This window comes from Lactuca sativa, chromosome 4 (genome assembly GCF_002870075.4).
Source record: "Lactuca sativa cultivar Salinas chromosome 4, Lsat_Salinas_v11, whole genome shotgun sequence".
Taxonomy (NCBI): Eukaryota; Viridiplantae; Streptophyta; class Magnoliopsida; order Asterales; family Asteraceae; genus Lactuca; species Lactuca sativa.
In genome coordinates this window covers 372897059-372969147 of record NC_056626.2, presented here as the reverse complement: position 1 = coordinate 372969147, position 72089 = coordinate 372897059, and positions in this window count along the sequence as shown.

Genomic DNA, 72089 nt, shown 5'->3' with positions numbered 1-72089 from the left:
TAGTCCTTCCCCCGTGATTTGTAACTACCTTAGGCTTGTATGCCAGTGTGCATATGATTAGAAAACATCAAAATCGGATCAAGACCCCAAGATTTGGGAGTTTACCGCCCAAGAACACGCGGAGAGTAAACTCCATTTTAAGGGCCAAAAGTGTCCCAATGTCCCTCAAAGCCTTAGAACTCAACATAGGGACTAGCATTACATGTTTTAGACCACAAAACAATTAAGAATAAAGGGTGAAAGTGAGTGCACGACCAAGGAGATTCTTGGGCCGTGAACTCCATTTTTATGTGCCAAAATGCCTTAAAAGCCCTCCTTAAGCTAAGAGACTAATTTGGGCATGTACCTAAATGAGTTTAGGACTAGCTAACACACTTAGAACACCAAGAGTAAGGTGTTCACGGCCCAAAATGTTCTATGGCCGTGAACTCCATGAAATGGTGCCAAATGGTGCCATAAACTCTTCTAAAGCCAAGAACAAAAGCCTAGTTTAGTTCCTAGTTAATTTATAGACTTGAAAACACCATAAACACCCTCCCAAGGGAGATTACGGCCGTAATCTCCTAGGGAATATAGTCCCAGGGCTGTAAAATCCTAAAAGGAGTTATATTATGCCCTAAATTCTTCCATATACCAAGCCATTAAGTAGAAATGCTTATTAAGGGCCTTATACATCATCAAACATCAATTGGACACATAAGTATGAGTTCACGGCCGTAAACTCATGAGTTTACGACCGTAAACTCATTTAGTGGTGTCTTTAGGGAAGTGAACTCCCTTATGTAGTTTCATGAGTTTATGACCGTAAACTCATTTAGTGGTGTCTTTAGGGAAGTGAACTCCCTTATGTAGTTTTCCTTGAGCCCTACACACAATAGCTTCCCCTACAAACACTTAGATGCAATCCTAGTGGCTAATAACACTTGATAAAGGTGTTTAGCATGTACTAGGGTGTCTTGACTTGTTTATTACTTGTTTATAGACTAATTTGTTACCAATATGTGAAATTATATGTTAACTAGGATCATAGAGTGTGTTCAAGACTTCACTTGACACCTAGCGGTCCTACCTCTTCAGTTTATCCGTATCACCCACAATAGGTGAGTTCATACCCCTTAATCAATGTTTTAACTATTTTTAAATGTTTTATGGGGGGGGGGATACAAGTAGAATATTTCTAGTTATTATATTAATCACATGTGATTAATAAGCAGTATTCAAATGGTTGGCTACTCATTAGCCGTTTTACCAAACTGTTTACTTCAAATGTTTTCATAAACACTTTATGTGTTTAAAACTCCTTATTACACTGTACATTTTACTCCGTATGTTTCATTTCAAACTTATTTACAATTGTGATTCAAACAAATGTTTCCTTATACTAAAGTTGTTTTATCAAACCCATGCCTTCAAAACGTTTTATAAATTGACATCAAGTCGATCTTTTCTTAAGATAATAATTACGTTCAAAGGTTTTACAAAACTTATTTATGCTTTATATTATAAATTGCATGCCTCTATATATATAGTTATATAAGAAATGTTTAAAAGACTTAGGAAGGTTATCCACCCTATTTCCTTTTCGTGCTTGAGATGTGGTCTGGTGGGATATCGGGTACTCGCCCGAAGGTCGTTTAAATATTAGTTATATAACATGTGTACATATATAGTCATAAAGGTCCTTCCAGTTCATCCAATGCCCTTAGGTAGCAAGGGTATACATCCATTTTCATACTTACCAGTTAGATTACTAGTAAACTACCATTGGGGTGGTTTAGGAAGATACTAGAACTTTTACTAGAACACAATATCATACTATGAGTCAGTTCATTCATGAGTCAATACTTACTACAATGAGAACATATACAACTATACTAGAGAAGAACATATACAACTATACTAGAGGAAGAACATATACAACTATACTAGAGGAAGAACATATACAACTATACTAGAGGAAGAACATATACAACTATACTAGAAGGAGAACACATACAACTATACTAGAACAGTTCATTACATTACATATACATGAATACGTTAATTATTGTGATATGAATCGGAGCATGACTTAAATGTCATTGTAACAGCCCGGATTCCCAGGTATTATTCATTCTTATATTTTGGTGATTTGTGAGGAGACTCGACGAGTTGGAGCCCAAACTCGCCGAGTATGATCGCGGCTATGGGCACGGGTTCGCGTCTGGACTTGGCGATTCCAAAAGTGGTCTCGGTGAGTCCACGCTGTTTAATGAAACCCTAATTCCCCGGATTTGGAGCCTATTTAAGGGCACTTATAGCCTCCCATTGCAGCTACCCGTCCCTTGAGAGAACCCTAAGAGAGCTAAACCGTTTTGGGAGAGAGGAAGTCACTTTTGGGCCTTTGTATTCCTTGTTTAGCAAGAAGAAGGTGGCAAGAGCAAGGAGGAGGTGAGATTCCAGCAGATTCAGAGTCCAGAGGCTTCATTTTGAGGTAATAGTTCGAACCTCCTTCAGTTTTAGAGTTGATCTTTAAAGTTAGGGTTTTCTAACCCCTTTGGAGAGTGATTATGTGAAGCAAATGGTCCCTCTTCGAGTTTGCGCCTTGGATCTGGACTCAAAGAGGTCCAGAGACCTTAACCCTTGGAGCTTTTTGGGTTATTATGGAATTATTGGACCTAGGTTGTCATTTTTGGGACCAAATCTCCTTTTGATGCCTTGTGGGGGTTATACAAGCATCAAGTTTCGAACTTTATGTGATATTCATGCTTGGGAAGGCCAGATCTATGGTTTGGGGAAGCAGATCTGACCTCAGAAGGTCAATAGAGTATGTGCATCGCATGAACTCGCCGAGTTGTTCTTGAGACTCGGCGAGTAGGGTCGGGGTTTCACGTAAATTGTTCAGCGAGTAGACTCGCCGGGTTGGTGGATGACCCAGTGAGTCAGGGAGAGTCAATAGGGGCTGAGTCAAGCCGGAACTCGCCGAGTTGAGTCGTGGTGACCCCGCGATTCATGCTAGGTAGAACTCGTCGAGTTAGGGAAGTACTTGACGTGTCAAGAGAGGATCCGAGGGAGTCGGTGAACACGTATAGAATCGCCGAGTCGCTCTAGTGCACTCGCCGAGTCCGGTCAAAGTTGACCGTTGACCATTGACCAGAGTTGACCAGTGTTGACTTGATAGGGTTAGTCAACCTTAGTTGTGAAAGTGTTAATTAGAGATATATTGTGTTATAGGAGGATTATAGCTCGGGGGATCGAGCGCGAGTGATTTTTGAGATTTGCGAGTTATCGAGATACGCGAGGTGAGTCTTCTCACTATACTTTACCTTGAGTACGTAATCAAAGTTATGTGACAGAGTATTTGTATGCTATATGTATGTTATTTGTTGTACTGCATTATTTCTATGTGATTTATGTTGTGCATGTTTATAGAGTTGGAATCATGAAGGTTCACAGAGATAGAACCAGAGGGTTCACAGAGTAGGGTCCACGGACCCACAGAGTTATAGCCTCGAGTGGCTAATATGTGTTATGTGTGGTATTTTGGGGAACTCACTAAGCTTTGTGCTTACATTGTTTGGTGTTATTTGTTTCAGGTACTAGTGATGACCGTGGGAAGGCGCCGGCTTGATCAGTACACATACATGAGATTTTTATGTTATGAGATCTTGGGATTTTTTTATGGCAGTGATTGAGTCTCAAACATTGATGTTTTTATGAATATTAAATGAATTATGTTTTCATAAATGCGAAAAATGGTTTTGAAAGATACGGTGTTACAGTCATGGCCCAAGTTGTAGCCAAAGTCTCTTGAAGGGAGAGCGTGAGTTTGCGTATAGATCTATACTGGATTGACTATCCTACACCTTGCTACTAGCTACAACGGGACCTGCAGGTCTGTGGGTGCCAAACGTCATACCTTTTTACGACCATTCTTATGTCGTTGTTACCAGTCAATAGTATGGTACAATTAATCACACGATGCCTTAATATAAATCCGGTTTAAGGTAGTTAGTACAGCAGTAGTTCCTATAATACCACACTACAGTACTACATTTATTTTCCCTTTACATATATTTAGTGATCTTTTCACTTAAACATTTAATGTAAAAACTATATTTTGATAATGATAGTTACGCTTGGGAAAATTACACATGTTTACAAGAAACGAACATATAGAACAGTTAGGTCTTGGTAGAAGACTACATTGAGAACATTTAGGTCTTGGTAGAAGACACCCTTATATAATAGTAGGAGTCATAGGGATTTCTAGAGTTTTTTAAACGTTTATAGTTGTTTTACAAACAAGAGTTTATACTTACAGTTCATTTACATTTTTCATACTTACAATTCATAAACTTACAAATTCTTACATACAAATTAAGCCACTAAAATACTTATGATCTCACCAGCTTCAAAGCTGATACTTGCTTTCAAAATTACTTGTATCCTCAGGTCATCATAGACAGGTACCGATGCAAGGATTAGGGAAGATGGAGCTTGTTCAAGACTCATCTTTCATTTTGATTTATGCTTTAGTGTTTATCAAAATTTGACATAACACACTTGTATAATAATTATATTATTAATGCAATGGATGATGTTGTTGCTTGTTTACTACTTTTCATTGTTGTAATACTGTACATGACGTCCTTCGCCCCAGAATGTTTCTGCCGTTCTTGGTTTTGGGGTGTAACAGATTGGTATCAGTGCATTGTTTATAGTGAATTAAGTATATCAACCCATAAAAGATATACTAACTATAAATACATAAGGGATTAAAAATACTCTGACCAAGAGTTTATACTTTAAATAATAAAATATTTAATTAGTATACGTGCCTGCATTCATACTAAAATCAGTGTCACTAGGACAGTACAAAAGAATTACGATTGTTGGGCAACACAAGTGGGCTTAGAGACATATGGTCAAAACTGGGAAGATATAGCCTGATCACCTATATTATCCGAGGGTTGACTAGCATGTGCCTAAGTTTAATTGTTTGGTTACAAGAATGCTAAAATCTTACCAACCCTACCACAATGAGAACAGTAGAACATAACATTAAACTTAAAATACTATAGGAGTATTTGGTGTTACTATAAGTACGTTATACTTGAGAACTAAAACGGGATCTTCATTACTAAGTTGATAGTTGCTAAGTGGATACACTAAGGATATACGTAATTAGGATGTTATAGACTTAGAATCTATGAAATTTTACTTCACCCCGATGATGTGTGAATTTGGAGTTAAGGTCACATATTCGAAGGCCTATCCTATTTCGATTACATATAACTGGTATGCACTTCACAAATAGCAATGTAACTGATGAAGATTTTCTAACTAATTATCTAGATAGTTCGTCTAATAATTATTTTCTTACCCCAATTCTCGCTTAGACAACATGGCTGGACTCCATCCCCACGGCAACCAGTATCTTCCGAACGAAGTCATAGCTGGTTGGTTTGGAGAAGAACCAGAGAATGATCATCCTATCCCTTTGAATGATCACCATGATGAAAACCCTTCGGACGGTGCTAATTCCGAACCAAAGGTTGAGAACTTACCCCAGGCAGCTCCCGTTCCAATTCCTAACCCTCGTCCAGCTTTTCATGGCCCGACCCCTGAGTGAGTGGAATGCTTGGAAACATGGAGCCAAGGACAAGATCAGTCCATGCCATTTGATGGAGAACGAAGCTTTTATGACCTAAGCAATGGGGGCTCAGCAGACAGAACCTTGCCAATGTTGGTCCGCAGAGTGGCCTGAAATGAGATTCAAGGCAGGACAGCCCTACATCAGATTTACGAAGTTGTTGCTGATGTGAGAATGCATACCCTCCACACCATTCGTCTCGAAGATGCTCGCGAGAGATCAGAGAGAAACCATGAAACCCTGCTGCAAGCACTGGCTGAATCACGAGCTGAAGTTATAGAGCTCCGAGTACGCCAGAGGGTGTACGAAAGACACCTACTTGATGTAGAACATCAACTGGTTGAACTGAGAGTTCACCTGAGGGATGACCATCGTCAGTAGTAGATTCTTTACCTTACATCCCTTGTTAGAAAGTAATCGTTTTCTGTCTTTGCCCGATGTGGCATTTTCTATGAAATTACCTTGTACTGTAAGTACTTTAGGTTAGGTCCTTATGCTGTCAAGAATTATCTTCTCTGGATATGATGTAAGACCTTTACAAGGTCATTTTCCTGAATCTTTACGTCATGAATATCAAAGATATTGACAGTCGGCTAACTTCTGTGTCATTCTTCATTCAAGTACTTTTATCATACTTTCATTGGAGTCTATCTGAATCATGCTTTAGTCAAGTCATTGGACTATAGTAATTTAGCTCCGGAGACATTCCAAGTCTCTTTTAGTGGTTGGATCTTGTTATTCACCAACCCACGATACCTCGGCTTGAACGACAAACGTCTTGAGACCATTGTACGAAATTACTTTCCATTCCGTAGTAGGACGGCATCATAGGGATGTAGGTCAAACCTTCGCGATCATACCTCCAATCCGTACTAGGACTACATCGTAGGGATGTAGGTCAACCTTTGGAGATCATACTCTTACTCTTTCATTTAGCAATCGAAGTACATTTAGGGTCAACCAGAATCGCTCACAAAATCCTTATCTTTCGTGTTACAGAATCATGTCGTCATCTGGAAGCAATCAGTCGAACAGCGAAACCTCCGCCTTTCCTAAGGACGTCGCTACCTTCCAAACCGCAGTTACAGCTGCCGTAACCGCTGTCCTTGCGCACCGTGGCGCTATCAGCACAATCAATATTGATGATGGGATTGAAGTTTCCAATCATGGTATCCATCCAGCAAATCGCCAAACAGTAACAGTCACAGGCTCGCAAAGCCAAAAGACAGAGAACAAGAAACGCAGGCATCAAGCCCAGAAAGAACACAAGAAGTCCCAAAAACTTGCCTTGCAACTGCGGCAGCTGGAAACCCTGCCATTCCCGTACCGAGCAGGCCATACGAGGGAAAACTCCCGAAGTGTGATATGGGTAGCTTCCATCATCAGGAGGCTTGCCATGAGATGCAATGTTGCAATTGCCCAGAAATAGGGCACCAGACTCGTGGCTGTGGAGCACCGACACGACCCATCACTCAAGTCCCTTTCATCGGGACTAACCCTACACACGAGAGTAGTTATAACACCGAACGCTTTAGGAAGCAATTTTCAAAGTGGAGTAACAAGGAAGGCACTCGTGTCCACATAACACTGGCTAAACACCACAATCCCGTCACCAAAGCTAGTGCTAGCCAGTCATGCCACCAATGCGGGGAGATAGGGCACTTCAAGAAGGATTGCTCTATAGCAAAGAGCTCTGGCGCTGATGGGAGGATTTTTAGGATCACAGCTGCGGGAGAACCTACTCCGGAACCCACGTTAATGCAATTAAGGCGTTTCGTTGTAACAGACTTATAAACTATCTGAAACTAGTGCAACTAGAGTCTTACTTTTTGCGAGATGCTGTCTATATAGGGATTCCTGTGCTGCGTATACTTGTCTTTTGTAGTATATCTTATTCGCAGCAATAGTCTTGTCGTAAGTCTAAAGTACTGTAACTCTATTCATGGTTGCACGGTTGTGTTTTGTCTGTAAACGCCTTATGTTCAAATCTAATGTCTTTAAGTTTCTGTATGATTCCGACATTATAATACGATTAGATTCAATTTGATCCTCACGAAAACAGCTTCATACGTACGTCTCCTTATCAGTAAACGTCTTTTTAGCGAAACCGTCATATCAGAAGACCGAAGTACTCATGCCAGGAGTACCTCTTAGTTATTTTCTTTCCGAAGAAATCCCCGAAGTACCACTCGTGCAGTACGTCAAGTTCAATCCAAGGATTTATACGATGGATCTATCACTGAGGAATGTATACATAAGAGTGATATATAATCAAGTTTCTACAGGTTTAGAATTGATGATTCCACTTTAACTTCTTTTTCCTCGAAAGGAAGTGAACTTAAAGAAGAATCAGTTATTCGACTACCTTTTGAATCTTAATTATATACGACTCGTATACACGAGATTGTGATTGTGAATACATGTATGAATTCTAATATGAACTTAAGGATGGAGAACTGCCTAAGCCTACGAGTAATCGCATCGTCATGTGAACAAACTTAGAACCCAGTACAACTCCCGTAAACGGATCGCCCTACAGCTTAAACACTCAGGAGATACAAGAACAGTACAGACAACTTAGCGAACCACACAGTGATCGAATAAAAAGACTAGGCCTCTCACCCTGGAGAACCCCGGTCTTATTCTTCCAGAGATCGATGGATTGCATCGTATGTACCTTGGATATCGACGACTCTGTCAACATTTTTCATTAGAAATTGTTATCTCTGCCTCGCATAGATGAAATGGTTGAGCAAACGCAAGGAAAGAATTACTTTCAGAAATGGATCTGAGGTCCGAATATCACCAGTTCGAGTGTTAGGGAAGGATGTCCGGAAGACTATCTTCCGAACTCGATGCAGACACTTCAAGTCTGTAGTGATACCCTTCGGATAGGACCAATACGCCCATAGCTTTCGTGAGCGAAATGCGTAGGGTACGTCTTTCTTACTTGGATCAGTTCGTCATTTCTCCAAGTAATGACTTACTTATCTACCCTCATAGTAAGATGAAAACCCATGGAAACATTTGCTTCAGAGGAACTTTTCATGAAGTCCTCTAGGCGCAAGTTTTGAAATTTAAGAGTCAGATTCCTAAGACACACTATTAGGGTTTCTTCTAGATTGATGGACTCGCCGAGTCCAGAATATGGACTCGCTGAGTCGCCAACTTAAACGTGCTCAAAAGTTCGTCCCTACTTGGCGAGTCTAGCCTACGACTCGCCGAGTCCAAGGCTAAAAAGGTAAAGTACTCAGATAAATCATACGTACCAGGAACCAGGTGCTACAAATCTCCCCCGCTTATTTTAGACTTCGTCCTCGAAGTCTGTTGCTCGATCCTGAAACAACTCGGGGTAATGCTCCATCAGTTCCTTCACCGGCTCCCAAGTCCACTCTGAACCCTTCCGGTGCTGCCATTGCACCTTCACAAGTTCCACCCTTTTGTTCCTCAGATCCCTCAACTTCCGGTCGAGGATTGCCACAGGTCGTTCGATGTAATTCAGGCTGCCATCGACCTGAATATCCTCCAGGGGTACCACCATTGAGTCGTCCACCAGACACTTTCGCAACTGAGAAAAATGGAAAGTGTTGTGTATCTAACTGAGTTCGGCTGGCAGATCCAGCCTATACGCCTCCTTGCCCACCCGGGCCAGTACCTCAAAGGTCCAATGTATCTGGGGCCCAACTTGCCCCGTTTCTTGAATCATATGATGCCCTTCCATGGCGACACCTTCAGGAGAACCATATCGCTGACTTGGAATTCCATGTCTAACCTGCGCTTGTCGACGTAACTCTTCTGCCAACTCTGAGCAGTCTGAAGCCTGCTCTGAACCGGTTGAATCCTCTCAGTCGTCTTGAGCACCACTTCGGTGCTCCCCATGACCCTCTAGCCTACCTCACCCCAACATATCGGGGTCCTGCACCTCCTTCCGTATAGCATCTCAAAAGGAGGATGGTCAATACTCGCGTGGTAGCTGTTGTTGTATGAGAACTCAGCCAAAGGAAGGTAGGTATCCCAGCTACCACCGAAGTCTAGCACGCATGCCCGCAACATATCCTCCAGAGTCTGGATGGTCCTCTCACTCTGACCATCTGTCTGCGGGTGAAAAGCAGTGCTAAAATGCAGACGAGTACCCAACTTGTCATGGAACTTCCTCCAGAACCTAGAAGTAAACCGTACATCTCTGTCCGGAATCACCAAAACTGGCATTCTGTTCCGCGCCACCACCTCCCTAATATAGATATCGGCCAATTTCTCGGCCGAGATGCTCTCCTGAATCGGGATAAAGTGGGCGCTCTTGGTCAATCGATCGACGATGACCCAGATCGAATCCACTCCTCGCGTGGTCCTGGGAAACTTGGTGATAAAATCCATCGTGATGTCTTCCCATTTCCACAATGGAATCTCCAACGGCTGCACCTTGCCGTGGGGCCTCTGGTGCTCGACCTTGACCTTCCTGCAGGTCAAGCACCGCTCCATGTACCAAGCTATATTCAGCTTCATGCAGGGCCACCAATAGTCCAGACGTAGATCCCTATACATCTTCGTCGCCCCGGGATGAAAGGAGAACCGGGATTTGTGCGCCTCTTCCATTAGAACCTGGCGCATGCCTCCATCATAAGGGACCCACACCCTATGGTGAAGAGTCAACAACCCTCGGCTATCATAGTCGAAGGAGGAAACCTTCCCCACAATCCGCTCACTCTTCCGATGTTCCTCCTTCATAACCTCCTACTGGGCCTCACGAATCCGCTCCAAAAGTGGAGTCACCACTGTCATCCTCAGGCAGATATCTCGGATCAACGCTGCCTTGCGGCTAAGCCCGTCAGCCACCACATTGGCTTTCGATGGATGGTATAGGATCTCAAAATCATAATCATTTACCACGTCAAGCCACCGACGCTGCCTCATGTTCAGATTTAGCTGGTCCATGAGATACCTCAGGCTCTTGTGGTCCGTGTAAATGGTACAACGAACCCCATAGAGTTAATGACGCCAAATCTTGAGGGTGAACACAACAACCCCCAACTCCAAATCATGTGTCGGGTAGTTCGCCTCGTGAGGCTTCAGCTGCCTCGATGCGTAAGCAATAACGTGCCCTCTCTGCATCAACACTGCGCCAAACCCGAGATGGATGCATCACAGTACATAGCAAAATCATCCATACCCTCTGGCAGGACTAAGATTGGTGCCTCGCACAATCTCTGTCTCAACGTCTCGAATGCATCCTGCTACTCGGGCCCCCAATGAAAAACCATGGCTTTCCTCGTCAGCCTGGTTAGAGGTACGACTATCTTGGAGAAGTCCTGAATAAATCTTCGATAGTAGCCCAATAATCTTAGGAAGCTCCGAATCTCGGATGGAGACCTCGGGACCTCCCATCTCATCATGGCCTCCACCTTGGCTAGATCCACTGATATCCCAGCCTGGTTGACATGGTGCCCCAGAAACTACACCTTGTGTAACCAGAACTCACACTTGGAGAACTTAGCATATAAGTTCTCCCTCCTCAAACTACTCAGAACCTCACGCAAGTGCTCCTCATGCTGCTCTCGCGTCTTGGAATAAATCAAGATATCGTCAATGAAAACAATCACGGACCGATCCAACATCGGCCGACACACGCGATTCATGAGATCCATGAACACAACAGGAGCATTAATGAGCCCGAAAGGCATCACCACAAACTCGTAATGACCATAGCGTGTACAAAAAGTAGCCTTCTGTACATCCTCCTCTCTAACCCTCATCTGATGATACCCTGATCACAAATCAATCTTGGAGAAACAATATGCTCCCTGAAGCTGGTCGAAGAGGTCATCGATCCTCAGGAGTAAGTAAAGGTTCTTCACCGTTACCTTGTTCAGCTCCCGGTAGTCTATACACATCCGAGGCGACCCGTCCTTACTGTAGCACCCGGTTTCTGGTACGTAAATGTTATTTGAGTATTTCCTTTCTTTTAGCCTTGGACTCGGCGAGTCATAGGTCCGACTCGCCGAGTGGATGCGGGACCCGGGACACGTTTAAGTTGGTGACTCGGCGAGTCCATATCCTGGACTCGGCGAGTCACAGCTGTTGGATGAAACCCTAAGTTTCAGGGGTTTGCACCCTATTTAAAGGACTTATCAGCCCCAAGCCGGCCCCCATTGACCCTTAAAGCCCTGTATCTCTCGTTCTAAGCTATTCCTTGAGAGTTTGAGGTTTAGTGTGTGTGTTTTTGAAGGCTTTGGAAGAGGAAGGAGGTAGATCCAGAAGAAGGGAAGCCATCCAAGCGTTATTTGTGTTCTTCCCGCAGTTCCTTTGAGGTATAACCCGTTTTCCCCTTGATTCTATGCTTAAAACTTCATTTGGGTCCTTCTTGATCAAATCCCCAAGCTTGTATGTGCCTTGTATGTTGTAATAAGGCGTTTGGCCTTTGGATCTAGGCAAGATTGAGCTCCAGGGGCTCAGATCTGTTAGCTTTTTGGCCCCATGTTGCTTATTAGCCCTAGATCTACCCTTTTGAGACATTTTGAGCCCTAAAATCCATATTGGTGAATATCCACACGTAAAGTTGGAAACTTTACGCGTGATTCGTGTCCTAGAAGTCCAGATCTATGAATGACATGGACTGGAATCGAGCAAATCCGTGTATTCAGTAGGTGCATGGCAACGACTCGGCGAGTCGTTCATATGACTCGGCGAGTCTATTCGCGAGTCTCCGAGTTTGTCCCCTTTTTCGTAGTATCGAGTGAGCAGTGAGTCATGGGGTGTGACTCAGTGAGTCGGAAGCTTAACTCATCTATGGAGGTACTCGGCGAGTCAATGCCCTGACTCGGCGAGTTCAAGGCAATCTCCTTAGATCAAGAACAGACTCGACGAGTTGTTCATACAACTCGGCGAGTCTTCGCATAAGTGTTCATCGGATGAAGATGAACTCGGCGAGTTGTTCATACAACTCGGCGAGTAGGATGAAGGACTTGAATATTGGTTAAGAAGGTGAACCCGTCGAGTCGTCGCCTAACTCGACGAGTAGGATCAGGATTCAGGACAGTCGTTTGCGTAGGGACTCGGCGAGTTGGAAAGCCAACTCGACGAGTCGAGGTCAACTGAAAGGTTGACTCTGACTTTGACTTAGGGCAAGGTCGGGGGTAAAATGGTCATTTTACCCAAAGGTCAGTGAACAGTGTTTGATTGAGTTTATTGTGGGAATTGCAGCCGGAGGGTTTCCGGAGCAGCAGCAGCAGTAGTAGGTGATCAATTCCCACACAGACCAGCAGCTGTTTCGAGGTGAGTTTCCTGTCCAGTAGGAACGGGTCCAAGGCACCAAGGCCGACCCGTGTAGACGAGATGTTAGTACTAGAGTGTGGGCCAAGCCCGTATCTCTGGGTTTAGTCAAGTATGATAAATGTGTTAATATGATAGAATTGCTAATACTTGTTGTCTGCGTGATACTTGTATGTTATGAGTTGGCGGTTGAGTGTGGGCAGGGCCCATATCTCTCCGAGGTTGGAGTGTGGGCTAGGACCGTATCTCCCAGATAGCGAAGTGTGGGCAGGGCCCGTATCTTCACAAGTGTGGGCGAGGCCCGTATCTCCCGGCTAGCGAAGTGTGGGCAGGGCCCGTATCTTCCCGAGTGTGGGCAAGGCCCGTAACTCCTAGCTGAACAATGGTTGTTATATGTTGCATGGTATGTGGTATTATGGGGGAACTCACTAAGCTTTGTGCTTACAGTTTTCAGTTTTGGTTTCAGGTACCTCCTCAGCTAGGGGAAAGGAGCCGGCGCGGTAGCGACACGTCACACACACACTCTCCGGTTTCCGCATTTACGAGCTTCACTGGGATTTGTACTCTGATATTTTGATCGAATGTATGAATTGGCTTTTAGACATGGTTCACTTGTGTGATAACTTGATCAGACAATGTTTTAGCTTTTAATATTTTCTAAAAGTAATGTTTTTAAAACGAAATTTTTGGTCATGAAAATTGGGTCGTTACAAGTTGGTATCAGAGCCCTGGTTTGAGGGATTCAGACACACCTTTGGGAGTGTCTGAACTCAAATCGAGGGATTAAAAGATTTTCTAAAAGAAAATGTTTTCTAAAATTTAGAAAAGAGTTTTGAGAAAGAACGAAGTGTGTGATGTGCGCGACCGGCCGAGCTCCAGTAAGTATCCCCAAAGTACCCATACAAGTTTATGTTATGTTTATAAGCTTTTGTAGAACAACATGCTAGAATAGGACTAAGGATCTAGGAGTGATGCCTTATGTGCCTGCTTTATGTGTTCCAGTTGTATGAGAACTTGCATGCTAATTGTTGAATAAACAGTAAGTAGGATAGCCTGCTTAGGTTATGCCTGGTAGTATGAGTTAGTACTTTATGCTAGCTCAGTTCCTGAAAGTAGATAGAGTTAATTGAGATTGTTACCCTTATCTGAATGTTGCTTGCTTCGTGCTTCGTGGGACTCTGAATAATGGGAGTTAGCCATTAGGCGAATGCGTCACGTCACGTGTGACCAGGGTTGAATAATCTTAGAGTGCCAGATTTGATCCTACTGCGCAGCTCTTGTTTGAGTCCAACCGTCGTAGGGACGAGTCGGGTACTCGAAGGATTATTTGAGCCTCGTCACATGTGATGGTATTCGGGTAATGGCTAACTGGCATTACAAGGAGGCCTGTAGTAGCTGAGGACTGGTTAGAGTGAAACTAGAGATTTCCCTAGGGCAAGCCTAGGATGAGTACAGCAGTGATCAGCAGTAGTGAAAGGGATCTGGTGGAGTCGAGGCAATCCTTGAAGAAGGTACGGATAGATGTGGAAGGTAGTATGGGCCCGTACTACTGAAAGCAGAGGATCCGTACCTGAACCAAGGATGGCCAAGATAAGACCAGGGAACTTGTAAGTAGATGTGATCCCTCAGGGAGTATCAGTATCACTAATGATTGTTGTGATGTATTGCAGAATGGTGGTGCTTCGATCGAGGCCGGTAGATGGCGGTTCAGGAGAGGGGTCAGGTTCGGGATCAGGTTCCGAGCCAATTGATGAGGGGCTACGTGAGTTCATCGCGTCAGAGATCACCAGGGGTATCCTTGAGTCGACTCCCATTATCTTTGGGTCGATCAAGGAAGGGATCATGGAGTTGATGGAGGATCGCCTTCGGGCATTCAGGAGTGATATGGCATCTAGCCAGGTAGGATCTCGCACGCTATCCTTCAAGGACTTCAGGGGCAGCGGTGCACCGGATTTCCATGGGGTGAAAGACCCCATTGTTGCCAGGCGATGGATTGTAGACGTCGAGTCTGCCCAGTTGACTAGCTTCTGCCCCGAGGGGTCGAAGGTGAGGTATGCAGCAGGATGTTTACGGGACCGAGCCCGCGATTGGTGGGAGTCAGTGGGTGACTCGTTGGGAGCCTCAGCTATCGAGGCTATGACCTGGTCGGACTTTGTGACCAGGTTCAGGGCAGAGTTCGCGCCGACGGTCGAGCTTCAGCAGCTGGCCAGGGAGTTTCTTGACATGAGGCAGACGACGGAGACTGTGGCGGAGATCACCGCCAAGTTCCGGGAGAGGGCTTTCTTGGTGCCCCAGTATGCCGGTGACGAGGACATGAGGAGGACTCGTTACCATGATATGCTACGAGCTGACATCCAGGAGCGTGTTAGCTTTTCGGCTTGCCCTACCCTGGACTCCATGATTGCCAGGGCGAGGGAGAGAGTGATAGATTTGGAGCACATCCGGAAACGGAAGCTAGAGGAGGGTCAGGCAGGAGGGGCTTCGGGGAAGAAGCCCAAGGGATCAGATGGTAGGCCGAAAGGCCAGTCAGGACCGAGCCGCTGCGGGAAATGCGGCAGGACGCATGTGGGGGCATGTAGGATGGGTTCAGTAGGCTGCTACAAGTGCGGCAAGGCAGGGCACTTTAGCAGGGATTGTACTGCTCCAGTTTCAGCTATTCAAACATCGGAGTTGCTGTGTTTTCACTGCAACCAGAGGGGCCACAAGAAGGCCAATTGCCCCTAGTTGACAGTTTCAGCGCCAGTGAAGGCGCCAGCTCCAGCGACCCTGCGGATCACGGATGGTCGGCAGGGCAAGGCAGAGGCTCCAGTGGTGAGGAGCCGGGCATTTCAGCTGACTACTGAGGAGGCACGCGCCGCACCCGATGTGGTGACGGGTATGATTCTTTCCCTCTATCTTATTTTTATGATGTTATGTTATTGATATGTGCTCTGTATGTATTAGGATCGTTCCATGTGAACGGCCTCCTAGTCCAGGTGTTATTAGATTCGGGTGCATCCCGATCATTCGTTTCCCTTGCGCTTAGTAGGAAGTTTCATGAGTCATCGGGCGAGTTAGATTGCCCTTTGGAGGTGGAGATTGCTGACGATCGATCGGTGCGAGCATCGACGGTATTTCGAGATTGCGTGTTGCGTTTGTTTGACGAGCGCTATTTGGTAGATTTGGTTCCCATTCCGTTGCGTGGGAACAAGGTGATTATAGGCATGGATTGGTTGAGCCCTAATGGGGTGGTGATAGATTGCGCGCAGCAGCTAGTGCGGGTCAGGACCCCAAGCGGGGGAGAGTTAGTAATTCATGGTGAGAGACCCCAGTATGGACCCGCCGTATGTTCAGCAGCGAGGGCTAGGCGCTACCTTCAGCAGGGATGCGCAGGCTACGTCGCGTATGTGATGGATACCCGGGAGACGGGTAAGGCGACAGTGAGCGAGGTTCCGGTGGTCTGAGACTTTGCAGACGTCTTCCCAGAGGAGCTTCCTGGGATACCTCCGGAGCGACAGGTGGAGTTCAGGATCGACCTTGTTCCTGGTGCGGCTCCGATAGCCAAGGCACCGTATCGGTTAGCTCTTCCCGAGATGCAGGAGTTGTCTACGCAGCTGCAGGAGCTGCTAGACAAGGGGTTCATTCGTCTGAGTAGTTCCCCATGGGGAGCCCCGATTCTGTTTGTGAAGAAGAAGGACGGGTCGCATCGGATGTGTATAGATTATCGGGAGCTGAACAAGGTGATGGTGAAAAACCGTTACCCGCTTCCGAGGATTGATGACCTCTTTGACCAGCTTCAGGGCGCATCTTGGTTCTCCAAGATTGATTTGCGTTCGGGTTATCATCAGATGAGGGTCAGGGAGGAGGATATGCAGAAGACCGCGTTTCGGACGCGCTATGGCCATTATGAGTTCGTGGTGATGCCGTTTGGGCTCACCAATGCTCCTGCCGCGTTCATGGACCTCATGAACCGCGTATGCAGACCGATGCTGGACCGGTCTGTGATAGTCTTTATCGATGATATCTTGGTTTATTCCAAGACCTGGGAGGAACATGAGGAGCATCTGAGAGAGGTGTTAGAGACCCTGAGGAGGGAGAGCTTGTATGCCAAGTTCTCCAAGTGTGAGTTTTGGTTGCGCGAGGTGCAATTTCTGAGACACCTCGTCAACCAGAACGGGATTCTGGTCGATCCGGCCAAGGTCGAGGCCGTGATGAGATGGGAGGTTCCAAAGTCTCCATCTGAGATTCGGAGCTTCCTGGGATTGGCAGGCTACTATCGGAGATTTATCCAGGATTTCTCCAAGATAGTCGTGCCCCTGACGCGGCTGACGAAGAAAACCGTGGTCTTTCGGTGGGGGGCCCGAGTAGCAGGCTGCATTTGAGACACTGAGGCAGAGATTGTGCGAGGCGCCGATCCTAGCCCTGCCAGAGGGCGTGGAGGATTTTGTAGTTTATTGTGATGCGTCCATTTCTGGGTTGGGCGCGGTGCTGATGCAGAGGGGGCATGTCATTGCCTACGCTTCGAGGCAGCTCAAGCCTCACGAAGCGCACTACCCGACGCACGATTTGGAGTTGGGGGCGGTGGTCTTTGCCCTCAAGATTTGGCGGCATTACCTCTACGGGGTTCGATGTACCATCTACACGGACCACAAGAGTTTGAGGTACCTCATGGATCAGCCGAATCTGAACATGAGGCAGCGTCGGTGGTTGGATGTGGCAAAGGATTATGATTGCGAGATCCTTTACCATTCAGGGAAGGCCAATGTGGTGGCCGATGCGCTTAGCCGCAAGGCGGCGCCGATCAGGGATGTCTGCTTGAGGATGACCGTGGTGACTCCCCTGTTGGAGCAGATTTGGGAGGCTCAACAGGAGGCTATCAAGGAGGAGCATCGGAAGAGCGAGCGTGTGGTAGGTCAGGTTTCCTCCTTTGATTATGATAGCCGAGGGCTTTTGACACTACACCGTAGGGTGTGGGTGCCATATCACGGAGGCGTGCGCCAGATTTTGATGGAGGAGGCGCACAAATCCCGATTCTCTATTCATCCCGGGGCGACGAAGATGTATAGGGATCTTCGTCTAGACTATTGGTGGCCCTGCATGAAGCGGGATGTGGCATGGTATGTCGAGCGATGTTTGACCTGCAGGAAGGTCAAGGCCGAACATCAGAGACCGCATGGAAAGATGCAGCTGTTGGATGTTCCACTGTGGAAATGGGAAGATATCACGATGGATTTTATCAAGAAGCTTCCCAGAACCGCACGTGGAGTGGATTCGATTTAGGTCATCGTGGATAGATTGACCAAGAGTGCTCACTTTATTCTGATTCAGGAGAGCATATCGGCCGAGAAATTGGCCGACATCTATATCAGGGAGATTGTGGCAGGCATGGGGTGCCAGTATCGGTGATCTCGGACAGGGATGTGCGTTTTACTTCCCGGTTTTGGAAGAGATTCCATGACGAGTTGGGCACTCGTCTGCATCTTAGCACTGCCTTTCACCCGCAGACGGATGGGCAGAGCGAGCGGACCATCCAGACTCTGGAGGATATGCTGCGGGCGTGCGTGCTAGATTTCGGTGGTAGCTGGGATACCTATCTTCCCCTGGCCGAGTTCTCCTACAACAACAGCTATCACGCGAGTATCGACCGCCCTCCCTTCGAGATGTTGTATGGACGGAGGTGTAGGACCCCGATATGCTGGGGTGAGGTTGGCCAGAGAGTCATGGGGAGCACCGAAGTGGTGCTCAAGACGACTGAGAGGATCCAGCAAGTTCGAAGCAGGCTTCAGACTGCTCAGAGTCGGCAAAAAAGTTATGCCGACAAGCGTCGATCCGACTTGGAGTTTCAAGTCGGGGATATGGTTCTCCTGAAGGTGTCGCCTTGGAAAGGCGTCATCCGATTCAGGAAGCGGGGCAAGTTGGGCCCGCGATTCATTGGACCGTTCAGGGTCGTAGCCCGGGTGGGCAGGGTAGCGTATAGGTTGGACCTGCTAACCGAGCTCAGCCAGATCCACAGCACTTTCCATGTCTCTCAATTGCGAAAGTGCCTAGTGGACGATTCTGCGGTAGTACCCTTGGAAGATATTCAGGTTGATGACAGCCTGAATTACATTGAGCGCCCAGTCGCAATCCTCGACAGGAAGTCGAAGGATTTGAGGAACAAGAAGGTGGAGCTAGTGAAGGTGCAATGGCAGCACCGCAAGGGTTCAGAATGGACTTGGGAGTCGGTGGACGAGATGATGGAGCATTATCCCGAGCTGTTTCAGGATCGAGCAGCAGACTTCGAGGACGAGGTCTAAAATAAGTGGGGGAGATTTGTAGCACCCGGTTCCTGGTACGTAAATGTTATTTGAGTATTTCCTTTCTTTTAGCCTTGGACTCGGCGAGTCATAGGTCCGACTCGCCGAGTGGATGCGGGACCCGGGACACGTTTAAGTTGGTGACTCGGCGAGTCCATATCCTGGACTCGGCGAGTCACAACTGTTGGATGAAACCCTAAGTTTCAGGGGTTTGCACCCTATTTAAAGGACTTATCAGCCCCAAGCCGACCCCATTGACCCTTAAAGCCCAGTATCTCTCGTTCTAAGCTATTCCTTGAGAGTTTGAGGTTAGTGTGTGTGTTTTTGAAGGCTTTGGAAGAGGAAGGAGGTAGATCCAGAAGAAGGGAAGCCATCCAAGCGTTATTTGTGTTCTTCCAGCAGTTCCTTTGAGGTATAACCCGTTTTCCCCTTGATTCTATGCTTAAAACTTCATTTGGGTCCTTCTTGATCAAATCCCCAAGCTTGTATGTGCCTTGTATGTTGTAATAAGGCGTTTGGCCTTTGGATCTAGGCAAGATTGAGCTCCAGGGGCTCAGATCTGTTAGCTTTTTGGCCCCATGTTGCTTATTAGCCCTAGATCTACCCTTTTGAGACATTTTGAGCCCTAAAATCCATATTGGTGAATATCCACACGTAAAGTTGGAAACTTTACGTGTGATTCGTGTCCTAGAAGTCCAGATCTATGAATGGCATGGACTGGAATCGAGCAAATCCGTGTATTCAGTAGGTGCATGGCAACGACTCGGCGAGTCGTTCATATGACTCGGCGAGTCTATTCGCGAGTCTCCGAGTTTGTCCCCTTTTTCGTAGTATCGAGTGAGCAGTGAGTCACGGGGTGTGACTCAGTGAGTCGGAAGCTTAACTCATCTATGGAGGTACTCGGCGAGTCAATGCCCTGACTCGGCGAGTTCAAGGCAATCTCCTTAGATCAAGAACAGACTCGACGAGTTGTTCATACAACTCGGCGAGTCTTCGCATAAGTGTTCATCGGATGAAGATGAACTCGGCGAGTTGTTCATACAACTCGGCGAGTAGGATGAAGGACTTGAATATTGGTTAAGAAGGTGAACCCGTCGAGTCGTCGCCTAACTCGACGAGTAGGATCAGGATTCAGGACAGTCGTTTGCGTAGGGACTCGGCGAGTTGGAAAGCAAACTCGGCGAGTCGAGGTCAACTGAAAAGTTGACTCTGACTTTGACTTAGGGCAAGGTCAGGGGTAAAATGGTCATTTTACCCAAAGGTCAGTGAACAGTGTTTGGTTGAGTTTATTGTGGGAATTGCAGCCGGAGGGTTTCCGGAGCAGCAGCAACAGTAGTAGGTGATCAATTCCCACACAGACCAGCAGCTATTTCGAGGTGAGTTTCCTTTCCAGTAGGAACGGGTCCAAGGCACCAAGGCCGACCCGTGTAGACGAGATGTTAGTACTAGAGTGTGGGTCGAGCCCGTATCTCTGGGTTTAGTCAAGTATGATAAATGTGTTAATATGATAGAATTGCTAATACTTGTTGTCTGCGTGATACTTGTATGTTATGAGTTGGCGGTTGAGTGTGGGCAGGGCCCGTATCTCTCCGAGGTTGGAGTGTGGGCTAGGCCCGTATCTCCTAGATAGCGAAGTGTGGGCAGGGCCCGTATCTTCACAAGTTTGGGCGAGGCCCGTATCTCCCGGCTAGCGAAGTGTGGGCAGGGCCCGTATCTTCCCGAGTGTGGGCAAGGCCCGTAACTCCTAGCTGAACAATGGTTGTTATATGTTGCATGGTATGTGGTATTATGGGGGAACTCACTAAGCTTTGTGCTTACAGTTTTCAGTTTTGGTTTCAGGTACCTCCTCAGCTAGGGGAAAGGAGCCGGCGCGGTAGCGACACGTTACACACACACTTTCCGGTTTCCGCATTTACGAGCTTCACTGGGATTTGTACTCTGATATTTTGATCGAATGTATGAATTTGCTTTTAGACATGGTTCACTTGTGTGATAACTTGATCAGACAATGTTTTAGCTTTTAATATTTTCTAAAAGTAATGTTTTTAAAACGAAATTTTTGGTCATGAAAATTGGGTGGTTACACTTACTCTTTACAAACAGAATCGGGGCTCCCCAGGGTGAACTGCTTGGTCTAATGAATCCCTTGTCTAACAGCTCTTGCAGCTGTGTAGACAACTCCTGCATCTCAGGAGGAGCCAACCGATACGGTGCCTTGGCTATTGGAGCCGCACCAGAGACCAGGTCGATCCTAAACTCCACCTGCCTCTCCGGAGGTACCCCAAGCAACTCCTCGGGGAATACATCCATAAACTCCCACACCACGGGTACATCGCCCACTGTCGCCTCCCAGGTGTCCATAACATATGCGATATACCCTACGCAACCCTACTGAAGGTAGCGCCTGGCTCTCGCTGCTGAACATACAACTGGTCCTCGATGTGGCCTCTCTCCCTAAACTATCAACTCTCCCCCACTTGGGGTCCTGATCCGTACCAGCTGATGTGCACAATCTATCACTACCCCATTGGGGCTCAACCAATCCATGCCTATAATAACCTTGTTCCCCTGCAACGGTATGGGAACTAGGTCTACCAGGTAACTTCCCTCGAACAGCCTCAAAACACGATCTCGGTAGACCTCCGATGCTCACACTGATCGGTCGTCTACAATCTCGACCTCTAAAGGGCAGTCCAACATTCCCGAAGACTCGGGAAACTTCTTGCTAAGAGCAAGAGAGACAAATGATCGGGTAGCACCTGAATCAAACAATACCTGAACTAGGGTACCGTTCACATGGAACGATCCTAAACACATATACACAGTGCACATATCAATATCATAACATCATACAAATAAATCAGATGGAAAGAATCATACCCATCACCACATCAGGTGCAGCGCGTGCCTCCTCGGCTGTCAGCTGAAAAGCTCAACTCCGAACCACTGGAGCCTCCGACTTGACCTTCCGGCCATCCATAACTTGTGCTGTCGCTAATGCTGGCGCCACTACCGGCGCTGTTGCTGCTACTGGTGCTGTCAACCTGGGACAATTGGCCTTTTTATGGCCCCTCTGATTGCAATGGAAGCAAATCAGGTCTCATGTCTGAATCACAGAAGAAGGGGCAGTACAATCTCTGCCAAAATGCCCAACCTTGCCGCACTTATAGCAACCTGAACCTTGCCCAGTGCAACAAACTCCCTCATTTGCCCGACCGCATTTCCCACAACGGTCCCGCCCCGTCTTGCCTTTCGGCCTACCATCAGGTCCCTTGGGCTTCTTCCCTGAAGCCCCCATCGTCTGCCCCTCAATGGCCTTCCTCTTCCGTATGTGCTCCAAATCAATCTCTCTCTCTCTCTCTCTAACCCTGGCAATCATGGACTCCAGGGTAGGGCAAGCAGAGAAACTAACATGCTCCCGAATATCAGCCCGTAGCATGTCATGGTATCGGATCCTCCTCATATCCTCATCCCCCACATACTGGGGTACCAACAAGGCCCTCTCTCGGAACTTGGCGCAGATCTCCGCCACAGTCTCCGTAGTCTGTCTCATATCCAAAAACTCTCTGGCCAGCTGTTGAAGCTCCACAGCTGGTGCAAACTCAGCCCTGAATCGGGTCACGAAATCTGACCATGTCATAGCCTTAATGGCCGGGGCTCCCAACGTATCGCCAATCAACTCCCACCAATCCCTGGCTCTATCCCTCAAACAACCTGCAGCGAAACAGACCTTCGACCCTTCCGGGTAGAAGCTCGTCAGTTGCACAGACTCGATGTCTGCGATCCATCTACTAGCAGCAATGGGGTCCTTCACCCCCATGAAAATCCGGTGCACCACTCCCACGGAAGTCCTTAAAGGACAGCGTACGGGTACCCACCTGGCTAGATGCCAGATCACTCCTGAATGCCCGAAGGCAATCCTCCATCAACTCGATAATCCCTTCCTTGATCGACCCGAAAATGACCGAGGTCGCCTCAAGGATACCTCTTGTAATCTCAAACGCGATGAACTCGCACAACCCATCATCAACATGCTCGGGTCCCGGTCCCGAACCCGATCCCGAACCAGGTCCTTATCCCCCTGATCCATGACGTGTGACCACCATTCTGAAAAATAATATTGCAATTGTCAGGATCACATATACCTCTGAAGGGTCTCACACACTCTCCAAGTTTCCAGGTTCCATCTCAGCCTTCCTTGAATCGAGTACGGATCCTCTGCTTTCAGTAGTACGGGCCCATACTACCTTCCACATTTATCCGTACTTTCTCCAAGGATTGCCTCGACTTCACCAGGTCCCTTTCACCGATGCTCTTTCCACTAATCACATCCTAGGCTTCCCTAGGGCACTCTCAGACCTACTCCCTGCCATCAGCTGCATTAGGATTCCTTACCGCATCCCCCTAACTAGCTTGTGGATACCGTTAACTATCCGTTCACTAGTTAGTCGAAGTTGGCCAGAATCCCTATAGCACAAAGCAAGCAGCATTCGTGCGTTGAGTAACCAAACCAGGCATAACCTACACAGGCCATCCTACTGACTAAACAGTCCTAGCGTATAGCTCATACAACAGGCACACAAGGCATCCTTTCTAGATCCTTAGCCCTAGCTAGCATGCAATTCCCAAAATCATATATCAGGCACACAAGGCATCCTCCTAGATCCTTAGTCCTATTCTAGCATGCAATTTTCTGAATCAAAACCATACAACATAACATAACAAGTATGGGTATCTTAGGGAAAACTTACTTGAGCCCGGCCGGTCGCACGCATCACACACTTCGTCTTTCTTAGAACTTCCCATTTTAGATTTTAGAAAACCATTTTCCTAAAAAAAATCTTTTAGTCCCTCGGTTTGAGTCCAGACACCCCCGAGGGTGTGTCCAAATCCCTCAAACCAACGGCTCTGAAACCAACTTGTAACATCCTAAATTTCGAGGCCAAAATTTTCATTTTTTTTAATTTAGCATGTAATAAAGCGTGTTACTAAAACATTGTCAAAGTTACATTAATTATAAAACATAAGGTCATGTCTCAAAATGATATCATCGGAAACAAGAAAATCAGATTATGATCCTAGAAAATTCAGTGCGGAAATCATGTGTGTGATGCGCCGCTATGCGCCGGCTCTTTCCCCTTTGAAGAAGAGGTACCTGATACCATAATTAAAACTGTAAGCACGAAGCTTAGTGAGTTCCCCCATCATACCACATACCATACAATGGCATCGGTATCTTTCAACCGATAATCATCATCGGTATCTTTCAACCGGTAATCATCATCGGTATCTTACAACCGGTAATCATCATCGGTATCTTTCAACCGGTAACTGGGGTCTATTCCACCCCTACTACTACTAGCATACAACAATAAGGAATAAGCATACAATCAGGCATATCCGAGTATTGACCTACTCTTCGTTCCTAAAGTCCACTGTCAGGGGAAAACTATCCCTATCATACACATAACATATCATACAGATATATCTCATAACCAAACACATATCCATACCAAGATAATTATCACAATGACAATCATCTTCTAAAATACTCCTACTCGGTGGGCCGGCATTGTGGCCTTAGACCCACCCTTACTGGAAGGTAACTCACCTCAAAAGGTTGACTGCTGAAAAGCTGATCCGCAAATTTCTGACAGCTGCTCCGGTGATCCCCCGGCTATATTCCCATAAAACACTTAATCAGACATTGATACTAATCCCAGGGTAAAATGACTATTTTACCCCTGACCGATTCCAAACCAAAGCCAAGTCAAAGTCAACTTCCAATTGATTTGACTCGCTGAGTTGGCTTGCCAACTCGTCGAGTCCATATCCAGTCGATTGACCTTACTCTCGTCTCTACTCGTCGAGTTAGGCATTGACTTGACGAGTTCTCTTCCTAACTGAATACTCAATGGTCCTTCATCTAACTCTTCGAGTTGTATTAACAACTCGTCGAGTTAATCTTCATCCGATGAACACGTTCTGTCCTCGACTCGCCGAGTTGATGAACAACTCGCCAAGTTCTTTGAAGATTGACTTGGACCTGCCTAGTCGGGGCATTGACTCACCGAGTCCCTCCATTAATGAGTCTGGCTTCTGAATCACTGAGTCCACGATGGCTCATTGCTCTACTCGCCTACTCGAAAAGGGGAAAAATCGGGGACTCGCGACTCTACTCGCCGAGTTCGAAGAACAACTCGCCGAGTCGCATTCATGCAATCTCTCTACACTCGATTCTGCTTGAATACAGTGCATTCCATTCATAGATCTGGGTTCCTAGGACTGGGTTAACACGTAAAGTTTCCAACTTTACGTGTATATAATCATCCATGGGGATTCTAAGGCTCAAAACACACAAAAAGGGGTAGATCTAGGGCTTTCATGCAATATAGCCCCATAAAGGTATTAGATCTAGGCTTCTGGAACTAGAACATAGCCAGATCTAGCAGCTATTCAGCCCATTATGATCCCTATACCACTAACAAGCTTGGAAATGGATCAAATATAGCTTAATAGTGTTCTAATGGGGATTTGAGCATAAAAACAGAATAGATCTGAATTGTACCTCAATGAACTCTAGATCAAGTCCTAGATTCTTGCTCTTCTCCTTCTCTTTTGGTCTTTCCTTCCTTCTCTTCTTCAAACTTCAAGGAACAAGCACAAGAACACTTCAAATCACAATGAGAGGGTTAGGGTTCGGTATATGATGCTCTGAGGGTGAAGGAGGCTAACTTGGGGCGCATAAAGGGGGTTTAAATAGGGTGCAAACCCCTGAAATTAGGGTTTCTTATAGACCGATGGACTCGCTGAGTCGCCAACTTAAACGTGCTCAAAATCCCGTCCCTACTCGGCGAGTCTAGCCTACGACTCGCGAGTCCATGACTAAAAAGGTAAAATACTCAGATAAATCATACATACCAGGAACCATGTGCTTCACTTGGTCATGACTGAAGCATACAACACTCGATATTCCGTCCACCCAGGTTTAGATAAGATGTATCTGGAAACTCTCGTACTACAGGCACATCGCCCACCGTCGCCTTACCCGCCTCCCGGGTATCCATAACATAGGCGATAAATCCTGCGCAACCCTGCTGAAGGTAGCACCTTACTCTCACTGCTGAACATAAAGCTGGTCCTTGTTGTGGCCTCTTTCCCTGAATCACTAGCTCTCCCCCACATGGGGTCCTGATCCGCACCAACAGTTGCGCGTAGTCAATAACTACCCCATTGGGGCTTAGCCAATCCATACCAATAACAACCTTGTTCCCCCGCAATGGTATGGGAACCAGGTATACCAGGTAACGCTCCTCGAACAGCCTCAAAACACAATCTCAGTAGACCTATGACTCTCGCACTGACCGGTCGTCCGCAATCTCGACCTCAAGAGAGCAGTCCAACATGCCCGAAGTCTTAGGGAACTTCTTGGTAAGCGCAAGAGAGACAAACGATCGGCTAGCACCCGAATCAAACAATACTTGAACTAGGATACCGTTCACATGGAATGATCCTAAATAGAGCACATACATAACATATCAAAATCACAGCATCATAACATAAAAGCATAAGAAAGAAATTATACCCATCGCCACATCGGGTGCAGCGCATGTCTCCTCGGCTGTCAACTGAAATGCTTGGGTCCACACCACTGGATCCTCTACCTAAGCCATCTATCCATCCGTAACCCATACTGACGTTGGGGTCGGCGCCGCCGATGACACTATGTTGGATAAGGTGTCTAAGTCCATAACTTATTTGGTATATACTTGACCCGACCCGGCATGGTCCATTTGGGTTGCACTTCACCCAAACGATTTATGGATAATATTATAAGAATTGTATACTTATGTTTTATTGATATATATAAGTTATAATATATTAATATAAAGTCATGTTATTTAATTAAGTCTTAATCTTTAAATTAATTATGAATTGATTTAGTGATTAAAAGGAAGACAAATTAAATAATGGACTATTGTAACAACCCGAAGTTGTTCATCGCCGAAAACCCGTTCTACCCATAAAACTCGCCGAATATCAATTCGTTCCAATTTTCTTTTTGGGTTAAATTAATTAAACTTATATGTTTATTTGATGCTAATGAGTGTCCAAACCCCTTAGGAACTCATGAAATTAGCCCAAAATGTTTATTTCAGAAATTTTAGAAATGTCCACGCCGCATTACGTAAACTTAATCGGGTGCGACCAAAAGCCCCGTTTAATGCCGTTATCAGGTAGAATTCCACCATCTCCAAGATTTGAGACCTATATAAACATGTTAAATCATTCATTTGAAGCTTTTTCTTCCTCTCTCTACTCTCTCTCTCTCTCTAACCTCTCTCCTCAAACCAAGTTTAAGGGTCCAAAATCATCAAATTTAAGCTCCAAATCACCAAGGTAACTACCCTAACTCCTAGTATAACATCTTAGGCCTTCAAATTCGAGTTCAAATCATGGAATAGGACCATATTCATGAGTTTACGGCTCTAGAACAGTCCTATGTCGTGAACTCACATAAAATGGGTTTTGGAGCACAAAAACCCTTCCAATCGACCTTTGGAGCTTAGATATGGATTAATGGCTTAATGGAATGGACTTAGAATGCCTTAAACATGGATTTTGAAGAGTAAACATGAGTTTACTGCCCAAGAACATGCTTGGGCTGTAAACTTATATAAATGGGGTTTTTATGCCCTTAAACTCTTCCAATACACCAACAAGACTTAGATATGACTTTTAGAATATTGGTTTTGGCCTTAGATCATCCTAAACAAAAATTTTGAGGATTATATGAGAGTTTACGGCCAAGGTATATGCTTGGGCCGTAAACCCTTCAAACATGGAGAGTAAACTCCTCCAAAAGAGTTAAAATGCCACTTTAACACACCTAAAGCCTTGGAATAAATTCTAGAAGTGTCTACAAACACGTTTTTTACATTAAAACATAATAAATCACACATCAAGGGAGTTCACGTCCATGAGGGGGTTCATGGGCCGTAAACTCCAAAAACCTTGTACAAAGTCCCTCAAAAATCCATACAAGGCTAGGAAAAATCATTAGAATCACATGTGATTGATTAAAGGACCAAAACATTAAGGATCTTGTGTGTGGGGGAGTTTACGGCCGTAAACTCCATGTTTATAGTCGTAAACTGCAATAAATGGTCCCTAAGTGAGTTTAAATTCATCCCTATGCCTTAGATGCAATCCTAGCTAAATTATCCATGAATTATGAAGCCATTTAGCATCCAAAAACACCACTTATGAGTTCACGGCCGTGAACTCATGTGGGTGTGGTATTTAGGGCCGTAAACTCCCTAAGGAGTTTACTCTTGAAGTCTCAATTCAATATCCTAGCTATATGTGTCCCCAAATGTCACCCGGGTCCTTCCAAACACTTGTAAGGGAGTATTTCCGCAACTAGAAGTGTTTGTCTCTACCAAATAAATAATCTAAGTCCTAATTAGATACAAATGTGTATCTTTTAATAATTCATAGGAACCTCGTGCGTTTGCAAACCCAGAACCGACGTTTAGGATCCAAGCAGACACGTTTCTCGTCCGATGAGTTCATACCCCTACTCTTTTACAATGGTTTTTCAATGTTTTCAGGGGGGAATACAAGCAAACTACAACTGTTTTCAAAACATAATATTGATGTGTTTCAAATAATATCTGGCAAACTTATAAATACTTTTACCCCTTATGTATTATGCTGAGCATAAGGGATGATTTATCAACCACAACTATATGAAATTCAGTTAAGGAAATAACCAAACTAATCAAATTATTATGGGAATAATTTGGGGTTCTTTAGTTCTTGTTTAATCACGTACTGATATGAATATAAAAATTATTAGATAAACTATGTCTAATACAGTTTATCTCTGTATCATTTGGATGTATTGCCAGATAGTTTCATTGTATGTATCTGTAGTCACTGTATTATGCTTCTTAATCTTTTGTATGTTTGATATCGTATGAGAACCGTGTGAATAGTTTAGTACTAGCTTGTGAGTTCCTCACTACCCTTTTTGGATGATCAGTAAATCCTCCCCGGAAGTGTAACCAGAGTCTCCTGGAGGGAGAGTGAGGAATTTGTGAATAGATCTATTTAGAACTGACAATCCCACACCTTAACTGCTAGCTACAGTTAGGCGGGCATGACTGGGGTGACAAATTTTGGATATCGTCTGATGTCTGAAAAACGTCAAGGAGGTCTCGTTGTCATATCAGCATGGTTACCCGACTCACAATATGTATGAATATGAGTTTATTCACGGCTTTGGTTTCGGATTTGATTTTATATCAATCTTCTATCTTTATATCTTGTATCTAGTACGAGATGGTAATCCCATGGTTTTTAGTCTGTAGGTTTCATATCTATTGTAGGATGTTATTCCTATGGTTAGAATCTATATCTAGTTCGGGATAGTAATCCCATGGTTTTATCAAACTAACTTATATCTATTTCGGGATAGTAATCCCATGGTTTTATCAAACCTCTTATGAACTCACCAGCTTTATGCTGATTTTCAAACCGCTTGTATTCTCAGGTCCACGTTAGATAGGTACCCGGTGATATCTTTTGGTGAAGACGGAGTGCACAGAAGACTCATCTCTATTTTTTTTCATATGATATATGTATAACACTTGTACAATTTACTTTTGAAACAAATGTAAACTTTCAAATATATGTAATGTAATGGTTGTTTACTTTGATTGCTATGTGCACTGGATTTGATACTCAACGTGGAGTCAACCCCGGAAATGTTTCCGCCTTTGGTTTTTGGGGTGTGACAGATTGGTATCAGAGCCCTTGTTTATAGTGAACGGAGTATACCAAACCTTACATGGTATAAAACTATAAACACTAAAGGGCCTAAGCGCTCTGAACTAAAAGTATCCTTCAAAATATATGTATTTTCAAAAGTATACAAGTATACCGAGCCGTCGAGATCCGTAACTACAAGTAGAACAAAACATAAGTAAATGGGTGTTGTATGCTGCGGTTAAACCTGGGCAGTTATGTAGTCGTGTCTAGGGTCAATATAGCCTGACCAACTATATTCATTCGAGACACGACCAACATTTGCTTGGGAGGGACTTTGGTATGCAGCATACCTAAAACTTACCCGATGCCCCAAACAACGAGTCGTCGTTGCAGCGAATCATTAAATACTATGGGAGTATTTCTCGAGCCGATCCTTTGTAGAAAATCCTCGTATACGCGTTGTTCCTTGATCATTCCTCTAGCGATAAAATGTTCAGTCTTGATAACTCTTTCCTGCTTTATCGCTTAATACGGTGCTATATCTGTCTTGATGAGATATCCCCTGTTCCATATCTCTTGATTCAATTCAAAGGACTTATGATCCTCTCTTTCCTGATCTTTTTAGATCAAGATGCCCCCAAGAAGGAGATCCAGCTCAAGAACCAACAACAACCCTGCGCCACCACCTCCTCCTGAATTTGACCCTGTGATGTTCAAGGCAGCTGTCAATGCCACGGTGGCAACTGCTATGTCCCAAAGGAACTCGGATGGTTCCGGTGGTACTCAAACCCAAAACCAAGAGAACAGTCAGGGACACTGAAAAGAGGGTTCCTATAAAGACTTCATGAATGCGAAACCCACATCCTTTGATGGCACCGGAGGTGTCATTTCCCTCACTCGATGGTTCGAGAAAATCAAATCAATCTTTGAGATATGCGCCTGTTCGGAGTCTGACAAAGTAAAGTTCGCCGGCTGCACTTTCCTTGACAAAGCCCTGACTTGGTGGAACGGTCGAGTCAAATCCTTAACTCTACCTGTAGCAAATGCTATGGGTTGGGAAGCTATGAAGGAGCTTTCGCTTGCTGAGTATTGCCCTCGGGGCGAATTACAAAAGCTAGAACACGAACTCTGGAACCCAAAGATGAAGGGTTCCGACATAGCCGCTTATACATCAAGATTCGATGACCTGGCGTTACTCTGTCCGGGAATGGTTACCCCGGAGAGTAAAAAGATTGAGAGGTTCATCTGGGGGTTGACCCAGCCAACCAAAGGGAATGTCTTGGCCGCGAAGCCAGACACCTATGACAACGCTAAATGTCTTGCGCAAACCCTGATCGATCACGAAGACAACTCTGATGAGGAGGCTACCACTCCCGAGCCAGTCACCAGTGGAGGTGGAAGCAAAAAGAAATTCAGGAACAAGCGGAAGGCCCAGAGCATGCAAGGGTCTTCTAAGAAACAGCAAATAGTAGCAGTCCATGTTGCTGCTGCCCCTATTGCTGTTTCGGCTGTCGGTTCCACGGCCCAAACTCTTACCAGTGGATATACTGGTACCCTTCCTTGGTGTGGTAAGTGCAGCTACCATGACCGCATTCCTGGTCCATGTCGCGAAAGGATCTGTGACAACTGTGGCAAGAAGGGCCATCTTGCTCGAACCTATAGAAAACCAGCCAAATCAACGAACCAATCATCCGGAATGGGAATCAGTCCAGCTTGCTATAGTTGTGGCGAAGTAGGGAACTTCAAAACAAATTGCCCCAAAGCAGCAACAACTGGTAGCACCGGAAGAGTCCTAGCAGTAGGACGAGAGGAGACAACCGCTGATCCCACTGTCGCCGTAGGTATACTCCTCTTTGACAACTCTTATACCTGCAACTCTTTTCGATTCTAGTACCAGAAGGCAAACTTGTTATCTATCCATTCAAACAATTTCTAAACTTAATCCTTCATTTGTAATCGAAATTAAGTATAATCGAGACGACTAACCAGTGAGATAGAGAATACTAACTTCGTACCTGTAAATTGTATTCTCAGTCTGGGGGGTTATTATGTTCCATTCGATTTAAATGGGAAACTTTTCACGAAATACTTTGATGCTATGTTCGACATGAAATGACCAAGTCTCATTCATGTTGTTATCCTTGGTTTTGTAAGGTTCGCCCGTCTAGATCTTTTCCCCGACCCGACTCTCGTGATCTTCGGCATCAAACCTTCGTATCATTTCATACCTTAAAACTCAAAAGTTTTCCCAATATGAATTGCTATGCATCCCTCGTTCCTGTGATCATTGAAAAACGGGAAGTCTGCACCTCTTTTCCCTAAATTTCTTTCCCGAAGGATTCCCGAGAATTCCTTCCGAACGTCTAGTCTAGTCTCACACCGGCCTAATCTCTGGAATTACCTCGTCACCAAATCTCAGCGATAGTAACATGTCCAATACGGTGACCAAGAATTGATATTATCACTACGAGTTAGTAGTGGTACCCTTAAGGTCAAATCCTTTTCTCTTGATCATGTAGCCATGCAAAGCAGTCGTAACCGTGTACTTTTCCAACATCTAAGGCGATAGGGAATTAGTCGGCACCAAAAATATCCATAGAAACCTGTCGATTCTTGGGTCCCATTGACTAATATCGCAGACCTACCCATAAATTTCTTCTAAAGCCATTAGACCCTAAGCTACTCGGCTCCATGAAGATGTGCTTTCCTGTTGGAGCGTGTGTCCTGTTGATGGCTGCATCCCAGAAAAGCATGATACGCTTTGGGAAATGTAAAATACTTCCGTCGTGATACATTAAACCCTTCTTGATCCTCGTAGAATCGATTTCGTAACCTTCAAACCTCAGCCGCCCTTAGAACTTAATAACATCCATCCGGTACTTCACGTCTCAAATCCTTAGAAGTACCTACCCGACGGTACCCTAGTGATTCCTTTGAGGAGACCGAAGTCATCAAGGGTCAGAACCTCCATGGGAGAATCAATTGAGATCATAGATTGAGAGAGTCAATGTACGAAACAAAGACACTTCCTGAAAGTGAGGGTTCGCTGGAGCGCCAACCGGAGACCCGACTCCACTTGGAAGCGTGAACATTCAAGGCAACAAATCCATTCGTATCCCATTCCAATTCATGATCTATATCTTAATCTTTGAATTTCGGGACGAAATTCCCTCTAACGGGGGGATAATGTAACAACCCGAAGTTGTTCATCGCCGAAAACCCGTTCTACCCGTAAAACTCGCCGAATATCAATTCGTTCCAATTTCGTTTTTGGGTTAAAATAATTAAACTTATATGTTTATTTGATGCTAATGAGAGTCCAAACCCCTTAGGAACTCATGAAATTAGCCCAAAATGTTTATTTCAGAAATTTTAGAAATGTCCTCGCCGGATTACGTAAACTTAATCGGGTGCGACCAAAAGCCCCGTTTAATGCCGGTATCGGGTAGAATTCCACCGTGTCCAAGATTTGAGACCTATATAAACATGTTAAATCATTCATTTGAAGCTTTTGCTTCCTCTCTCTACTCTCTCTCTCTAACCTCTCTCCTCAAACCAAGTTTAAGGGTCCAAAATCATCAAATTTAAGCTCCAAATCACCAAGGTAACTACCCTAACTCCTAGTATAACATCTTACGCCTTCAAATTCGAGTTCAAATCATGGAATAGGACCATATTCATGAGTTTACGGCCCTAGAACAGTCCTAGGCCGTGAACTCACATAAAATGGGTTTTGGAGCCCAAAAACCCTTCCAGTCGACCTTTGGAGCTTAGATATGGATTAATGGCTTAATGGAATGGGCTTAGAATGCCTTAAACATGGATTTTGAAGAGTAAACATGAGTTTACTGCCCAAGAACATGCTTGGGCCGTAAACTCATATAAATGGGGTTTTTACGCCCTTAAACCCTTCCAAGACACCAACAAGACTTAGATATGACTTCTAGAATATGGGTTTTGGCCTTAGATCATCCTAAACATAAATTTTCAGGAGTATATGAGAGTTTACGGCCAAGTTATATGCTTATGCCGTAAACCATTCAAACATGGAGAGTAAACTCCTCCAAAAGTGTTAAAATGCCACTTAAACACACCTAAAGCCTTGGAATAAATTCTAGAAGTGTCTACAAACAAGTTTTTGACATTAAAACATAATAAATCACACATCAAGGGAGTTCACGGCCATGAGGGGGTTCATGGGCCGTAAACTCCAAAAACCTTGTCCAAAGTCCCTCAAAAATCCATACAATGCTAGGAAAAATCATTAGAACCACATGTGATTGATTAAAGGACCAAAACATTAAGGATCTTGAGTGTGGGGGAGTTTATGGCCGTAAAATCCATGTTTACAGCCGTAAACTCCAATAAATGGTCCCTAAGTGAGTTTAAATTCATGCCTATGCCTTAGATGCAATCCTAGCTAAATTATCCATGAATTAAGAAGTCATTTAGCATCCAAAAACACCACTTATGAGTTCACGGCCGTGATCTCATGTGGGTGTGGTATTTAGGGCCGTAAAATCCCTAAGGAGATTACTCTTGAAGTTCCAATTCAATATCCTAGCTACATGTGTCCCCAAATGTCACCCGGGTCCTTCCAAACACTTCTAAGGGAGTATTTCCGCAACTAGAAGTGTTTGTATCTACCAAATAAAGAATCTAAGTCCTAATTAGATACAAATATGTATCTTTTCATAATTCATAGGAACCTCGTGCATTTGCAAACCCATAACCGACGTTTAGGATCCAAGCAGACACGTTTCTCGTCCGGTTAGTTCATACCCCTACTCTTGTACAATGGTTTTTCAATGTTTTCAGGGGGGGGGGGGGGGGGAATACAAGCAAACTACAACTATTTTCAAAACATAATATGTATGTGTTTCAAATAATATCTGGCAAACTTATAAATACTTTTACCCCTTATGTATTATGTTGAGCATAAGGGATGATTTATCAACCACAACTATATGAAATTCAGTTAAGGAAATAACAAAACTAATCAAATTATTATGGGAATAATTTGGGGTCCTTTAGTTCTTGTTTAATCACGTACTGATATGAATATAAAAATTATTAGATAAACTATGTCTGATTCAGTTTATCTCCGTATCATTTGGATGTATTGCCAGATAGTTTCATTGTATGTATCTGTATTCACTGTATTATGCTTCTTAATCTTTTGTATGTGTGATATCGTATGAGAACCCTGTGAATAGTTTAGCACTAGCTTGTGAGTTCGTCACTACCATTTTTGGATGATCAGTAAATCCTCCCCGGAAGTGTAACCAGAGTCTCCTGGAGGGAGAGCGAGGAATTTGTGAATAGATCTATTCGGGACTGACAATCCCACACCTTAACTGCTAGCTACAGTTAGGCGGGCACGCCTGGGGTGACAAATTCTGGATATCGTCCAACGTCTGACAAACGTTAAGGAGGTATCGTTGTCATATCAGCATGGTTACTCGACTCACAATATGTATTAATATGAGTTTATTCATGGCTTTGGTTTTGGATTTGATTTTATATCAATCTTCTATCTTTATATCTTGTATCTAGTACGGGATGGTAATCCCATGGTTTTTAGTCTGTAGGTTTCATATCTATTGCAGGATGTTATTCCTATGGTTAGAATCTATATCTAGTTTGGGATAGTAATCCCATGGTTTTATCAAACTAACTTATATCTAGTTCAGGATAGTAATCCCATGGTTTTATCAAACATCTTATGAACTCACCAGCTTTATGATGATTTTCAAACCGCTTGTATTCTCAGGTCCACGTTAGACAGGTACCCGGTGATATCTTTTGGTGAAGACGGAGTGCGCAGAAGACTCGTCTCTATTTTTGTTCATATGATATATGTATAACACTTGTACAATTTACTTTTGAAACAAATGTAAACCTTCAAATATATGTAATGTAATGGTTGTTTACTTTGATTACTGTGTGCATTGGATTTGATACTCAACGTGGAGTCAACCCCGGAAATGTTTCCGCCTTTGGTTTTTGGGATGTGACAGCTATTGTATTTATATGGTGTGGGTAACACTCATTTGGGAATGGGCTTAGCTTATATGGAAGTCCATGGATGATCCATGGAGATTTTAACCCATGGATCCTTGGAAGAGGAAAAGACATGGGTTATTAGGGTTTACCCTAGTCATGTACACTATATAAACAAGCCTATGGTGCATGAATTGACACCCTAGTGTGTGTGAGAAGTGGTGGCCAATCTCTAGTGCAAAGTATACACTTTCATAAGTTTTCCAAGTTTGTGGTGATTTGTTATTTCCATTTGAGGCATTCACATTATTGGTGCTTAGCTCTCAAACTCCAAGGAATCAACACTCATCAAAAGTTATGTAATTCATCTAGTTCTATTATGTTTAAAAGTTCCCCATCCCATGCTAGATAAGTTATAAACCTTGGAAAACATCTTTTGCATGTATTACAGACAAACATAGATCCAAGGTTTATTAGGGTTTCATGTACACTTAGGAACTGTTAGAATGCTAAAAACCCAACAGTGATATCAGAGCCTAGGCTTGTTTGTTTGATACTTGATGCAAAATAGTGAAAACAAAGTTGATTTTCTTGCTGTCTGCATGATGAACTCGCCGAGTCCATGACTAAATTCATCCTATTCGTCGAGTAGGTTTGTGCACTCGACGAGTAGAAGCCTCAGAATGCAGATTTTCGACTTTTGCTGCTGGAAATGGACTAGAAACATTACCCTAGACTATTTTGGTGTTTTAAAACTTGTTTTAGTTAGTGTAATGGTAGTTCTAATCCATTTACAATAGCTTATATCAAAATTTCATGCTTTGTATGTGTTCATATAAACCTTGAAACTTTGATGATCATGTTCATGTTCTTATGAATTTAGAAGATGATAGGAATTATTTGCTGAATTGTTTAGGATTAATTCTTGATCATTTATGTGTTTTACTGGAGTCCATAATTTCTCCTCAAGTTATGGATATCCAAAGGTCACTTCTCTTAAACACACATTTAAAACACATAAGTTACATAAAAATGAAGAGACTTCATATTTATGAACCTTTAATTCATAAGTTATGAAATGAAAAGTTTTGAATAGTTACAAAACTTGCCCTCCGGTTTTGGAATTTGTAAAGTTTCACACACTTTAATAAACTTTAATTCCAACCCTTAGAGTTTTAATAGTTAAAATTCAACACCTATACTATTTATAACATTAATGGTTAATTATTATATATATATATATATATATATATATATATATATATATATATATATATATATGTGTGTGTGTATAAGAATAAGTCGTTTTACCATTATTAGGCCTCATTCACGAAGCCGTTCTATAAGGGGGTATAAGGTTGTTGCCAATAAAATGGCAGCTTAATGGGTGTCCACTCTCACCCACCGCTTTCTTGATCGGTGGAGGGTCGGTAGCCGAACGGGTAGGACAATGACTTTAAATTCTCATTAAAAGAATAATAATTATTATAAAGTAACTAGATATTTTAATTCCCAATCTTAGTTACATTAGGAAAAATGTGAACATGGTGCTAGTCCATGGAATTCACACTTCGTACCTTACCAAGTCGTTGGTGGAGCGTGTGTGGTTAACCGACACACTAACTTGGACTAGTAAGGATCACGAAAGGTGACTTAATGTTTGTCATAGATCAATGGAGTGTGTGTGGTTAACCGGCACATTGATTAGGTGATAATATTAAGGGTACCAAGTGAATTAGAATGGTTATTCACAACTTGTTTTGTGATCCTCGGCATCCCAATCACAAAACTTGAAGGGTACAATTGAGATTGAAACATGCCATTGAAAAGTTTAATCAATCTCAAAAGAATCTAGGAATTTCATATCCAATTAATACCTAATAATTCATTTTGTTTTTTCATGATGGAAATTGGTGAATCTTTATTCACCTACCTTTCAAATATGTTATTACTTAGATTATGGCATCCCTCTTCTAAGTATAATATATTGTGATTGGATCCTAACCTTAATATTACATTTGGGTGTCTTATTAAGGACTCTATATATCTAATCCAAACTTTTTTTCTTCTTTCAGATGTCTTCCAACAACAATGCTTCGGGCTCTAACCCAACTGGCTCTTTCTCTCTCATGAATCTTTGTGGGAGAGTCATCTTTGATGGTTCCAACTTCATGGACTGGATTAGGAACATCAGGATGGTTACTCGCTATGAGGACAAGGAATACTTCCTTGATAAGGAGTTAAAAGATCTTGATGAGTCCACTGCAACTCCTGAGGAGGTCGCTGAATTCAGGACGCATGAGAGAGATGCTACTAAGGTAGCATGCATCATGATGGCCACAATGACAGCCGAGCTTCAAAAGTCCTGTGAGGACTTTTACCCTTTTGAGTTGCACCAAGACCTGATGGAAAGGTACCATCAGAGTGCTCGTTAGGAGCGGTATGAAATAATATTCTCCATGATAACAACCCGCATGAAGTATGGTGAATCCATCACGGGCCACATGCAAAAGATGCAAAGGTATGTGGACCGTTTGCTCAAGCTAAATGTGAACTTCCCTGAGGAGTTGACAATTGACATCATTTTACACTCCTTACTTTCTTGTTATGACCAATTTCGTATGACATATCATATGAACAAGGAGGAAGTTACTCTTAGCAAACTTCAAGGACTCTTGAAGATCATTGAAACCGGTCTTAAGGGCAAGTCGGTTGTTACCTCTACTACTCCTACTCCAACATCTACCCCTGTTTTGGCTATCGGGCAAGGCAAAGGGAAAAAGAGGAAGTCCCCTTCGAAGGGCACCAAGGGAAAGTCTCTTGAAGGCTCCTCATCAAGGACCAAGGGCGGTTCTGTCACTCCTTCTACCATTCCCAAGGATGCTGATTGCTACTATTGCCAGGACAAGGGGCACTGGAAGCAAAACTGCCCTAAGTACTTTGTAACACCCAAGATTTTGAAAGCCAAGAAAGTAAAGGAAACCCTAAATTTAGGAGGGACTCGGCGAGTCCAAGGAAGGACTCGACGATTCGGAGCGGGATCCGGGTAGAGGAGTAAGTGACCAACTCGGCGAGTCGGCCAAGTGGACTCGGCGAGTCTGGTCTGTGCGAGGAAAACCCTAAATCCAGGGCTTGGAGCCTATTTAAACGTCTCAATCTTCTTCCTAGGGCTCCTTTACTGCCTCTCACACCCAGAACGCCGCACCCTAAGCCCCCATTGTGATGATTCATGCCTTTGGCCATTTTTGAGTGATTTAGAAGAAGAAGAAGAAGTGGGAATCTTTGAAGCATCAAGGAGTGGCTTTGGATCTGAAGTTTGGGGAACATTTCAGAGCATTGGAAGGTATCAATTCGTTTCCCCTCCTTTAGATCTTCTTTGGTTATGAGTTTTGGGGCTTTTAGGTCATGTTTAAGATCAATCTTGAGCTTGAGGTCCAGATCTGAGGTTGCTACCTCAGATCCATGCTTGTTTTGGTTTGGAATCCCGTAAAGTATCAGCCATTGAGTGGATTATGGAGCCTCTTGGTCTTAAACCCTAGTTATTGGTGCATTTTGCCTAGATCTCCCTCTTTACACGTAAAGTTTGCAACTTTACGTGGGAAATAGGCTTGGGAAGGGTAGATCTACAGTTTGGAGTTCATGCATGACTCGGAAGTCCTCTGCATGTAAGTGGATCTTATTGGACTCGGCGAGTCCTTCGAGTGGACTCGGTGAGTAGCTTGAAGATGAGGAGGAACTCGACGAGTGGGATGAACAGCTCGTCGAGTCGGATGAAGATTGGCATGAACTCGGCGAGTTGGATGAACAACTCGGCGAGTTGGATGAAGATTGCCATGTGCTCGGCGAGTCTGTTCTTAGACTCGGTGAGTCAGCTCGCGTGGTCCCAAACCCTTCGAGTTAAGTCTCGATTCAACGAGTCGAGCCAGGACTCAGTGAGTTGGACATGACAGGAATCGGGAATCAGTAGACTCGGCGAGTCAGGGGCTGACTCGGCGAGCAGAGTCGCGAGTGGAAGGACTATGGAATTATGAACTCGGCGAGTCAGTAGGGTGACTCGACGAGTAGGGTTGATCTGGAAGGTTGACTTTGACCAGGACATTGACATTGACCAGAGTTGACTTGGTTGACCTTTGAAGGTCAGTTAGACTAAGTGTTATGTTGATATTGGTAGCTCGGGGAGCTAGCGGAGTAGCAGTTCGGAGTCAGTGGTCAGGTAGCGGTCAAAGGGGTTAGCAGCAGCAGTTCAGTAGTATCAGGTGAGTTTCCCTTTGTATGAATGGGTCTACGGCCACAATGCCGGCCCATGTAGTTATGAGTAGAAGACTCGGGTGTTAGCCCTAGGCACAATATGCTAGTATGATATTCAGACGAGGTCCAATGATAGAGGGCGGGTGCCCAAGGAGCGGTTTATGTGATAGTTTTTATACTTGTTGTCTGTGTGATACCTGTATGTGCCTGGTAGGGAGGTGAGTGTGGGCGAGGTCCCATATCTCACCAATAGCAGAGTGTGGATGGTGTTCCACATCTCAGTAGCGGCAGAGCAGGGGCGAGGCCCAAGTTAGGAAAGGAGTGAGGGTGGGCTGGGCCCGTATCTCACTATCAGCAGGAGTATGGATGAGGTTTCATGACTCATCAGTAGCAGGACACGGGCGAGGCCCAAAGATAGGCGAGGCCTTAGAGAAAGAGTTGTTAGTATATGTTTAGCTTATGTGATGTTATGTGATGTGTTTATGTGCTATTATATGTTAGTGGGCGAGGCCCTGTGACAGGCGAGGCCTAAGTGAAACAGATATGTATCCAAGCGGGGCTCGAAGCCAGGCGGGGACTGGAGCGGCGGGGCCGTTGTATCGGGCGAGGCCCGGGTGGGGGGTGAGGCCCAGGATAACGGGCGTGGCCCAATATGTGCAGTATGTGGTTTTGCATGGTATGTGGTAAGGTGGGGAACTTACTAAGCTTCGTGCTTATGGTTTTCAGTTTTGTTTTCAGGTACTTCCGGTAGCGGAGGGAGGAGCTCGGGGTGATTGCATGGCACACACCATAGATTAGTCAGCCTGGGAATGTTTACTCTGATAATAAACATGTGTTTTGAAAACTTATACTCAGATTATGTTTTGGAATGATGTCTTTGTTTAAAGTAATGTTTTATTAAAAATAAATTTTTTGGTCTTGAATTTTGGGATGTTACAAGTTGGTATCAGAGCCTTGGTTTGAGGGATTCGGGCATACTCTCGGGTGTGGCTGAACTCAAACTGAGGGGTCGGATAAAAAGTTTTTAAAAATGAAAAGACAGTTTTGTAAAAAGAATTTTGAGAACGAAAAACAGTTTTAGAAAAGCAAAAAGAATTCAGAAAGAAAAGAACTTTGAAAAGAGAGAAAAGAGGTGTGGTGCATGCAATCAATCGAGCTCAAGTAAGTACCCCAAAATTCCCATACAAGTTTATGTTATGATTATCAGTTGATAGAACAGCATGCTAGAATAGGACTAAGGATCTAGGGATGATGCCTTATGTGCCTGTTATTAGTGCTTTTGAGCTGCATGATAGTGCTTATTAGACAGTAGTAGGATAGCCTGTTTAGGTTATGCCTGAGTTTATGAGTTTGTGATGCATGCTAGTTCAGATTCTTGCTACGTGGATATGATTGCTTGAGTATGTTGTGGTTAGATTTTCCCCTTGTCCGAATGTTGCTTGCTTTGTGCATTGTGGGATTTTGAGTGATGGGAGTTAGCCATTAGATGGATACGTTACGTCACATGTGATCAGGGTTGAATAATCTCAGAGTACTGGAATTGGCCCTATTGCGCAGCTCTCGTTTGAGTCTAACCGTTGTAGGGACGAGTCTTTTACTTGAAGGATTATCTGAGCCTCGTCGCATGTGATGGTATCTAGGTGATGGCTAATTGGCATCACAAGGAGACCTTCAGCAGCTGAGGACTGGTTTGAGTTGAGTCAGAGGTTTCCCTAGGGTAAGCCTAGGATGAGATAGTGCTGGGAGCAGTAGTAGTGGATAAGGGACCTGGTGGAGTCGAAGCAATTCCTAAGGAAAGTACGGATAGATGTGGAAGGTAGTATGGGCTCATACTACTGAAAGCAGAGGATCTGTACTCGATTTGGGAAAAGCCAAGACAAGACCAGGAACCTAGTAGGGAGTGTGTTTGGCCTCGCAGCGGTGATGAGTTTCTGATAGTGATTGTGTTATATGTTTCAGCATGGTGACGTTGAGAGAGAGACCAGCGGGAGGATCAGGCGCCGGAGAGGGATTAGGCTCAGGTTCAGGGGCTGAGCAGCTCGAGGAGCGGATGAGAGAGTTGATATCAGCTGAGGTTACGCGCAGTATTCTAGCTCAGACTCCTATGATCTTTGGCACGGTCAAGGAGGGCATACTAGAGATCTTGGAGGAGAGGCTGGGAGCCTTCCGTACTAAGATGATGGCATTGATGGGAGCGCATACCTTGACATTTCGAGAGTTCAGAGCCTGCGGGGCACCAGATTATCATGGGGCTAGGGACCCTATTGCTAGCAGCAGATGGTTGGCTGATGTTGCCAACGCTTTTCCTACAAGCAAGTGTCCCGAGGGGGACAAGGTTAGACTCGCCTCCTGTCTTCTAAAGGACAGAGCGAGGGAGTGGTGGGAGGAGATTGGTCATGCTTTGGGGGATGATGCCGCGTTGGACGCGATGACTTGGAGCGATTTCTCGGCCAGGTTCAGGGAGGAGTTTTTGCCGATTATTGAGGTATAGCAGCTGGCACGAGAGTTTCAGGATTTGACGCAGACTACTGAGACTGTGGCGGAGATCACCGCCAAGTTCAGGGAGAGGGCTCTTCTTGTACCGTAGTATGTCGCGGATGAGGAGATGAAGAAGGCTTGGTACCATGAGATGTTGAGGGATGACATCAGGGAGTTCGTGAGCAGATCCAGCTGTAAGACGCTGGAAGATATGATTTCTCGAGCTAGAGAGAGGGAAATTGATTTGGAGCAGATCCGGAAGAGGAAGTCGGATGAGGTTCAGGTAGCTACGGGTTCGGGCAAAAGGCCCAAGGGATCGGATTCGAGATCGAGGGATCATCAGGACCGCAGTCGGTGCAGAAAGTGTGGCAGGGTGCACGGGGGCGCGTGCAGGAGTGGTAGCGGTGGTGAGTTTGGCTGCTTCAAGTGCGGTCGGACTGGTCATTTCAGCAGGGATTGTACTGTTACCGCCGCGCATGGATCAGACTTGATATGTTTTCATTGCAACCAGCGGGGCCACAAGAAGGCCCAGTGCCCCAGTTTTTCTTCGGCAGGACGGGTGATGGCACCCGCCCCTGCAACTTTGAGGATCACAGATGGCCGTCAGGGCCGGGTAGAGGCACCTGCAGCAGGGAGCAGGGCTTTTCAGATGGCGACCTTGGAGACGTGAGCAACGCCGGACGTTGCAGGTATGCAATTTCCCATTTTTTTTAGTTCTTTTATTTGTGCATGATTTCATTGTTATGGTTCTGCATCATTAGCAGTAAAAGTATTTTATTTTGATTGGTTGATTGTGATCGAGTTATATGCCATCTGCATACCTTGGATATTTGTATGGTAGTTAGGGGATGTGCTCTATTGAAGAAGGTTTCGAAGGATGCAGTAACTATAACATGCTTGGGAGGGATTTGGTACGTTTCGCTAGTTCCGAGTGGTGCATTAATTGTGATGGATTGGTTAAATCCCTAGCTATGGCGGGCTTGGGTTCCTCAGTAGATGGGTTATGGAATGGTAGCAAGGATCGGGATCTCTTTGAGTATTGAGCAGCAAGGGGTAAGCAGGATCGAAGTGGGGGGAATCCTTCAAGCAAGCCAGGGGAGGAGTACGCAGACCCAGATTGAGTGTGTGACCTCCGAGAAGGAAAATAAGTAGCTCAGCGTTCGATGGTTTGAGGATTTCAGGGTTGGGAGTTTGAGAAACTCCACGTCAGCTAGCGCGTGTGATGGTAATGGTTAGTTATGGTTGAGAATTCAGGTTGTGGATCGCCTGAAGGACTCGCGGGAGTCGGAATAAGGATCTTGAGAAGCTGATGGCACGTGGGTGCCTTCGTATTAGCAGTCAGTGGTAGGAAGTGTTGTAAGACTACGAGGCAGCCGTAGCATTCACTAGCATTCGGCAATGGTTGGTGATGTAAGACTACGGGTAAGCCGTAACATTCCTTAGTAGTTTCGTTAGCGGAGTCGGGGCGAGGCCCTTATCTCCTAGTGATCAGGTAGGGATCAGGAATGGGTAGTGGATGAGAATGGTAGGGAGTTGCCTGTATAGCTCTAGAGAGGTGAGACCTTGGGAGAGGCCGCTCCAGGATATAGTTGGGTGAGACCCATGGGCGAGGCCCGTATGAGATTAGCAGTGCAGGTGAGACCTGGGAGCAGGGTTGCTCAGTAGTATGGTTGGGTGAGACCCATGGGCGAGGCCCGAGCGTGAGTGACTAGACTAGTGAGACTAGAAGGATAGAGGCGGGTGGGACCCGTGGGCGAGGCTCGTGAGTTTTAGCAGCGCAGGTGGGACCTGGTAGGGACCTTAGTGTGAAGTTAGGGGATCAGGGATCCCAGGTTTGTAGTGCCTGGATGGCAGGATTGATTGAGCAGTTATAGGTGGTCGAGGTTTCTTTGGAAGTCGCTGAGAGCGACCAGTGATGGTGTTGGGACTAGCTACCGGTGGGAGCTGGTAATCCAGTCATTGATAAGTTGGTAGGGACCAGGGTGGTCTCAGTTCATCAGGGAGTCAGTCGAGGAATAGCAGAATTGCCAGTCGGTGGCAGTGCGAGTATGCAGCGTATGGTGGAATTCAGTTAGTTGGGTCGAGGGGTGCTCGACACCAAGTGTTGGCAGAAAGGAGTGTCAGTGAGTACTGACGGTGATGACCCGTTCTGGGAATAGCGGGGAGGTGATGGAGTTAGTGAAGGATAGGGCCTTCATAGTGTCATAGGAAAAGTCGGTTATGAGGCTTTGCCTTGGGAAGGCAAGGAAATTGCACAAGGAAAGAAGTGGAGAACCTCTACAGGTTCAGTACAGTACTTGGTGAGTACCAGAAGGCTTATCGGTTGAGCAAGTTATGTTTCTAAGTTTTTCAGGGTCAGGTTTGACCCGAGGTTTACCCGCGAGGTTGATGTTAGTCAAAATGACCAGGTGGAAGACCAGCACAGGTAGGCGACTGGTGTTGGGTATTGGAGGCAGATCGCAGGCGGTGGGCCATGGTAAACTTCGAGGACGAAGTTCAGTTTAAGTGGGGGAGAGTTGTAACACCCAAGATTTTGAAAGCCAAGAAAGTAAAGGAAACCCTAAATTTAGGAGGGACTCGGCGAGTCCAAGGAAGGACTCGGCGAGTCGGAGCGGGATCCGGGTCGAGGAGTAAGTGACCAACTCGGCGAGTCGGCCAAGTGGACTCGGCGAGTCTGGTCTGTGCGAGGAAAACCCTAAAACCGGGGCTTAGAGCCTATTTAAACGTCTCAATCTTCTTCCTAGGGCTCCATTACTGCCTCTCACACCCAGAACGCCGCACCCTAAGCCCCCATTGTGATGATTCATGCCTTTGGCCATTTTTGAGTGATTTAGAAGAAGAAGAAGAAGTGGGAATCTTTGAAGCATCAAGGAGTGGCTTTGGATCTGAAGTTTGGGGAACATTTCAGAGCATTGGAAGGTATCAATTCGTTTCCCCTCCTTTAGATCTTCTTTGGTTATGAGTTTTGGGGCTTTTAGGTCATGTTTAAGATCAATCTTGAGCTTGAGGTCCAGATCTGAGGTTGCTACCTAAGATCCATGCTTGTTTTGGTTTGGAATCCCGTAAAGTATCAGCCATTGAGTGGATTATGGAGCCTCTTGGTCTTAAACCCTAGTTATTGGTGCATTTTGCCTAGATCTCCCTCTCTACACGTAAAGTTTGCAACTTTACGTGGGAAATAGGCTTGGGAAGGGTAGATCTACAGTTTGGAGTTCATGCATGACTCGGAAGTAGATCTTATTGGACTCGGCGAGTCCTTCGAGTGGACTCGGCGAGTAGCTTGAAGATGAGGAGGAACTCGACAAGTGGGATGAACAACTCGTCGAGTCGGATGAAGATTGGCATGAACTCGGCGAGTTGGATGAACAACTCGGCGAGTTGGATGAAGATTGCCATGTGCTCGGCGAGTCTGTTCTTAGACTCGGCGAGTCAGGTCGCGTGGTCCCAAACCCTTCGAGTTAAGTCTCGATTCAGCGAGTCGAGCCAGGACTCAGTGAGTTGGACATGACAGGAATCGGGAATCAGTAGACTCGGCGAGTCAGGGGCTGACTCGGCGAGCAGAGTTGCGAGTGGAAGGACTATGGAATTATGAACTCGGCGAGTCAGTAGGGTGACTCGACGAGTAGGGTTGATCTGGAAGGTTGACTTTGACCAGGACATTGACATTGACCAGAGTTGACTTGGTTGACCTTTGAAGGTCAGTTAGACTAAGTGTTATGTTGATATTGGTAGCTCGGGGAGCTAGCGGAGCAGCAGTTCGGAGTAAGTGGTCAGGTAGTGGTCAAAGGGGTTAGCAGCAGCAGTTCAGTAGTATCAGGTGAGTTTCCCTTTGTATGAATGGGTCTACGGCCACAATGCCGACCCATGTAGTTATGAGTAGAAGACCCGGGGGTTAGCCCTAGGCACAGTATGCTAGTATGATATTCGGACGAGGTCCAATGATAGAGGGCGGGTGCCCAAGGAGCAGTTTATGTGATAGTTTATACTTGTTGTCTGTGTGATACTTGTATGTGCCTGGTAGGGAGGTGAGTGTGGGCGAGGTCCCGTATCTCACCAATAGCAGAGTGTGGATGGTGTTCCACATCTCAGTAGCGGCAGAGCAGGGGCGAGTCCCAAGTTAGGAAAGGAGTGAGGGTGGGCTGGGCCCGTATCTCACTATCAGCAGGAGTATGGACGAGGTTTCATGACTCATCAGTAGCAGGACACGGGCGGGGCCCAGAGATAGGCGAGGCCTTAAAGAAAGAGTTGTTAGTATATGTTTAGCTTATGTGATGTGTTTATGTGCTATTATATGTTAGTGGGCGAGGCCCTGTGACAGGCGAGGCCTAAGTGAAACAGATATGTATCCAAGCGGGGCTCGAAGCCAGGCGGGGACGGGAGCGGCGGGGCCGTTGTATCGGGCGAGGCCCGGGTGGGGGGTGAGGCCCAGGATAACGGGCGTGGCCCAATATGTGCAGTATGTGGTTTTGCATGGTATGTGGTAAGGTGGGGAACTCACTAAGCTTCGTGCTTACGGTTTTCAGTTTTGTTTTCAGGTACTTCCGGTAGCGGAGGGAGGAGCTCGGGGTGATCACATGGCACACACCATAGATTAGTCAGCCTGGGAATGTTTACTCTGATAATAAACATGTCTTTTGAAAACTTATACTCAGATTATGTTTTGGAATGATGTCTTTGTTTAAAGTAATGTTTTATTAAAAAGAAATTTTTTGGTCTTGAATTTTGGGATGTTACATACTTGCAGGATCTAAAGGATGGGAAAGTGAAACCCACCCACGCAGGTATTTACACAATATTGTCTAATAAATCACCATATTCTAACTCTTAGGTGCTTGATACAGGATATGGTATTCACATATGTTCTGATTTGCAGGGCCTAAGAACAAGTGAGGATGTGGAGCACGGGAAGTTAAACTTGATTATGGGAAATAGGAAGGCTTCACATGTTTCCAAGATTGGAGTTTATACCTTGTTGCTAAGTAGTAGGTTAAAGTTAGATTTAAATAAATGTGTGTACTTGTCTGAAATGGCGAGAAATATTATTTCTTTTCATGGGTTTGTACAAACAAGGTTTTACTTTTTTGTTTGATAATGAATGTGGTGGTATTAATGCTTTCTTTAATAATGTGTTTTATTTTAAAGCATTACCTTGTAATGGTGTGTATAAAACTGTGTCGGTTGTAGACAACTTTGGAAATAATGTATTGTATATTCATTCTTCTACTAGCCTAGATAAAGCATCATTATGGCATTGTCGTCTTGGACATGTAAACAAGAAACGCATAGGCCAGTCCAAAAGGATGGAGTCTTGGAGTCATTTGACCTTAAATCGGATGATAGTTTTGAATCTTGTCTACTTGGAAAGATGACAAAATCACCCTTCACTAGTACTTGTGAACGGGGTGAGGGTTTGTTGGACCTAATACATACTGATGTATGTGGACCATTCAAAACCGCCACAAGGGATGCTAATCGGTAGTATGTGAATTTTATTGATGATTTTAGTAGATATGGTTATGTATACTTAATCAAACATAAGTCAGAAACCTTGAAAGGTTTAAAGAATTTAAACAGGAAGTAGAAAATCAATTGGGCAGGAATATTAAGATGCTTCGATCCGATCGAGGTGGTGAGTATCTTAGTACCGAGTTCCTTGACTATCTTGAGGAGTGTGGTATTGTCTCACAATTGACTCCTCCCATGACACCACACCTAAATGGTGTAGCTGAGAGGCGTAATCGAACCTTGTTAGACATGGTTTTCTCTATGATGAGTCGAGCTTCGCTACCAATCTCTTTTTAGGGGTATGCCTTAGAGATTGCTGCCCATATCCTTAATCCAGTCCCTACAAAGAAGGTTACCAAAACACCTCATGAGATGTGGACTGCGAAGGTTCCCAATTTGGACCACATCAAGATTTGGGGTTGTGAAGCTTTCGTGAGGTGTGAGACTCATGATAAGCTCGAACCCCGAAGTGAAAGGTGTATTTTCATCGGCTACCTACAGAAATCCTTCGGTTACCTCTTCTACAAACCCAGTCAGAATGTGGTCTTTGTAGCAAGAAGAGGGGTCTTTCATGAGAGAGAGTTTATAATCCAAGGAGACAGTGGGAGGAAAATTGACCTTGAAGAAATTCAAGAATCCATTGGTGAAGGAACCTCAGACACTAGTAATCAACTTGAGGAGGAAACTCCTGTTGAGCCAGCTGACAAGTCTGTACCTCCGCGGCGTTCCACACGGGTTAGGAACACACCTGAGTTTTATTATGGTTTTCATATTACTACGGAAGGTGACACATTTATCAGTGATAGTACACTGGGAAATTTGGATGAACCTAGCAGTGTTAAGGAAGCCATGGCAGGCCCGGAGGCTGCTAAATGGAATGAGGCTATGGACAGCAAGATACAGTCCATGTATGACAATCAAGTTTGGAACTTGGATGACAATGTACCAGGCCATAAAACAGTCGGGTGCAAATTGATCTTCAAGAAGAAGACCGGCATGGAAGGAAAAGTGCACACTTATAAGGCTCGAATGGTTGCGAAGGGTTTTACTCAGACTCAGGGTATTGATTATGATGAAACCTTCTCATCGGTAGCAAAGATTAAGTTTATTACGGTAATGCTAGCCATTTCTACATTTCATGATTATGAAATATGGCAAATGGATGTCAAAATCGCTTTTATTAATGGAAAGTTAGCTGAGGTTGTGTACATGAATCAGCCAGACGGTTTTGTCAGTGTAGAATACCCTAATAGAGTGTCCAAGCTTGAGAAATCCATTTATGGATTGAAAAAAGCATCTCGTAGCTGGAATCTTTGTTTCGATGAGAAGGTCAAAGAGTTTGGCTCCTCGAGAAGTGAAGACGAGTCTTGTGTATATGTCAGAGCTAGTAGGAGTATAGTTAGCTTCTTGGTACTGTATGTAGATGACATACTACTTATAGGAAATGACATCCCAACCTTGCAGGAGGTTAAGTCCTGGCTTGGGAAGTGCTTTGCTATGAAGGACCTAGGGGAAGCTGCCTATATCCTAGGGATAAGGATATTAAGAGAAAGGAGTAAAAGACTAATTGGACTTAGTCAGAGTACCTACTTGGATAAGGTGTTGAAAAGGTTCAACATGCAGAATTCTAAGAAAGGAGATTTACCTATCCAAAGCAATGCCAAGTTGAGTAAGACTTAGAGTCCGAGTATAGAGGCTGAGATAGCAGAGATGAGTCGATTACCGTATGCTTCCGCTGTAGTCTCGATCATGTATGCTATGACTTGTACCCGCCCTGATGTGGCCTTTGCTTTGAGCATGGTCAGCAGATATCAGGGGAACCCTGGCAAGGCTCATTGGACCGCGGTAAAGAACATTCTCAAGTACCTACGGAGGACTAAGGATTGGATCCTCACCTTTGGTGGGAGTGATGACTTGAGAGCATTAGGGTATAGTGATGCTAGTTTTCAGACTGATAGGGATAACTTCTGCTCTCAATCGGGCTGGGTCTTTACCCTAAATGGAGGGGAAATCTCTTGGAAGAGTTCCAAGCAGGAAACGGTGGATGATTCGACTTGTGAATCAGATTATATAGCAGCAAGTGAAGCATAGAAGGAGGTGATATGGCTGAAGAACTTCATCGGAGACCTTGGAGTTGTACCAGCTATTAAGGAGCCTATGGAGATTTTATGTGATAGCAATAGTGCGGTTGCCTTAGCCAAGGAACCGAGAGATCATGGCAGATCCCAACACATTGACATAAAATATCACTTCATAAGACACAAGATAGAAGAAGGACTCCTCGTGGCAAAGAGGGTATGGCCAGATGAGAACCCTGTAGATCCCCTTACGAAGGGACTGATGAGGGTTAAGCATTTGCAGCATGCGAGGCGCATCGGGCTGAGGGACGATATTAGTTTTACTGATTAGATAGCCTTTTCTGAAACTTGTAAAATGTAATCGACGTTTGATGATGAATGAAATTTGGGATTTATTTATGAGTAAAGTGTTTCTATCATTGTCAATTATTTACTATTGTTTCAGTTTTGCATGTTTTGACTTCCAGAATTATTAATTTATTCAAACCTCTACAATCGGTCATACGTTAGAAGTAGGTATGAATCAATATTATCATGAATTAGGTTTGTAGATGGCTAAAGGTGTTTAGACATAACAATGTTTGCTACAACGTTAATGAGTGCTCATAAGTTATGAGTATTGGAATAAACCCACGCTTACTTGTATCACTTCATGGATTTATCTCGAGTGATCGTGAGACGATAATATAATATAAGTCTTCAAACCTAGAGATATGAGTTGTTACCTATGAGTTGGTTGTGCATTGATTGCACGACAACGCATCAGTAACTTGATGTTATAAAATGTACCTTTGTGTGCAATTCAACAAGTAGTAGAACAAGCATATGAGTCGAAGTTTATCTATTCCTTCTAGAAATAGAAGCGATATATGGGCCCCTCGATGATTTTGTGTTGACCCGTTAACCGGGCCTGGTCAGAACTAAATTGATGTGTTAAGTTAAGTTCTTTGTCAAACAAATCGGAAATCGGGAAACAACTGCTAGATAAAAAGTAAATCACTGTTCCATGTATTTTTCCGGCTGATATCATGAGAACAGAGGACTATATGATCACTTATCTAAAATGGCGCTTCATAGTTCAATAGAGTTTTCGAGAGCTACAATTGTCGGTTGGTTCCTGAAGTAATATAGGCAAATACAATTATTAGACTTATCCAAGTGGGAGTCCGTTGGATAAGGTGTCTAAGTCCATAACTTATTTGGTATATACTTGACCCGACCCGGCATGGTCCATTTAGGTTGCACTTCACCCAAACGATTCATGGATAATATTATGAGAATTGTATACTTATGTTTTATTGATATATTATAAGTTATAATATATTAATATGAAGTCATGTTATTTAATTAAGTCTTAATCTTTAAATTAATTATGAATTGATTTAGTGATTAAAAGGAAGACTAATTAAATCATGGGCTATTGTATTTATATGGTGTGGGCTAACACTCATTTGGGAATGGACTTAGCTTATATGGAAGTCCATGGATGATCCATGGAGCTTTTAACCCATGGATCCTTGGAAGAGGAAAAGACATGGGTTATTAGGGTTTACCCTAATCATCTACACTATATAAACAAGCCTATGGTGCATGAATTGACACCCTAGTGTGTGTGAGAAGTGGTGGCACGATTTCTAGTGCAAAGTATACACTTTCATAAGTTTTCCAAGTTTGTGGTGATTTGTGATTTCCATTTGAGGCATTCACATTATTGGTGCTTGGCTCTCAAACTCCAAGGAATCAACACTCATCAAAAGGTATGTAATTCATCTAGTTCTTTTATGTTTAAAAGTTCCCCATGCCATGCTAGATAATTTATAAACATTGGAAAACAATTTTGCATGTATTATAAACAAACATAGATCCAAGGTATATTAGGGTTGCATGTACACTTAGGAAGTGTTAGAATTCTCAAAACCTAACACGCTGATGTCAATCTAGGGCAATTGGCCTTCTTATGGTCCTTTTGATTGCAATGGAAGCAAATCAGGTCTGACATGTGCACTGTGGGGGCGGGGGCAGTACAACCCCTGCCAAAGTGCCCCGCCTTGCCGCACTTGTAGCATCCCGATGATCCCGCTCTACAAGCTCCCTCATGCATCCTGCCGCATTTCCTGCAGTAGCTCTGGCCCGACTGGCCCTTCGACCTACAGTCAGATCCCTTGGGTTTCTTCGTCGAAACCCCTGTCACCTGCTCGGTCTCTGCTTTCCTCTTACTAACATGGTCCAAATCGAGCTCCCTCTCCTGCGCCCTGGCAATCATGTACTCCAGGGTTGGGCAGGCTGAATAGCTGACATGCTCCCGAATATCAGCCCTCAACATATCATGGTAGCGGGTCTTCTACATCTCCTCATCCACCGCATACTGGGGTACCAACAGGTCCCTCTCCCTGAACTTGGTGGTGATCTCCGCCACTGTCTCAGTCGTCTGCCTCATATCCAATAACTCCCTGGCTAGCTGTTGAAGCTCCACAGCCGGCGCAAACTCAACCCTGAATCTGGTCACGAAATCTAACCACATCATAGCCTCGACGGCTGGGGCTCCCACCGATTTGCCAACCGACTCCCACCAGTCTCTAGCTCTATCCCTTAGAAATCCCACAGCAAAGCGGACCTTCGACCCTTCCGGACAGAAGCTCTTCAGCTGATCAGACTCAATGTCTATGATCCATCTCCTGGTAGTAATGTGGTCCTTCACCCCGTGAAAATCCGGCGCACCACTCCTTCTGAAGTCCTTGAAGGAAAGTGTGTGCGTACCTAACTGGCTGGACGCCAAGTCACTCCTGAATGCTCGGAGGCAATCCTCCATCAGCTCAGCAATCCCTTCCTTGATCGACCTGAAAATAACCGCGGTCGCCTCAAGGATACCTCTCGTGATCTCGGACGCGATGAACTTGCGTAACCTGTCATCAACCTGCTCGAATCCTGCCCCCGAGCCAGATCCTGATCCTGACCCAGATCCTTAGCCTCTTGCTCCATGTCGTGTGACCACCATACTGAAAATAAACACATAAACGTCCGGATCATACATACTCCCGAGAGGCCTTACACACTTTCCCGGTTTCCTGGTTCCATCTCAACCCTCCTTGACTCGGGTACGGATCCTCTGCTTTCAGTAGTATGGGCCCATACTACCTTCCACATCTATCCGTACTTTCCTCAAGGATTTCCTCAACTTCACTAAGTCCCATTACCAATATCCCTTTCCAGCTGATCTCATCCTAGGCTGTCCTAGGGCACCCTTCGACCTACTCTCCGCCGTCACCTGCACTAGGAGTCCCTACTTCCCTTCCCTAACTAGCTCACGAATATTGTTACATATCCGCTCACTAGTTAGTTAGAGTTAGCCAGGACCCCTTTAGCATAAAGCAAGCAACATTCGTGCGTTGAGAAACCACATCAGGCATAACCTACTCAGGGTATCCTACCACTGGCTAAACAGCCCTAGCATACAACTCATATAACAGGCATTCAAGGCATCCTCCTAGATCCTTAGCCCTAATCTAGCATGTAGTTCTTAGAGTCATAAATCATACACATAACATAGCAAGTATAGGTATCTTGGGGAAAACTTACTCGAGCTCAGCCGGTCGCAGGCATCAAACACCTTGTCTTTTCTCAAAATTCTTTAACTTAAAATTTTAGAAACTGTTTTCTTTGTGAAAAAATCTCTTAGTCCCTCGGTTTGAGTCCAGACACCCCAAGGGTGTATCCGAATCCCTCAAACCAGAGCTCTGATACCAACTTGTAACATCCCAAAATTTGAGGCCAAAGAATTTTGTTTTTAATTAGGTGATTTATAAATTAGTTTATCAAAACATCACCAAGATCATGTCAATACATAAAACCATAATATCATATCTCAAAACCAAATCATCTTGAAGTAACAAAATATCAGAGTACATTCCCAGAAAACTCTAAGAGGAAACCATGTGTGTGATGCGCTGCTGCACCGTCGGCTCCATCCCCTTAGACGAAGAGGTACCTGAAACCAAAAACTAAAACTGTAAGCACGAAGCTTAGTGAGTTCCCCTATCATACCACATACCATGCATTCACATAGCGTACATACTGCCGGGCAATTTTGGGGCGCCCGTCCTACCCATGTTAAGCCATTCCGGGGTGCTGACCTACCCGTGTCAAGCCATTCTAGGGTGTTGACCTACCCATGTCAAGCTATTATGGGGGGCTGACCTATCCATGTCAAGCCATTCTGGGGTGCTGACCTACCCTCCTGTCTATCCCTACCAAACACAGGGACTATTACACATCTATTACTAACACATAATATCATATCATAATCATGCTGTCAGACATATCTGGGGTGTCCGACCTACGTCCTAACAACCGAATCGGGGACTAGTCCCCTTCTACTGATACTATCTTATATAACATGGCAACTAGCAAACTCGCATACTCACATATATAGCAATCTATCATATCACATATCCATCAATAACACACCAGACAATTATCACAAAGATAATCATCCCAACTAACAATTACTAGTGGGCCGGCCGTGGTGCCTTAGACCTACTTCCACTGGAAGGTAACTCACCTCGATGTCGTGTAGTGTCTGAACTGTCCTCGACGTGAAGGTCGGCTCTCCTCGAGTCCTCAATCCCTACACGACAACCCTCAAGTCATCAAACACAATCCCTAACCTAGGTCAATACCAAAACCAGGCAAAGTAAACGTTGGTCAGAGTCGACACACAGTTGACCTGACTCGCCGAGTTGGTCAACCAACTCGTCGAGTCCATACTCCATTAACCCGATCCAACCCCGACTCCACTTGTCGAGTCTAGCAAGAACTCGACGGGTTCTCCTTCATTCAAACCATCAACAACATCTTCATCCGACTCACCGAGTTCTTCCTTGAACTCTGCGAGTTCATCTCCCTCATAAGAATGTGTCCGGTCTACAACTCGCCGAGTTTTATGAACAACTCGTCGAGTCCATCTTCAAAGATTTGGAGATTGTCTTGGACTCGCCGAGCCTGCTCATACACTCATCGATTCCCATGATTCACAAGTCCCTTTTTGCGTCTAAACATCTACAGGACTTTCCTCCCTAACAACTGGTCCATCCACAGAAAGGATTTGGTGGTCCTTACACCGAGACACACCGAGTCCCAAGAACAACTCGTCGAGTCCATCCTTGACCAACATTATATAGTCAATTTAAATGGGTCTTAACAGATCAAAACCATAGATCTGGCCTCCTAATGACCATTTTACACGTAAAGATCCAAACTCGGTACACATGCAAGGGGTCTTTGGCCCAAAAAGCGATAAAAGATGGCCTCCAAGGTGCATGGGGTGTTCATGGTAACAAAATGGTCACCTTTGTGCCATAAACCCCCCAACAAACCTGGATCTAAAGCATACATTGACTTCCAACACTAAATCCTGAATACAACCTCTCTGGGGCTTAGAAAGATGAAGGAAAAGGCCCAAAATTAAGATCTATAGACAAAGGTTCAGCTTCATACCTCCAATAAGCTGAAAATGAGTTCCAAACTTTGGATCTCCTTGTTTCCCCTTGGTCTCACAAGCTCCTTTCCTCTTCTCAAGCTTCACAACCCACCAAAAAGCACCAAAATGGCCGTAGAACTCATAAAATGGCTAGGGTTTCGATATGATGTCCTCTGTGAGTATGAGGGACGCTGGAGGCTGAGATAAGGCATTTAAATAGGGTGCAAACCCTCAATTTAGGGTTTTACCCAAACAACACCTACTCCGCGAGTCAGTCTTCCGACTCGTCAAGTAGGTCACTTAAACTGACAGCGGATCTCGACTCTACTCGATGAGTTGGGCCTCCAACTCGTCGAGTCCCAAAGAAAAACACAAGATATGCTTGAATTAACTGCGTACTAGGAATCGGGTGTTACAGTATGTTGAGGGCGTGTGCCATTGACTTCGGTGGGAATTGGGATTCCCACCTATCGCTTGCAGAGTTTGCCTACAATAACAACTATTATTCTAGCAATGGCGCCCATGCCCTGACTCGACAAGTTGGTTCTTCTGTTGGCAGAATTTTCGGATTTCAAGCCTAAATTAGATAAGGAACATTACCTAATTTTTTAAAATGTTTAAATTTGAATTTTCTGATACGGTGATGAATATCCTCATCTAATTGAAAGATAATGGTCAAATTTTAAGGTAATGTTCAAAATTATGTGATTAGTTTAATTATTTAAAATTTGATCTAGAAGTTTTGAAAAGTTTCAAAATTTGTCCTCTAGTTTTTGAATTTAAGTTTTGATTAAAAGTTTTAATTTTGAAATATAAAATTCTAAAACCATAGTGTTTTAAAGGTTTAAAATACAACCCTTATACTATTATAATATTAAAAGATTAATATGTATATATATATATATATATATATATATATATATGTATAAGATGAGTCAGTCTTACCATTAGTAGGCCTCATTCACAAAGCTAATCTATAAGGGGTGCTTAAGGAAGCGGCCTATAAAATGACCGTTATTGGGTATCCACTCTTACCCACCGCACTGTTGACTAGTGGAGGGTCATTCGCCGAACGGGTAGGATAGGATATTTATTTTCTCATTAATAAGTATAATGATTATAATAAAGTAACTAAATGTTTTTATAAATTCCCAATCTTAGTTACTTTAGGAAAAATGTGAAAATGATGCTAGTTCATGAAATTGCACTTTGCACCTTGCCAAGTGATTAGTGGAGCATATGTGGTTAACCGGCACACTAACTTTGACTAACAAGGGTGGCAATGGGTAGCTCGAGAATTACCATAGCTCAATGGAGTGTGTGTGGTTAACTGTCACATTGATTAACTGGTAAATGATATCGAGAGTGCCAACTTAATTTGCATGGTTATTCACACCTTTTTGTGATCCTCAGTATCCCAGTCACAAACTTGAAGGTCATAATCGTGATTAAACATGTCATTGAAAAGTTCAACGAATCTCAAAAGAATCTAAGAATTTCATTTCATTTAAAACCTAATTCTTCATTTCATTTTTCATGGTGGAATTTGTAAATCGTCATTTACCTACCTTCAAATAATTTGCAATTGGATTAAGGCATCCCTCTCCCGAATTGTGAATTATTGTGTTAGGTCCTAGCCTTAATATTTCATTTGGGTGTTATATTAAGGATTCTTTATCTAATCAAAATTTTGTTTCTTTTCTTTTTCAGATTTCTGGCTCAAACAATGCTTCTGGCTCGAACTCCAACTCCTCAAGCTCCTTTTTCTCTTTTGAACATTAGTGGGAGGGTCACTTTCAATAGATCCAATTTCAATGATTGAATTTGCAACATTCGAATGGCCTTACGATACGAGGAGAAAGAATACGTCCTCGACAAAGAGCTCAAAGAGATAGATGAAACCAAAGCTACTGCTAAACAAATAGTTGAGTATAGGGCTCAAGAAAAGGACACAACAAAGGAGTCAAGTAATATGGTAGCCACTATGACTCCTGAGCTGTAGCGGTTCTACGAGGACTACTGGCCTTATGACATGTGCCAAGATTTGATGGAAAAGTACCATCAAAGCGTGCGTCAAGAAAGGTATGATATTGTTGTTGGATTAGTGTCTAATTCCATAACTATTTTGGTATGTACTTGACCCGATAGTGCATGGTCCTTTTGGCTTGCCTTCACCAAAGAAACTTGATAGGATGAATAATACAAGAAGGATTAAATATTATTTATTAATATATTATGAGACTAATATATTAAAGGAAAAATCATATTGTTTAATTAATATTAGTCAAGAATTAATAAGAATTAAGTTTGTGGCTAAAAGAGATTAATTAAACTTAAGGGACTTGAACTGTCAATTGTATGATAGTTGAATATTGAGCTAATGGACTCCATATTAAAGGGGTGGACGAACTCTATGGGGAAACCCATTAGAAATCGTCCAAAGGCCTTTAAGGAGGGAGCCCATGGGTTGCTTAGGGCTTAAGCATCCAAATTAGGGTTTCCTTGTTAGATAACCCTTATAGCCTCACTATTTAAAGAACCCTTATGCCCAAAAACGTGGACAAGACTTCTTCTAGGGTTTCTACACCTTTTGGGCAGCCTCCTTCTCTTCTCTTCTTCATCCTCTTGCTCTTGGTGTTTGTGAACCATTAGAGGAGTGACATTTGTGACTCTAAGCTTTCTAAAGTGAATACAAGAAGGATTTGAGATTGTTATTGCTACGTAACAATCAAGGTATGATCTAAACCCTAATTTATATGTTATATTGATTATCATATGCTAGATCTAGGGTTTATAGTCTTGGATAACTTGCATGTATAGTAGAGAAACCTAGATCCAAGCATTAGGGTTTGTATGAGCACATAGGATGTTCTTATGGCCAAAACCATCAGTGGTATTAGAGCCTTGATTGGTTTCTATTGTATTGATGCATATTTGATCGAAATCAGCACTAAAAATTTAAAATTTTGGGTTCTGAGTGTTTGACTCGCCGAGTCACTTGGTGCACTCGCCGAGTCAGGTGTACCCGACGAGTCCAAGTCCAGACTCAAAGATTCGAAACGTCTGTCAGCTAATTTTCACGATTTTCTTCCTGTTTTAGCTTGGGATACTTACCATAAACATGTTTTTGTTATAAAATCCAAATTTTATCAATATTTGGTGGTTATCCTTACCTAAATAGAAGATAATTGTCAAAATTTAGATAATCACTTGTTTTATTAGATAAAATTTGATTATTTGTAATTTAGATTTGAATTATCTTGTATGAAAAGTTTCAATTTTCCCCTTTAGGTTTTATAGTTTAAATTTGAACTTATAAGTTTTGTTTTGAAATTTAAATAGTTGAAACCCTAATGTTTTGAAAAGGTTTCAAAACTTTCCCTCAAGTTTTGGAATTTAAATTTTGATTAATAGTTTAATTTTGATGTATATTTAAATTCTAAACCCTAATGTTTTGAAATGTTTCAAAACTTGCCCTCAAGTTTTGGAGTTTAAAATTTGACTAAAAGTTTAATTTAGGAATGCTAAATTCTAAAACCCTAGTGATGTTTTGAAAAGTTCATATCACACCCTTATGGTTTTATTAATTAATTAAAGTGTATAATTAAAAGAGGTTTAATAAATCCATAAAAGTTTTGGTTAACAAGTTAATTGAATTAAAAGTATAATTGTTAAAACTTGACCACCTAGTACTTTAAAAGTGTAAAATACACCCTATACTATATATAACATTAAAAGTATAACATTATATATATGTATGAGTAAAAGTCAGTCTTACCGTTAGTAGGCCTCATTCATGAAGCTGGTCTATAAGGGTGTTTAAGGAAATTGCCTATAAAATGGCAATTGAATGGGTATCCACTCTTACCCACCGTACTCTTGACTAGTGGAGGGTCACTAGCCGAACGGGTAGGATAGGACAGAACTTTCCATTATAAGTATAATGAAGTACAAAAGTAACTAAATGTTTTACAAATTCCCAATCTTAGGCAAAAGTGAATTGATGCAATTCCATGAAATTACACTTTGTGCCCTTGCGAAGACGTTACTGGAGCGTGTGTGGTTTACCGGCACACTAAATGGTTCTAAGCAAAGGTAGCAAAGGGTGACTCAATGTTTGTCATAGTTCGATGGAGCGTGTGTGGTTTATCGGCACATCGAATAGGTGACTGTAACATGTGGGGGCACCATGTAAGTTTGCATGGTTATTCAGACCCGCTTTGTGATCCTCGGCATCCCAGTCACAAACTAGAGGGGCATATCGAGATTTAAACATGCAGTTGAAATGTTCAATGAATCTCAAAGGATCTAGGAGTTTTCATAGATTTAAAACTTAAATTTCTTTTTCGTTTTTCATGGTGGAAATTAGTGAATCGTCATTCACTTACCTTCAAATATTCTGCAACTAGATTATGGCATCCCTTTTCTAGGTTGTAGCGTATTGTGTTGGGTCCTAGCCTTAATATCTCATTTGGGTGATTTATTAAGGACTCAATCAATCAACTAACTTGAAATTATTTTCTCCGGTTTTGTAGATGTCAATGTACGACAACTATGGTCTTCCCAAATCCCGTGGAACAAGCAGTCCACATGAAGATGATATTCCACGTTTCGATCAAGGAACAAGAAATCATGGTTCACTTCCTCCACCTCCTCCAATTATTCTCCCTAACCCACAAGATCGAAGAATTGAAAGGTTCAATGTCACTAAAGCCCTATTGGAAATGAAACATGAAGATGGTAAACTTGTGTGTGCCCACGTTCTAGGAATGAAATCACACATCGATAGGTTGATAATGTTGGGTGTGTCATTCCCGGATAAGTTGGCTGTGAACTGGGATCTGCAGTCACTTCCTGAATCATATAATGAGTTCAAAAGAAAGTATTATATGATGAATCATGACGAAAACCTAATTGACCTAACTTACATGCTCATTGATGCTGAATCAGAAATGATTTGGCAAAGCAATGGAGCGTATTTGTTGGGAAAGTCAACCAACCATGCTTCCAAGGACGTTCTAGGAGAACCGACCTGCGTTTGCTGCCAAGTGAAAGGGCGTTGGATACAAGTCTGCCCTATTAGCCTTAAGAGTCCAGAAGATGAAGAGTCAAAAAGTATGGCTGTGCTTCAGGTAAAATCCATTATCTAACTCCGTTAAGTTCCTATTCATTGATTCTTAATACATGGTGTGATAATATTGCATTTGAATCTTTTTCAGGATCAGTGAAAAAGAGAGGAAGCTTAATGGAAAAGCAAGATGAGTCTAATCACGAAGAAATGGATCTCGATCGCATGGATTTGAAGATTAGATTTTGAGCTTAGAAAGTTATGATAGAGTTGTTAGGAATTTTTCTTTTGACTACATAGTTTTCAGTTGATTTTGCATTGTAAGGACAAATGTTTTCAGCTCTTTTTATGAATAAAATAAATTTTGATATGACTTATTTATTTATTTATTTATTTTCTTGCAATGAAATCATTATGAAAATTGATGTTTGCATATTTCTACAACGAATGGATAAGATTCTTAATTATGTTAATAGTGGAAATGTCAAGAATTTACCAAATAGGGAGAGTTTCTCATCGCCTAAGTTTCAATTGGACAGAAACTTGGAATCATGCAACTTGGTTGCACGATGAATGAGAAATTTAATATTTGGAAATTAGACTAATTCGTTGACAAAATGTCAAGTGAAAGACTATTAGATCGAGTACACAAAAGTTGTGTGTTGATCAAGTCCACCACAAGGGTAACAAAGATATTCGTGATGATTTACTAAAGGATTAGTAAATATGATTATGCTTATAAGATTAAGTGTAATTCTGAATTGATTGAAAAAGGTTTAAATCAATAGCAGAACGAATAAGAAGAATCAAGTAGGCAGAAAGATAAAAGTTTCTCTATTCTAAGAAGAAGGGAGAGTACCTTTTATGCTTTATGATATGACTTAATGATTAAGAACCATATCTCAATTGATCCTCTAAATAAATCTTAGTACAAGTGTATGTATAAGAAGAGGAATCAAGAATTGAAGAAATGGTTAAATCAAGAAGTCAATCATACTTCATTCCAAAACAAGTCTTAGAGTTAAGATTGTGACATTAAGTGACAAGTCTTAGGAAGGTTTATAACATTCGTGAAATGTAGAATTTGGAAAAAGGCTTTCTTATTCTCACACATTTGAAATTGGAAAGTTGTGATGTCTTGGATAAGACAAAGACCAACTAGGACCAATTTTATGAAATGTTTTGTCTTGATAAAGGCTACACTAACTCTTGAATATTTGTTTGTCAAGAAATGTTTATTGACAAGAGAATCTTATATGTCAAGGAGTCAGTGGGAGTCTTAATGGTCTTGAAAGGTTTCAAGAACAAATCAAGAATAAACCTTATCGATCATCACTAGCACACGACTTAAGGTTTACAACCTGTCGTGTTGACATTACCTTGTTTCTGTGCCGTTCCAATTGAGTTAATTATGCATGTGAGCTCTATGAGTTCTTATTTGAATGCATAAAAGGCAAGGACCTTGATTAATTGAAAGTACATTGATAGGAAAGGGTGAGCTGCTTAACTACTTGGAAGACATGGTGGGCAGCTGTGTTACCATAAGACAAGAAATCAAGATTAAGAAAGTTCGGTCCATATGAGTTTGAATTTCTCGTAAACTTTGGTTTTAACAAATTCACATGGATAGGAACACATACACCATTAAAATCTAAGTGTCATAAGATTCCCTCCTTCATGAAAATGACTGTGAGGAAATGCTTTCACTAAGAAAGATTTTAAGAAGATAGTAATTGTGAAAATTGTATTCTCGAATTCGATTATGGTTACGGTATCCCTTTCCATGATTCGAATTATGAGATTTGGCAATTTGTCTGAATTGTTTAAGACACACATATGAGCTATCTAAGGCAAAGGTGTATAAGTTTAAGAAGCATTGATAAAAGATTATCAAAGCATTGGGTATTAGAAATATGAACTTAAAGAAATTCAATAGGCATTGTTTTTCTGAAAGTTAAGGTGTTTCTGAATACATGTCAAAGCTAGTAGGATCAAAAGTGTTATGTTTGTAATAATCATCGTGATAGTGGGAGCATAAATGTTATGATTGCATGATTATTAAGGCAAGTATTGCAAGTTAACAATATTAATTATAGAAAACAAGAGTTATACATTGCAAAGTCGCAATGGTTGTAAAGTTGTTTTGCTATAATTAAGGGAGAGAATATTATGCTTCATTTCAAATCTAAAGGCTTAGGTTATGGAATGTTAATAAATTAAGTCAATGAAACATAGTGCGTTCTTAAAATTCGATTATGATTACGGCATTCCTCTTCATATTTCGAATTGAGAGAACGTAGCACATAAAATATTATGGAAAAAGATTGATAAAGTATCGAATCTTTATGTAAGACATTATGCATCGTGTCGTATATGCTTCAGGAATAGGATCGATGGCAAATTCTATAATATTTGACCATTCTAAAATTTTCCAAATGTCTAGCGCATTTAGAGGGAAAAGGACAAGAATCGGTTTGACTAAGATAATTAAACAACTATCAAATGACAATCCAAAGTTCGTCGATGATTGGTTTCTTGTGAGTAGTTAGAAGTATAGTATTGGATGGAGCATATCGACGTTATTATGAATAGAAAAGATTCTATTGAGAATGAGTTGTCATATGGTAAGTATGGAAAGGTTTCCATATTGGGAGTTGGATATTGAGAATCATTGTCTAGATTAGAAACTTTTATGCAAAAGGATGTTCAAAGGAATGTACTTTGAGTGAGAGACATCATATCTAAGGAATTGTCTTGTAACAATCTCCAATAGAGGAATTTGTAATTTCATTGGCAATAGTCATTGTGACTTTAGTGCAGTGACATTACGAAAGGATCATTGCATAAAATGTTAGAATCTAACATATTCCATAAGTGGCAAGAATTTGATATTCTTTCACTTATGAAAATGGATTAGGAGTTGTGAAATGAGTATAATTGGAAATGTGTTCATTTGATCTATTTCACAAAGTAAGAACCGTAGGTAAACATTGTGTGCATGCTAGGAGCATGGGACAAGTGTTGTAATTCAGGTAAGAAGTTGATTACCCGAAACAACAAATAATGAGTAATCGATATGGTGATAAATAAAAGGTGTTTTATTTATACTCAAAGGTTTGAGGCCATATGTGATTAGTATTATTCTTGTGTTTCACTTTGCATGTTTTGACTTCCTGAATAATTTAATTGGTTTACAACAGTCAAATTATTCAAACGGGCCACATTCGTTCATATGTTGGAAGTAGATATGAATGAAGATTGTCGTGAATTGGTGTGTGGATTGTCTAAAGAGCATTAGACATAAGCAAATGTTTGCTGCAACGTTCATGAGTGCTTATGAATATGATTTGAGCATTGGATTAAACCCACGCTCACTTGGATCACTTCATGGATTTTATCACGAGTGATTGGTGAGATGATAACATCTTATATTCTTGAAACCGAGATGTGTGAGTTGTATCTTGCGAGTCGGTTGCACATTGATAATATGTAAACGCACCAGTAACTTGGTGTTATAAAACATATTGTTGTGTGTGATTTGGTGAGTGAGTGCAAGCGATCATTGAGTCAAAGTTTATCCGTTCCTTTTATCCAAAGTAGGATAAAAGCGATATCTGTGGGCCTCTCGATGATTTAGTGGTGGCACCTAAGCGCTTGGCCAAGCCGGGACTAAATTGATGTGTTCAATTATAGTCTGTTGTCAGTCGCCATCAATCTGAATTCGGGAAACAGCACATAGACAGAGAGAATGATTTAGATCCATGTATCAGTCTATATGATATCTAGAATGGTGGAATATATGATCCCTTATCTAAAGGACACGCGTATCTGATAAGATCAGAGTTGACAGCGGCTTTAGAAAGCTATGATTTCAGACCAGGATCTGAAGTCATACGCAGAATAGTTATTAGACTTATCCAAGTGGGAGACTGTTGGATTAGTGTCTAAGTCCATAACTATTTTGGTATGTACTTGACCCGATGGTGCATGGTCCTTTTAGGTTGCCTTCACCAAAGCAACTTGATACGATGAATAATACAAGAAGGATTAAATATGATTTATTAATATATTATGAGAATGATATATTAAAGGAAAAATCATATTGTTTAATTAATATTAGTCAAGAATTAATAAGAATTAAGTTTGTGGCTAAAAGAGATTAATTAAACTTAAGGGACTTGAACTGTCAATTGTATGATAGTTGAATATTGAGCTGATGGACTCCATATTAAAGGGGTGGACAAATTCTATGGGGAAACCCATTAGAAATCGTCCAAAGGCCTTTAAAGAGGGAGCCCATGGGTTTCTTAGGGCTTAAGCATCCAAATTAGGGTTTCCTTGTTAGATAACCCTAATAGCCTCACCATTTAAAGAACCCTTATGCCCAAAAACGTGGACAAGACTTCTTCTAGGGTTTCTACACGTTTTGGGCAGCCTCCTTCTCTTCTCTTCTTCATCCTCTTGCTCTTGGTGTTTGTGAACCATTAGAGGAGTGACTCTAAGCTTTCTAAAGTCAATACAAGAAGGATTTGAGATTGTTATTGCTACTAAACCCTAATTTATATGTTATATTGATTATCATATGTTAGATCTAGGGTTTATAGTCTTGGATAACTTGCATGTACAATAGAAAAACCTAGATCCAAGCATTAGGGTTTGTATGAGCACATAGGATGTTCTTATGGCCAAAACCCATCAATTGTCGCCTCGCTGATAACAACCACGATGAAAGATGGAAAGTCCACCACGAGCCACTTGCAAATGAGGCACAGGTATGTGGATCGTTTTCTTAAGTTGAATGTCAAGTTTTATGAAGTGTTAGCGATTGATATAATCCTACACTCTTTACCTCATTGTTATGATTAGTTCAAGATGACTTATCATATGAACAAGGAGGAACTCACCTTGAGCATGCTTTAAGTATTATTGAGAACTGCTGAAAGTGGACTTAAAGGCAAAGCTGTCGAGTCCACCCCTACTGCTGCTGTCCTGGTCCTTGGTATATGACACGGAAAAAGGAAAAATATGAAAGTTCCCTCTAAGTGCCATATGGGAAAGTCCCATGTGTTGGGTTTTGAGCATTCTAACACTCCTAAGTGTACATGCAACCCTAAATACCTTGGATCTATGTTTTCTCTATTATACATGCAAATAAGAACTTCCAAGGTATTATCCTAATCTAGCATACAAAACAATAACTATAGCAAGATAGAATACATACCTCTTTGATGTAGAAAGTCTTCATGAAGCTTGAGTGCCTAGTGCCCCAAGTGTGACACCTCAAATGGTTCACACAACACCAAATACACATGGAATGACTTGAGAGAAAACCCACACTTCATGAAAGCGGCTAGCCCTTCTAGTACACCCACTAGTGCCGATTTTGGTGAATAATATGATGCTTATATAGTGTTACAATTAGGGTAAACTCTTAATTGTCATGGCTTTCCATTTCCTTGGATCCATGGGTACAAATACACCATGGAGCATCCATGGACCATCCTATGGGTTTTAGCCCAACTTGATTATCCATGGAGCATTAGCCCACTATACAAGTATGGATGATTTACACAATCAACCCATATATTTAATTAGTCTTCTTTTGATCACTTAATTAATCCTAGATTAATTCTTGATCAATACTAATTAAATAATCTCATTATTCTTATTATTAATATACTAGAACTTATAATATATTAATAACCTTAAGTGTCTTATTTCTCTCATTTAGTCTATCCAAGTGCATGATGCCATGCAACCCAAATGGACCATGCCGGGTCGGGTCAAGTCTTACCAATTATAGTTATGGACTTAGACATTAATCCAACAGTCTCCCACTTGGATAAGTCTAAAACTATTATTGCGTATGACTTCAGGAACCAACTGGCAATCGTAGCTCTCAAAAGCTTCTGTCGAACTCTGACCTTGTCAATGAACTCTGACCTTTGTCAGTGACTTGTCCATTAGATAAGGGATCATATATTCCTCCATTCTAGATATCATATGGACTGAGACATGGATTATAATCATTCTCTCTGTCCATTTGTTGTTTCCCGATTTCCGATTTATGACGACTGACTAATTGAACAAATCAAATCAGTCCTGGCCCGGCCGAGCACTTCCATTTGTCATCATCAAATCATCGAGGGGCCCACAGATATCGCTTTTATCCCGAAGGTAAAAGGAACGGATAAACTTCGACTCATATGGCTTGTTCTACTACTTGTTGAATCATACACAAAGGCACGTTTTATAGCACCGAGTTACCAAATGCGTTTTCGTGCTATCAATGTACTATCAACTCATAGTAACAACTCATATCTCTAGGTTTGAAGAATATAAGATATTATCGTCTCATGATCACTCGTGATAAAATCCATGAAGTGATTCCAATGAGCGCGGGTTGAATCCAATACTCAGAACTTATGAGCACTCATGATTGTTGTAGCCTTGTCCAACACCTTAGACCTCTACAACCCATCATGACAGTCTTAATTCATATCTACTTCCAACATATGACCGACTGTGGATGGTTTGAATAACTTAGTCATTCCGGAAGAATAACCCAGTTTATTCGGGAAGTCAAAACATGCAAAGTGAAACACAATAATTATAGAATCCAATATGGTCTCAGAACTTATGAATATAAATAAAACACCTTTTATTTATCACCATATGATTACACATTATTCATTGTATACTGTTTCAGCTATCAACTTTATTCTTGAATTTAAAACAATAGTTGTCCCATGCTCCAAGCATGTACACTATGTTTTTCTCAAACACTAGTCATGCCACACACTAAGTATGCATACTATGTTTGTCTATGATCTTTACTTTGTGAACTAGATCCATTGAACATAACTTCAATGATTCTCTTTTCACACTCCCAAATCCTTACTGCAAATGCAAGAATTCCAAATTCATGCCATTTACTGGAATCTGTCAGATTCTAAACTTATATGCATTGATCCTCTTGTAATGATTATGCACAAAGTCATAAAGACTTGGCAACAGTCATTACAGAGTATTCCAAAGGAGATCAACTCCTTGGAAATATCCTTCTTGCATTAAGTTTCCTTAATCTTACACAGATTGAAAATTCTAACTTTGAAACATTTCCAGATTCCATTTTGACTATCACTTCTGAACAAGAGTTGCCTCCTTACAGATTATGTCAATATGGTCCTTCCACAATTATCACTATACTTCCAATTGTCCTTGAGCAACCAATCTTTGGTAAACCTTAGATTGTCCTCGACAATTGTTTAATCCTTTTAGTCATATCCAGTTCTAAACCTTTTCCCTTCTTAATGCCCCAGGCATTTGGAAAATTTTAGAACGGATGATTATAGCACATGTAATCGATCCTATATCCGAAGCATATGGGACACGATTCATGATGTCTCACATAAAGACTAAACTAGTCTTTTGCTATAATATGTCCATTTCAATTTGCCAAGTTCTCATAATTCAGATTATGAAAAGGGATGCCGTAATCATAATCGAATTTTAGAACGCAAATAATGAACCCATATACAGAATTTCCTTATGTTGAGCCATTCCAACATGAAATTCATATATATATCCTTGACTAAATGATTAAAACCTCACGATCTAAGCTTATAGATTTGAGATGAAGTATAATTTCCTCTCCCTTAATTATAGCAAAACAACTCTTTCCCAATTGAAACTTTTGTTTCCTATAATTAACATTGCTAACTTGCAATACTTATCATAATTATCATGCTCCCACTAACATGATGATTAATAGCATAACACTTATGCTCCCACTAGCTTTGACATGTACTCAGAAATCAGCTGACTTTCTTACCAAAGTTCAGATTTCTGATACTAGATTGTTTTGATAAAGCTGTATGAAAATCATACACCTTCCCTTAGATAGCACACTTGTGAGTCTAAACAATTATGAAGAGGTATGCCGTAATCAAAATGGTTAGACCTTTTTGCCACTTCTCACAAGTCCATATTAGTGTGCCGGTTAACCACACGCGCTCCACTAACGACTTTGAGAATGCAAATATCACAATTGCTATCTAGCTAAAATCTACTTAGTGAAAGTGTTTCCTCACCATCATTTTCATGAATCGGAGAGAAACCTTATGACACTTAGATTTACTGGTGTATGTGTTCTTATCCATGTGAATTGTCAAAATCATAGTCACAAGACAAGGATAATGACAAATCCAAACTCATATGGACTGAACTCAATCTTAATTTCTTGCCACCTGGCAGCTCAAGGGCCTGCCATTGCTTCCAAGTTGTTATGCAACAAACTGAGAACTCTAAGAACTCATATGCAAATCCAACTTTAACTGGAATGGGCACAGATATGTCAACATGATAGGTTATAAACCTCAAGTCGTGTGCTAGTGAAGAACTTGAGGTTTTATTCTTGATTATTTCTTGAGACTTTCAAGACCTTTAAGACTCCCACTGTCCTCTTGACATATAAGACTCCCTTGTCAAACATCCAAGAGATAGTGCGGATTCTAATCAAGAAAAACACTTTACCCAATTGGCCTAAGTTGGTCTTTGTTTTATCCAAAACATCACAACTTACCAATTTCAAATGTACAAGAGTAGAAAACTTTTACTCTTACATTTGACAAGTGTTTTAAACCTTCTTTAAGACATGTCACTCAAATGACAATCTTGGAGTATGACTCTAAGACTTGTATTGGAACGAAGTATGACTCATCTTCTTGATTTAACCATTTCAACAATTCAAGTTCCTCTTCTTAGTCATAAGAATGCACTAAGATTTCCTTAGAGAACTAATTTTGATATGGTTTCTTAATCATTAAGATGATCACAAAACTGATACTAAAGTACTCTCCCATCTTTTCAGATTTGAGAAACTTTTATCCTTCTGCCTTATTTGATTCTTCTTATCGATCTTTAGTGGTGGACTTAATCAGTGCACAAGAATGTGTACTCGATCCCTAAGTCCTTTACTTGACTCACACATCCATGTGAACAAGTAATTAGTCTTAATTTTCCAAAACTTGAAAGTTCTCATTCATCATGCTATACAACTTGCATGATTCCAAGTTCCGGTCCAATTGAAACTTGGGTGATGAGAATCTTTCCTTATTTGGTAAATTTAGACATTACCACAAATGAAAGAATCAATTTCATACTTCCACTCTTGCTACTAATGGAATCTTATAAGCAACAAAAATTTCCACAGATGCCATTGTAAGGATATTTTAAAATAAATAAAATCAAAAAATTTCCTTTTATTTTAAAACTTTGCGGAAAAACTATCCTTACAATCCATATGAAAACTTGTTGTTATCTATTCCTAAGCAATATCTCATAACTCCTAAGAAGTAGCTCAAGAATCCGATTTTTCAAACTATGCGATAGAAATCCATCTATGCGATCAGATTCAACACATTCTTCCTTTAAGTTTCTTCACTTTCCTTTGATTCTTAAACCATCACCATGCGACCCGGTCACATCATGTATCAAGAATCTCATAATAGAAACTTAACAGAGTTAGATAGTGGATTTTACCTGAAGTAGAGTCAAACTTATTGACTTTAACATCCTTAGGTAAATTTGGCAGCTTCGCAACCAATGCCCTTTCTTTGGCAATACAAACATATGGACCCTTTGATAATGGTACACAGGACTATCACAGACTTAGCTTTTCTCTTTACCATTTGGTCAACCGAGTTGACTATAGCCGATCCCTTTACCATTGGGAAGAGAATGCTTTTCTGGATTTCCTGTGTCACTATTGTCAATGTCCATCAAGTTTTAAGGAAGTTGATCTTAACAAATAGATAAGATCATTAAGGGTCCTGTCATAGTCTGTTTCATAGGTGTTCCAAAAGAACTCACTATGTGACTTAGAAAGTGATTGAACCACCAACTTTCTCAAGACTTTGACACCCAACTCTCCCGGCTTGTCAATATGTGACTACATCTCCAAGATGTGCTCACACCTAGACCTTGCCTTGCCAATAGGGCTTGAGTGACCTTAAACTTTTCAAGAACTTGTGGGTTAGGGAGAATAATTGGAGGAGGAGAAAGAAGTATGATATCCATGGGACATCATCTTCATTAGGAAACCTTGTTTCAAGAGATTTGGGAAGATCATAAATGTCTAAACCAGACATCTTTTGGGAGATATTCAAGATAGTTGATCTTAAGTCCTTAATATGACACCCAATATGAAATATTAAGGCTAGGACCCAACAAACTATTTTATAACTTAGAAGAGGTATGCCGTAATCCAAGGTATAAAATATTTGAAGGTAGGTGAATGACGATTCACCAATTTCCACCAAGATAAACGAAATGTATTATTGGGTTTTAATTGGTTTTGAAACTCCTAGATCTTTGAGATTCATTGAACTGTTCAAAGGCATGTTTCAATCTCGAGTGTGCCCTTCAGGTTTTGTGACTGGGATGCCGAGGATCACAAAACAAGGTGTGAAGTAACCATGCAAATCACTTGGTACCCTTAATAAATTACCCCTCAATCAATGTGCCGGTTAACCACACACGCTCCATCGATACTATGATAAATATTAAGTCACCCTTTACCTACCTTGTTAAGTCCAAGTTAGTGTGCCGGTTAACCACACACGCTCCACTAACGACTTTGACAAAGTGTAAAGTGTAATTTCATGGATTAGCACCTTATTCACATTTTCCTAAGTAACTAAGATTGGGTATTATTAAGAGTTTAGTTACTTAGTATTTTTCATTAATACTTTTAATGAAGGGAGAATTCTAGTCCTGTCAAACCCGTTCGGCTAACGACCCTCCACCGGTCAAGCAAGCGGTGGGTGAGAGTGGACACCCATTAAGTTGCCATTTTATAGGCAACAACCTTATACCCACCTTATAGACCGGCTTCGTGAATGAGGCGTACTAGCGGTAAGACTGACTTTACTCTTATACATATATATATTATTAACTTATAATATTATAAAGTATAAGGGTTGAATTTTAACTTTTAAAATTCTAAGGGCTAACTTGGAATTAAAGTATTCATAAGTGAAAACTTTACAAATTCCAAAACTTGAGGGCAAGTTTTTGAAACTATTCAAAACTAATTAATTCCATAACTTATGTGTTTAAAGTAGTTTTAATCCAAAAACTCTTCAAGTTCCATAACTTGAGGACAAGTTATGGAAGACTTTAAACTAATAAAAGAAGTAACTTTTTCCTTTATTTTATAACTTATGGATTTAATTATGGTTACATATTTTTCTTTAATGAAGTGACTCTTGAACTTCCA